A 72,089-nucleotide genomic window follows, 5' to 3' on the forward strand; every position below is an offset into this window, starting at 1 on the left:
AAGTAACTTGTTAAATATATACCAATTATACAATTATGCAAATTTAAATTTTATACACAAAAATATTACGACTGACCAAGAAAAATTATTTACACTTAACAATTTAACCACAACCACCATAAATAATGATTTATTGAAATTACCAATATGTAAAACTTCAAAATCAATTAATTCAATATTTTATCGCGGTGTAAAAATGTATAATGAAATGTATGAAACGATAAAAGATGTAAAAAATTACTCCTCTGTTAAACGAATTTTTAAAAAACAAGCTTTTGAAGACTTTTTCAAATAATGTTAAAGAGTGCTTAAATCTCAAACGATAATTTGTGTAATTAGCTCCAATCTAAAAATAATGCTTACTTTTTAATGTTGTTCCGTTATGTAACTACATTCTTTTTTTTTAACTTTACATTTAACTGTTAATTTTACGAGTTTTTTTTCCTCATTTGATAGTTATTTATCATATTTACTCAAAAAAGCGAGGGCTATAAGTCACATGCTGACTTGGCCCTCTTACTACAAAAATATGTAACAAATTTAAAATAAAATTATTTGATTTGATTTGAATGCCACCTTTGATGAGCTATAAATGCACTAATAAAGGTATCAAATTCCTTCCCCCTTTTGACTAGGTATGAAGATTGCCCCCCTTGGAAAACTTTCTGCGGGTGCCCCTGCGCTTAGAGGAACAAGAAGTGTTGCCTAGGCTTGACTGATAATCGCTATTAATAATGAAACAGTAAAACCATCTGTGGGGGATTTATTTAAAAATATTTTTTCTTCACGCAAAAAGTTTAAGAATCTACCAACTATTTTGCTATTATTTAATAAGTAATTAAATTAGTTACGTCAAGAATTCGACATTGACTAAATATCGAAATGTAATATTATTAGAAAATCGTTATATGCTCTATTTCGCCGAGCACTATTTTTATCTTTCGAAACGTACATAGAAAAATCAGGGGGAACCTGCGAAGGTATTCAAGCATATAGTTAGGCGATAACATAAATTGTTTCGGTCTTAGCTAACTTGTTTAAATATTCCCGGAAATTCGTCATAGCACTGCCAACTTCTATAACGCGCTTCCGAGATCGAGGTTGGCCGTGGTCCAAACATTAGGGCTTCTTCACTAAGCCTAGGTTAAAAACGTGTTCTAGTCAAAGTATTTAATCTTGTTTACAATTTTCTAGTCGGAGAATTAACAACACTATCACAATAATATTAAATTAAGTTTAATAAATTAATATTTTTTCTATTAAAAAAGTATAAATATTTAAAAACATAACATACCACAAAATTTTAAGTATGACTTTCTTTAAAAATTAAACTCTTAAAAGATTTTTTTAACGTTTCTACCGTTTGATGGCGCTCAAATATTTCCCGAAATAAATTTTACCCAGTATACCTTGCAATTTATGCTATCGCCTATTAGCAGTAAAGGAAGATACTATATTTCTCGCGTAAGAGATATATTATACACCTTTAATACATTTATCTTTTTGATAGCAGATGGCGCGTCCGTCGCTGCCTGTGCGCATGCCGCGTACTGTATCACTTCAGTACTACTTTCTTTTCGTTTTGGCCTTGCCTACGTTATTACAAGAGCCCGTGCCGACAAGGACAGGGAACTTTAATCGATTCGACGAATTGTTTCTTAGCTTCCGATTCACGATAGATGGCTCTCTAGTCGGGACTTAATAAAGGGTTTTCAAAATGTAAGGCTTAATCTTCTCAGTTAAACCAAACATCAAAATATATTAAATCCATTTAAATTATTCTTAAATTATCAGAATTATTCTTCTAAATAAATTTAAATTACACCCCAAATTTATTATAATGCAACAGTTTGCACCTTGATACGTTTTTTTTTGTGGGTCTTGACTGTTGAAAGTTGAAATCTTACAGTTAAATAGGCAACGGGGTCCAGAAACTAGAGAACCTTGTGACCGGAATTTTCGAACTAAAATATCAAATATGATTTGAAGAAATATCTCGTGCACGGGCCTTTATAATAACGTAGACAATGGTTTTGGTAATAGATGCGGTTTTATCATCTTCAGCCCATCGCACTTCGTTGGTTTCGTACTACTGAAGAGAAAAACAGTTAAAAACAATTATATTTAAAATTTAATTCCAATATAAAATATACCAGTTTAAAACTTGCGCATCACTACGATGAAGTACTTTAAGTCATGATCTGTAAAGAGAGTTTTGTTATTTATGAAATCAATAAATAAAACCAAAAGTATATAATACATATCTTAGAGATAAGTAATCATCTTCATGCGCTGTTTATCTTATTGGCTTAAAACAGGTACTATCGCAGGCGTACGCTGATTTTTCCATCAAAAATATTCGGGGTTAAACACGTTATACAATAAGTTTCTAAAACTATTTCTAAGGAAGTGTGATATTAACACAATTTTTCTTATTTGAAAACAATAAGAAAAAGAAAAGGAAGGGTAATACCTGTATTTACATTTTAAGCCGCGATGTGGTGTTAGTTTCACAGAAAAATTGCTTATTTTCCAAAGTGCTTTACTCCGCGAAGGTCATTGATGATAGATCCAAATGTCCCAGGTGTCAATATTTTCGTTGTTCAAATGTTGCCGGCATCCAAATATTCTATATTTGAGATAATATTCACCAAGGGTAACAAAATGAAATTAGATTCTAATAGCCGTTAATTTATCGCCAAGCCGTGGATGCGCACCCCCCAGAATAAACAAACCAAAGATTAGTTTCAGTATTGTTAATCGTAAACGAATCAACTACTACTCTAGATAGCCAACTCTACGCTGATAGTGTTACACGTTTTTGCATCGTGAAAAACCGTGATCATCAGTTCACGAATTCAATTTTTGGAACAATAACTTAATTGTCAAAACTCACTTTTTGAACAACCTAATGACTTCCAGAATGAAAATATTGGGTAGTTGTGAATTTTAGAACAACCCAAATACTGCCAAACTACCCACTAAAATAGGCTCTGGCTCAAACGTAACTATGCGTATTACTATGCATAGCTAAGTAAAACGTAAAGATTACACTGCCTAAGGATACCTGTGTATTCGCTAGCGAAACGGGTATAGGCGGCGCCACAGTCGCTACCCCTGCAGCTTGGTTTGTCTGCGTACTTTGTTGATCAAAACAAGCGGTTAATATGGCGGATTGTAGGCGCAGAGGTGGCATAAATTGCCTTTTTGTAGTAATACTGCCTTTAAAAATATTACAATTCCGAGTAAATGGTGAAAAAAGAACGTTGGAGTTATCGTTTCACAATTTTCCGAAATGCAAAAATCTTTTTAATGTGTGGTTAACTAATATAAAATCAGGGAAGATGCACAGATTTGTAGCGCCCATTTTAAAGATAAAGACTTTTTAGAAAGAAATGGTGATACACAAATTTTACTTGTTATTACTGATTTTAAAGTTAATATTATTAAATATTAATAACCATCATTTAGATGAAGAGAATTCAAGAGACGCATGAAATGCAGTGCCATTCCAAGCAATAATTTACCATGTAGACTTATTACAAATCCAATGTAACTAAATAAAAAGAGAGGACCCTACGTTTTGTGAATCGTTTTAAAGGTGATCTGTTTTATTATATACTGCAAAATAAGGAAATGCTAATGAATTAAATTAATTTTAGGTCAAGCCGTTCGATTGTCATTATCGCTGGAAAATATTACATTGAGGCCCACAAAATTATGCGTTAAAAGGGCATATTTTTCTATTGGACACCAATTTTCCTATCTTTGCCACCCTGATGGTTCGGTATGAGTTTTCGAGTTGATTAATAACATTTCGAGCTATTGCCGCAGATCCCAATATGATTAAAAATAATACTGTAAATTCCAATGGTTTTTATTTTTAATACTTATTTGCATATCTTAACATTTTATTCACTTCTATTGTAGTTTCTAATTAAGTGGTTTCTTCAATGAATTTAATTGCTTTTAACTTTGAATTAATTCTATAATACATTTGTTTTTGCCTTTTTAGTTAACATGGCTTTGAGTAGAAAATTCATAACATAAATAGTTCAGTTCATTTGTTATCTACAAATACTAATTGGCCAAAATTTAAAATAGGAACTAATTTAACATATTAAAAATATAACTTTCCTTGACTAGAAGTGTAAATTTAATTATAACTTTTCTTTAACTAAAATCTAAAATAAAAATTATATATTTGGACAACGTTTTTCTTCAAATATTGTCAGTCTCTCTTAATATCAATTAAAAATAGCCCTTGAGAGAATAGACAAAAAAAGAAAAGGCCTAGCTGAATTTTTCCATAGTAGCCTCTACAGTCGTTAGCCAGTAGATTCCTTCCTTTCCAACTTAGTTATTTTGTGCCACTGCCTCTTCAATTGATATTATTTTCGCTACAAATGGACTCTCCACAAATATTTTATCCCGACTAAAAGCTAGAAATAAATTTTTGAGACTAACTAAGTGACCAAATAAGAGTACATAAACCTTTTTGAGCCAGCCAAATTTAACCCTCACAACTCTAACCATTTTATTACCGTACAAAACCGAAGGCACAGTTAGTTCTTTTCCTTCATTTTACCCCACTTCTAAAGTCAGAAAGTTGGGATAGCTCTCAGTATCTTTATATATAAAATAGACCAGCAATTTACTGCATGTTCGCAAAAGCCTGAATTTCTAGAATAATAAGTAAAACAGGTTACATTAAAGAATTGGGTTTTAATAAAAAATATATTTACCCACTATTGCATGAACAATGGACACTTTCAATGCTGTGTTTTCCATCACCAACTTCAAATTTTAACTTTTGTTTTAAGCATCCGCACACCTTATTCTATGGATCAAGAGTAGATTACTCTCCAATATACTTAAAAATTTCAAGCATGGAGCGATTCACTAATATACCAAATAAAATTATTTAAAATACATTATACATTATACAAAATGCTGAAGCTACTAGTCTATGAAATTAGAACAATCTGGGCTTGTTCTAATGTGAAGATAATAATAAATTTCCTACATACCTTTAAAACTTACAAACTGATCCCGTGTATGAATTCTCCAAGGCCTACTCATAGTGTTATTAAACTCGAATATTTACGAATTCAATACCTATTGACAGTTCAAAATTAATAAATAAATGTCGTATATACACCTTTGTTAATACAAAACATTCGAACACGCTTTAAAAAACATGCTAAAATCGTTAGTAAAATGTTTTAATTGATGTTATAAAACGCGCATTTTCGCATAACGCCATTACCCGTATCACCCAAATATAGTTCTAGGCAGTGTGACTAGGTGGCGCAGCTGTAGTTTTCGGTGGCGAATAAGTTTATTGTAATAGAATCTCATTGTATGATGTATTTCAGTCAGCACTATTTTTTCTCGAAAATCAATGGGAGCCTGCGAAGACACTTGTTCCAAGAATATTTGCTTACGTCTCCCAATGTCCTCGATGTCTAAATTTCTGTCGTCCAAATGTCCTCGATGTCTAAATTTCCGACGTCCAAATGTCCTCGATGTTTAAATTTCCGTCGTATATATTTCTGTCGTCCAAATTTCCAGGGCCTGGTCGATTAGATTAGGTTAGGCTAGGATTATTATATTTATAATTTATCTCTATGTACTTTTCTCAATTTTGTAAAATTAAAAGTTTAAAACTTGTTAATAAATTCATATTTAAGGGTAGATTTTACGATATTGCTTCGATCGAATAAGATTCGGTTGAATGGTAATCGAGCCAGTGGTATTCAACCCCATTGTAGACAAGCTTTAAATACATTGGGGTTGTGAATTTGACTACAACAACGAAATACCATTTAAACTTTTACGAGTTTTCGTTCTGGTGGCAAATGAACAACAGAAGCATTGTGGCTACAAACCAGAGGTTCAATCGTTTACTTTATCTGGACAAAAAGTATTCACATTATCCTAAAATAGAGCGCCTCCAAACACAGTTATACTGCGAAGAGAAAAAAACAATTAACACCTAGTAGACTGTTTCAAGGAGCCCAGTCTATAATTTAAAATTCTGATAGGAAATATAGTATTTTTTTTTAATTATAGGATTATATAGGACTAAAATGTGTTTATTTAGAATAATCTAGGATTAAAATTTAAAAAATAGCCATAAAGCTTTTAGAGCATTGATAATTTATTTTGGTTGTTACGCGGGAATTTTTTAATTGGAAGTTTCATTTAAACCAAGGAATACCTCTGCGTGTGGTGCCATACCAGAGTATTTCTTGGTTTAAATGAAACTTCCAACTTTTAGAGCAATGTTTTAAAAGCTTTATCATGAAATTATCATTAACGACAAAAACGTTCCTAGGTGGCACTGCGGCGCTTTGCTTCCTACGTTAAATTAGAAAAGAGAGAGAATTTCGGTCGCGAATCAACCAGCTACTTAAAATAATATTTCTGAAACAAACTATCTAAAAATTAGAGGAATTTATAGGACATTTTATGGAAATATAGAAGATAGGATAGGCTAAAAAATATAGGATTTTATAAGAATTACGGCTAAAAGGGTAAAGCGTCGTTTAGTTATATAAATACTAAGTCTTTAAAGACTATGGTAATAAGACTACTACATACTTTAAAAGTATTTAACTGGTAGTTTACGTAACGAAAAATTTGTTTAATTTAAACCCAGCCCATGATTGGAATGTCAACCTTATTTGAGGTTGGTAAAGATATATAACTGTTAGTTTAGATAACTAAAAATGTTGCAAAGCCAATCGTAGGAATGTCAACCGTTACGAAAATTATGGATCAAAATTGATACAAAATTATATCTAATTACAATCCAAAATGTGTCATATTTTACTTAAATGCAATATATGAAATTCAACATAATGAATCTAATAAGTTTGATCCAATCCGAATCGGATTCAAACTGTAAACGTCAGTGATTCCACATGGATAAAAATTTTGGCATATGGTCATTTTCGTAAGGGTCAGAGGGGTAAATAAGTTTAGCGGTCGGCTGAGGTTACTAGGGTGTTATTTAGACCCACCCCGTCGTAGTTGCGTCAACATCCCTATATTAAATACAACGAAAGAGTGGCGAAAACTTTAGGAGAAAGAATTTTAATAATATAATTGAGCAACAATTCTTAACCTTTTTCATATAATATATATATATATATAGTTTTTGCAAAACAATAATATGGTAATAGGAGATATTAAATAAAAAATATTACAATTTGTTGTACACTAAAATGGTAGTTTTTATACACTTATCTATAACTTGAACCATTTTGCACACGCGGGACTGTTTGGTCATTTCATTTTGTGTATTTTTATTTATTCATTTATTTGTTTAGTTAGTTATACGTTTATTAATCAGTGACCATTTCTTGATCTCGAAAAACTGTCTAGGAATGGCAAGTTCGCATTTTGGGTTCAAAGAGGCCAAATGGATTTTCAAGGAGACAATTTCCAACATTTTATTTCCCCTTTTTTGGAATAACCGTTAAACAAATCTATAAGAAAAAAGCGAAACTCAAAAATGAAAAATAAAGATTGAAAACAAACCGCTCAAACGAAAATAAACAGAGCAAAACTACTTTGGAACTGTTCTTTTCTTTACTTTTCTTATAAACATTTCTTGGCGATAGGCCTAGTAAGTTTCACTACAATCGCTCTTCAATTAGAAACAGTCTCTATTCAATTCTACATACAGAAACGGCTGATAATTTATTTGAAACCGGCCCCGGTAATTGCGGAAAATCCAATTTCAAAAATGGCTAGCGTTGTTTATGGGATACAAATTGCGGTTTTCGGTGCCTGTTTCAAGCAGTCGTCTAATTATTTAATTAATCAAGTATGAAAATACGTTTCCGCATTGATAACGGCCTATTATATTAATCCGTTTTTCGACCGATTCGAATTTTCGATGCTTATTTGAATATTTATCCGCTGTTCTACAGTGATAAAAATATCTACGTACGCGTGTATAATGTAGAATATAATGATTATGTAGCTACCAGCGTAATGAGTTCATAGCAAGAACGTATTAAGGTTAGTAAGAACGTACGAGTCTATATTTTAGGCCGGACTAGTGTGATAAGCCTAAGCTTTCAAACAGAAACCCTCCTTTTTCCCAACTTCATAGCGCCACCTGATAACAATGTTTTCTTTTACCTTTTTAAAACACGCGTAAAGTTAGATAGTTTCAAATCATAATATATTCAGGCGTATGTTGTACCTACTTCTATAAACGGGTAGACTCGTACGTTCTCAGTTACCTAAATACGTTTTTGGTTTAAACAGTGAATAAAGATATTCCCTATCGTTGTCGAATGCGCGTTCTTTTCTTAAAATGGCCCCTTTCCTGTTCATCGCGAAAATAAAATACCATCGATAAGTCGCGTGAGATTGCAAAAATCGACAAGGGTTGGCCAGTTTTCCTGCTTGGAGAATATTTGTTTCTTAGGGCATATTACTAATAAGGTTAATATCACAGTAGGTGAGAATCAACTATATAGACTGTATAGGCCCATGAGCTAAACTAACATTTTAACTAAGGATACGCACCATGCATTTTCATTACCATTCCTGTCTGTCTGCTAGTACATAGTAACGGTTTCCAAATTCAATTGAAGCGAAGCGAGAGCTAACGAGCGAAGCTTCCATATCATGGACTGCAATGACTAAATGTATATCATAATCGTGCGTGTAGTAAAAGTAAACGAAATTTTGAATGTCACTAGATTTAACACGGTACGGTCTTAGCAGAGCCCAAATTTTAAACTGCCATCCGTGGTTTGAATTATATTCGAGGTTCAAGATTCTATCACCGAGTCTATGGGATTTTAAGATCGTAGAAAAATTTATTAGTAAGTCAATTAAATATACTTATATTTCGCGAGAGTTTATGGATTACCTTTTAAAATTATTCGCATCTCGTGAAAAATAACTTTCTTAAACGTTTTGAAGTTAACTGAGACCAACTGCCAACTGTTCGGGTTATTCAGGTAGTAATGTTCAGATATCTAAAGATAATCAGTTGGTCAGAATATTCTCAGATCCGGTTAGCTGAACGGTTACCTGGTGTTTAGTAGATATATAATCTGGCGCCAGCAAATCCAAATAAACTACCATTGAAATTTCGACAGGAAATGAATAGGCGATGTATAAAATCGACAACAGTGAGGTATTTAAAATCAGCTCTCTTTCTGACTGTCGGTTTGCAATGTATTCAGTTTAGTTTCGGGTTTAAAATACCAGCTGATCTGATAATTTCTGAGCGTAAATGCGGGTAATCTGATATCTGGTTTATAACAATTACCTTCACGTTTCAGATAACGCAACTAATTTAAATTAACTAAAAATGCCGTAATTTAAGTAAACCAACCTACCTCAGCCTAGCCTAACCTAGTTTAGCTTAAGCTAACGAAAATTAAGGTGCGCTAACTTAACAAGCCTACGTTTTCGTACAAAACGTACTTTAACCTAAACCAACTTAACCAAAACAGAGTAATCCTTGGTCTAGATAGTCTGTCAAATGAACCAAATTATTTATTTATCAACAGAACTGCGATACCATTGCACCGTTTAGCTAAAATTCGAATCAACGTTTTCTCAATTAAGTTTGCTCATGGGTCTATAGATTCTTACTGTTAAGGCTGGCTACTGAAATTAAATCAAGTTAATCTTGGCCATACATCCCCCTACTGGACAACTTCGAGCACCGAACCAATACCTAAACTATCCTTGCTGATACCACAATGGCATTATAAAACCGATATATTTCGACACTTTGTTCGAATTCTATCTTATCGGTACCGTATAGAAGATGCCTCCTATAATAAAAAGAGCGGCATTTTGAGACCGGCTAAAAACAAAACGACGTATCATCGGTATCGATAACCTACTTAGGCTACTGAGAACGTAAGAGTATACTTTAAACTCCTTTCTTACATTTCCCCAATTGTATCACGCCATCTATTATCGATCGTAACAACGTAATATTTGATCTTTTGACACGTTCTTTATAATTGTTCGCGAAACATTTCGATTTAAAAATTTTAATTTAGTTAGCGCAACTTTAAAGGGACACACTGGGAGTTTAAAAACTCGCCGTGAAAATTTACTAGTTCCTCCTCCTAGTGATAGTAGATCATATTCTAGGATTTTGTTTTACTATAATTAAGCCTAAATTTATAGATTTAATTAACTTAATTAATCATAGCTAAAATAGTTGGTAGATTCTAAATTATTTTGTCAAGAAAATGAAATTTAAAACAGATGTCTTTACGGTTATATTTAATTCCGACCTGGGTAAAAGGGGTGGTCTGGTACGTTCTCAGTAACCTAAATGGGTTCGTTTCGGTAAATATCCACGTACACGTTGTAAGAAAAACGTTCGCGTTTGTTTGTCTTCTCGTTGCAAACGTCTTAAAGAAAAGAAGGAATTTGACTTTTATAGATACTAGAAGAGAGATCTAGTACGGATTCCTACGTATCACAGTTTTCGTTCATTTTGGAAACGGTTAGTGTTTTTTTTTTCCTTTTTGTTCGTAGTTTATTTAAATACCGCTATTTCATTTTTTTCATATATATTGCGGTATTTTGCGCGCGTATTCAGAGTGATTAACGAGAAAAAGCTGATAAGTTAAGATTAGATAGAGGAAGAGTTTTTTTTTAAAGATTTTTAGTTATTGTTGAATACCAAAAATCTTCACAACTAGTTTTTTTTTATCAAACCATCAGCGAGAAATTAAATCAAAAGTGAAAATTGATCGGCTATTTGTATAGATAGATGTGGGGAATTTGATCGTATATGAATCCTTCGAAGAGATTATAGAATGAGAGAGATGCAGATTGAGAAACGGGATAATACTCCGCGGCGCTTTCAATTTCGTTATTGTATCTATCGTCTTGTCTCGAAACTTTGCTTCGTTTGTTTGTTTGCATTTTCCAACTGCATTATAGGCTTCGGACGCGTGGTACGAGTGACAGAAAGTAACTTCCCCCGGCCTGGTCCGGATGAATGTGTAAAAAAATGACCACCCTTCAGCGCGGGAGACAGAGAAAGATCTTAATACCGGATGACACGGTCCTTCAACATTGTTATCCCGACACAGATGACTAGAGCTTTCAATCAACGTCACTTTGACCGAGACACTACAGAGATGTTACCGCTGAGGTCACGGCGCAAGGTCGACAGCCTTTCTCGGGTAAAGGTCAATTGGCCCGCTGAAGAACGATGAGGTCGCGCTACAGGGCCGGTCACTTCTCTCGCGTAATGGTAACGGGCCCGTTAGAGTAGGGTCGACACCTTTATGGTCCGATTGAATAACGACTACGTCATTGCGCGGGGTTGACCACCTTCCTCGCGTAATTGTAAATGGGCCCGTTGAAGGACAATGAGGTCACGGCGCGGGATTGACACCTTTCTCGCGAAATGGTGACGGCCCCGTTTAAGGTCGACGATGATGGGTTGAGGTGACGGCGCGAGGTCCACCACCTCCCTCGGGTAAGGTAACAGATCCGATTGAATAACGATGAGGTCAGGACGCGGGGTCGATCACCTTTCTCGCGTAATGGTAAAGGGCCCGTGGAAAGGTCGCGTGGCCCGCCAATACATTGACGCTCTCGAGGATTTCATTTTTTTCGTCTCGTTATTGGCTACGCGGCGTGGTTGGGTAGAAGTACGAGGGAGGTCATATGGAGGCTCTCTTCTGCCTGGACTCGTCTCCGGAGAAGTAAGTGTTATCGGCCTGAATGGAATTGAAAAGGTCCTCCTTGGCCGGGTCCGAGTCGGCCAACACTTGCATGGGCAGAAGGTGCGACGACTTGCTGGGCGACCTCCTGAAGGAATAATTTCCGCGGTTGGGAGTCCGCCGATACGAGTAACAAGTGCACGAGCACACCGAGACGTTATCGTCCGTGTCGGAGGCGTCGCCCGGCATGTGGCCCGAGATGAGGCTCCCGTTGGAAGTTATGACGTCCCCCTCGAGGCGAACGGCCTCCTGGGCGGCGGACTGCGCCACCATCTCGTCGCGGCGTTCGTCCTCCGTGTTCATGGTCAAAAAGCGCAGCACCAAGAGGTTCATGGCCGCGGACACCACGGACAGGCCGAACAAGATGAAGACCAAACTAAAAGCGACGTATTCTGGTTTCTTCTGTAAGGCGCTCTCCTTCTGGAGGGCCACGTAGTCCCCGAACCCGATGGTCGTTAACGTGATGAAGCAGTAGTACAGGGCGTCGAAATAGTCCCACCTCTCGAAGGTGGAAAAGGCGGCCGCGCCCGTCGTCATCACGATCGTCGACAGGATCGACACCAGGCAGATCAAATTCGTCTCGGACACCTCCGTGTTCTTCATCTTGAAGCAGCGTTTGCAATGCTTCAGAAGAAACGCCACGAAAGTGTTCAGTCGCTCCCCGATGCTCTGAAACATCACCAGGCCCAAAGGTATCCCCGCCAGCGCGTAGAACATGCAAAACGTCTTGCCTCCCCACGTGGCGGGCGTCGAGTGACCGTAACCTAAAGACCACGACGGAGACCGGCAAACGGACAAAGAAAGAAAGCAAACAAGTACAAATTAGACATCACTTGTTCACTTGTTCGTGAAGAAAACGTAACCCAACTAACGATGAAGTAATCATTTTTGAACGTCAAGATGTCTACCGCGCACGCTCAAGGTCAGACTGTACTAGACCGTAGCTTCGAGAGTGCATTGAGTAGGCTCGAAGATTCATTGACCTTTGACCTTGAGGAACTTCTTTAGAGGAAAAAGACAGCTTGAGGGTACAGTTTGACCTTGAGCGTGCTCGGAATCCATTTCGGAGGCCATCTTTAATTTTACATGTTGAAAATGATTACACCACTGCAAGTATCTCAATTGACAGTTTTAGCAACCCTTGAATATTAACAAAGGCGTTTCTCATAGTTTTTTTCCAAATATCGCTTAGCCCGAAGTTAGTTGACTTAATTAATTGCAATAGTGGCGCCCCTCCCCACGAAGAAATTTTAGCTGCACTATATCGTAGGGGTCAATTGATTACTATGGTAACGCAGGTAGCAGGCTACGTAAAGCCGAAATTAGTATTAAAACAAAATTATGGCAGAAAATAGCTTCTTTGCTAATTTCAGTACAAAAACCATTTTTATTACAAAGAATGTACTTATTTCTACTTAGAGATAATCGTGGTCGAATTTTCAGTTGCAAATTTAGAAAGGCAAAATATTTATTACATTTGGAGAATTTCCGGGAATTTATAATTTGACCTGTTTACGGTTGAATTTCCAAATATACCCGCGCTCGTCATATAATTTTGCAAAATACCGTCTATTGCGTTATATTTCAAAGTGATAATTAATAATTTAACATAGATAAGATTTCAAAACAGTTTATTTTTAGTACTACAAGTGAGTCATACCTAAAATCCGTTTGGCGACTCCAGGGTAAGTATAGAACCGGTAATGCCGAGATTACCACGTGGACGTACATAAACGTGCGATTTGATGATTGTTTAGGAGCGTAATACTAAAAATACGCTATAATGAAGCTTTAAAACGATAATCTACATTAAATATTTATTGATCACTTTGAAATTTACGCAATGGACATTGCTAAAATGGATTAATATAACACTCGTAGGAACCTTCGGGTAGAGGTCGGGGATGGTTAACTTTTATTCAACAGGCCAAATTCGAAATTCAATCCGCCGATTTACCGGAAATTCGTGCTAGTATCTTTCCGCCTAATGTACTACATGTTTTGCCTTTCTTAACCTGCAACTGACAAGGAGACATCCCGAGGTGTTTTTCCCGTCTTTCTCGGGGGTTAAGTAGACCTTCATGGATCTTGAAAGCTCCTAAAGGGAAAAGTTTCAATGGTCATTCGTTTGGCCATGGCAACCAAAAATGTTTTTCGCTAGAATAAATGCATTCTAGATATTACAAAGTCTAAATATTATAGCCATAAAAAGGAGTCTACAAGACTACACGCAGTGTTTAAACCATAAATTCTGCTTTACCACAAAAATATTTCCGAGCCCATCCAATAAAGTTTTAGTAAGAGGATCGTCTGCCAGGAAAACCTGTGTTGATATTTTTTATGGGTTGCTAAAACTACGAAAAAACAACAAAGGCTCTTCAGAAACTCGCTTTCTTCTCTTTCTTCTATTTTTATTTTAGCCTATCCAGAACGTATTTAGGTTGGTGAGAACGTACGAGTCGACCCGTTTACAGAACCACGATCTGAAACAACAAAACCAACTAAGGGAAATTTGTTTTAAAGTATTTGTTCTTACCTACGTTAATTGATAAGAACTATTTTAATAAACGTGATTAATTAAATTAAACCCTTAAAATCGGCTGTTATTAAAGTTCCACGAACGAAATTAATGGTTAGATTTAACATCCCCGAAACTAACGTAATTTAAAAGATAAAGATGGAGCTGTAAAAGTGGGAAAAACAGAGTGAGTAAATCATGCTAGAGACTAGACTACATTCTCAGTACCCTAAATAGGTTCTTGACCTCGTATTTCAATGATGAAAGAAAACATTATTTTCTTATTTCAGTTCAATATTTTGAATTTAACAAACGACGAAATTATAAAAATATAATAATATTTGTTAAAATATTAATCTTAAATTACGTCACATATACTCAAACCTGGAGCCTTATTTATGATATTATAAACAATATTTTTATTAAATTTTTTTTTATTGTTTTACGTTTATAAATTTAATCATACTACTATAATTGATAAAAACAAATACTAAATTAGGTTCCCGTATAAAAGTATGATATTGTTAAATTTTAAAAAAGCTGCTACTTCATGACTTAGAAAAAAAACTTTATTTTATTCGGAGCTTTCGGACCGTGGTCCTTCTTCAGCGAGTGACTGTTACAGTCACTCGCTGAAGAAGGACCACGGTCCGAAAGCTCCGAATAAAATAAAGTTTTTTTTCTAAGTCATGAAGTAGCAGCTTTTTTAAAATTTAACAATTTAAAATAAACCATGGCTAAAAGATTTAATATTTAAAGTATGATATGTTACGCAGCGCGTTAAAGGAATTAGAAAACTTACACAACAATGTATTACGAAAATACAGCGCTACGATATCCCGATGACAAATGTTAATAACAATTTGAATTATTAAAAAAATTGAAAACAGGCCAGATAATTTCGTTGCTATTTATTTGAATTCAAATTATGTCACTGCCAGCTAGGAGCAACAAACACAGCACCCCACACAAGGAGAACGTAACCCGTCAAAAGTCGTGGATTTTCTTGTGTACAATTTTCATTGGTTAGACGCTTTAGCGCTTGCTGCCGTCGGAAGAGGAAAATTCGGAAATTGTCTTCCCCCTTTCCGTAAAACGTGCAGTGTAAAGGCTCGTCCAATGAAATTTGTACACATCACGCGTTAGCGTGCTGAAAGGCTAGCTGCGTTCTCCGTGGGTTTGCTGCTCCTAGATGCCAGCTAGGAGCAACAAACACAACCGATTTTCTCATAATTTTCATAAGGAAAACGCCCTCCGATTCTGAGCGCTATTTCGATAACTTCGGTTCATTTACTTCTGATATTGGAAATAAGAAAATCACGAATAATTTTAGTTCAATGTGGACAAACTTAATTGGCGTCGCTGAAGTCTATTTCCGGCGTTCAATGGCATTAAAAGCCGCTGGATTTCAATGTAACACAGTTACGAGTAACTTCCACTTGGGTCTTGGGGCGGTTTGATTACCAACGGAATGTAACTGTTCAGGCGTTCCGCGCTCATTAGTGCACAACGCTCCTAGCGGCAAAAACGTGAAACCCGCGAATCCAGCATTATACTCCCCTTAGCCGCAACACAATCTATCTGCAAGCGGCGCTTGACACGGGCTGTTTTCTCCTCCCTGAGATAAAACAAGTAACGCGAGACAGAAGTCTCTCTCTATTGATGTTTTCTATTTTGGCCAAGAGTACCAGTACGCGCGAGCTTTTTCTTTAAATAGGAAAGTGAAATGGCTCAAGTCTTTTTACCAGAAGTTTTTCATAGAAGTGAAGCTTCTTTATCAGCGACTCCAATTGCGAATTGTCGCTAAGCAGATGGGTTAATCCAATTACCCCCACCAAAACCTTAAAAAAAATAGGTAAATAGAGGATTTTTCAGGCTAGAAATAGGGTGAAATAGGAAAGAAAATTTGAAATGTAGGAACCAAATAGGGACCATTTATTTAAACTTTAATTTTTACGAACTGACTAAGTTTTAATTTGTAAAAATATTTTATCACAAAAATGACCTATCTTTACTCAAAATTATAGTATAATAAATATAAATAAATATTAATATAAATGTTCGGTAAAATTCATAAGTAAAGTTGAACTGTATAATTATTATACAGTTCAACTTTACGACAGGGAGGCGCATTATAAATTTTACCGAATATTTCAATTTAGCCGAGCTCGTGGCGCCACCTAATGTAGTAAATTATAGCTATAAACGTGAATCGATACAATTGTGGTTCAATATTATAAGCCGATGGTACTTTTTACCATATTTACAAGAAATAGGGTGATTTGGGAACAAATTCAGATTTTAAGGTGGTTTAGCAACCCCGAAAAAGTAGGGGCTTTTAGGTATTTTAGGGACCTGGTTTGAGCCCTGCCTGTGTAATATAAATAATTAAGATCGCTGATAATTAAAATTGTAAAATAAAATTTATAAATTGATAGTATATTTCTATCGACGAATCGGAAATTCGTACCGAATTGAAAAACGATTATGTGGACCTTAAAGCGTGGAATATCGGCATCAAATTTAAATATTACAATATTGTTTTCCACTCATTGCTCAAGAAAGTGTAAGCTATACCTTTACGATACTTCTCTGGTGTGATATATATTATTTACTTTTGGGTTTTACTTAAGATGCATTATTATTATATTTTCTATTGCTTTCCACCCATTTCTCAAAGCCAAGTGTAAGCGTTATGATTAGAATACTATTAATATAATATATAAAGATGAGTGTTTGTATATTTACGTTTGTCCGCTATAGGAATCTACAGTTTTCAATTTAAGTCGACTACCTTTGGTATACTATCTCATGGTACCCTGACTGTGGTTTTCGACGGTTACGATCGGAAAAACAACTTTAATTAATTGAAATAATTTAATAATTAGGTATATCCGCTATATACAAGATACTACACTTTGATTTTAGTCAAAAGACCGAGTTTCTTAATTCTTTAGGCATACACACGAAAAAAGTTTAAATTATTGCATTTGGTTTTTTAAAAGCCTTCTTCTATAGACACTAGATCATTAAATAAAAGACAAATTATTATGTAATCAAAGTATAATTGGTTAAAATAGTCATTAACCAGTTGGTTATATTGGGTACGGTCCTTTGCGTGGATACAGCTATGGCAGCGTTCTATTTCCGTTTGGAAAGTATCGTAGTTCCTTATTACATGCTAAATTGTATTTTAATGGGAAGACTACAGTGGCCATTGCCTACTTTCGCACTATTTCAAACTGAACTTTTTTAATTTTGTATATAACTTATAAAACTAATATTTAAGTGTAGAACAGCCTCTTGTTTAATCGTATATGTTTAATTTTTTAACATGGTTTAATAATCTAATTTAATAATAAAATTTTTCCAACGACGGATACTTCATGGTGCGTAAAATTTTTTAAATCCGTCGTTGGAAAAATTTTATATTAAATTAGCCTCTTGTTTAGTTATTAAAATAATTTTGACGAATTTAAATTTAAATGGAATTAAGTTATTACGTTTTAATTCGGACCCCCGGAGCTAAACAAGTTGGGCAAGCACCCAAACTACCCTTTAGTTAGGACCTTATATATCGTTTACTATTAATATTATAATTATCAAAATTATTTTAAGCACTAGAGGAAAGTTCAGCCTAATAAGAAAAATATAATTCAACTATGTAATTGTTAAAACAGAAACGTCCAGCTTGAACGAAAAATAAGCTTTTACTGTATTCTTCCCCCTTAATTATAAAAAAATCGAAATAATCAATTGATCATAAGAAGAGATATTAAACCTTATAATACAAATATTCTCATTTCCCCGGGAAATACCGGTAACCCCAGCTAGTTCTCCATAATAATTAATATATACATTCTTGATAACTCTAGTTAATATCGTAGTTTTGTCACAAGCGCTTTCTATTTGGTGCTTTTGTACAAGAAATGTTAAACTGGAATTTAAGTACATAAATAAATCCAAAATTTGTTTGAATTTTCATAAGAAGAGGTACTACACCTTATAATACAAATATTGACCTATCACACGAGCCCAAACCTTAATGTTCGCGTTTCCCGGCTGCTTGGTTTTGCGCTTGTTGCAGCCTACTTCCAGGGGCTAGTAGGCCACACTTTGAAGCTCTCTGGCGCTCTTTTCACTCACCGTAGGAAAATGGGAAATAAACAGGCATACTTCTCAACTCACCCCCTAAAAATCCTTAAAACGTTTGCATAACCATTTGAAACACCCTGTATAATTCTGATTTAAGTTAATTGGTGGAGGCAAGCGGGGATGGTAATTGTAGTTGCAATAACCCTTCCTGTCAAACGAAACGGTCCAATCGTAGATTGGTAATAGATCCGAAAATTTGTCGTCGTCATTGGAAACTCGAGTCTATAAAGAAGGGAGCTGTCGGGAAATGTGTAACAATGGCCGCAGGAAGACACCCCGCCAACTGATTTCATTAGTAATTGAGTGCCAATTTAGCGTCGCCTCGGAGCTGGCTCGAGTCCCCGGGGTTTGGCGAAGAGCCTAAAGGTTTAGATTAGGTCCAAAATAGACCAAATCGTCCCCTGACACTTTTATCTCGGGTAGAACGTCATCTAGTTCTCGTTCCAATTTCGATATTGTATTATCTGCGGATCAGCAGGCAGCTAAAAATGTTAAACGGTCTTCACCAGCGATGATCATTCTGCTCCTCAAGAATACGAAAGGAAGTTCAACTCTTCTCAAAAGCCACACTAAAAAAAAACCCACCAGCAACTAACGGATTTAGATCAACCTTTACATCGGGTGTTTTTTTGTAAATATAAATCAACCATTATATTACTTAATTTGGATGTTTTTATTCCATTGAATTTATTGATTTTTGAACTATTAATTACTTCTTTTCCGGTCTAATTAAAAATTAATATTTTGACTAAATATCAAGTTAGTCGATTTATTTAAATAGATTTCTATTTAATTTAATTTACTGATTATTGAACAAATAACGTTTTCGGTTTAATTAAGAATAATAATTTAATTTATAATAAAAATAAAATAAATCCATTTTCATTAAAAATAATATCAATCGATTTTTATTAAAAATAAAATCAATCGATTTTTATTAAAAATAAAATCAATCGATTTTTATTAAAAATAATATCAATCGATTTTTATTAAAAATAAAATCAATCGATTTTTATTAAAAATAAAATCAATCGATTTTTATTAAAAATAAAATCAATCAATTTTTATTAAAAATAAAAACCAATCGATTTTTATTAAAATAAAATAAACGATTTTTATTAAAATAAAATAAACGATTTTTATTAAAATAAAATAAACGATTTTTATTAAAATAAAATAAACGATTTTTATTAAAATAAAATAAACGATTTTTATTAAAATAAAATAAACGATTTTTATTAAAAATAAAATCAATCAATTTTTAATTAAAAAATCAATCGATTTTTAATAAAATAAAATCAATCAATTTTTAATTAAAAAAATCAATCGATTTTTAATAAAATAAAATCAATCGATTTTTAATATAAATAATTTTTTCGATTTATTCAATTTATTTTCTTTTGAACAATTTATGACTTTTTCTTGTATAATTAAAAATATTTGTAATAAAAATTAAATTAATCGATTTTTAATTTAAATACATTTAATTTATTGAACAATTAACGACTTTTGTCACCTAATTAATAATAATAATTTTAATAAAAATATCATAAATTGATGGTTTTTATTAAAGTTTTTTTTAAATTTTATTGAAGGCATTAATGTTTAAACAAATGATGACTACCAAAATAAAATAATTAACTCGTTATTCAATTTCGTTTACTTTTCATTAAATTTAATTACTATTTAATATTTTAGTCTACTCAGATTTGCATAGGTTTGAAATAGTTTTAGAAATTATGACTAAATTCGAGAAGATTTTTAGTTTCCAATCCACCTAACAAACAAACTCTATTCAGTCTTAGGGATGCACCGATATATCGACCTATTTTTCTAATATCGGTAACGGCCAATATCGGCTTAATTGAAGCTGATATTTGCCGATACAGGTATTAGAAAAATATTTTCAGGAAAATCTTTTAAAAATAAGAAAAATTCTCGATTAACTAACTAATGATATAATATTTTATTTGATTTGATTGGCCGCGCCACGTACGCCAGACTACAGAAGCTAGATCACACCTTTTTTAGACAGGGGTTACAAGAGTAAACAAATAAAAAACTAAGATATTCAATTTGTCATAGAAAATATGAATCAAGTAAAATGAAAAGAATCATATTCGGATATGCTCTTGCAAACTTTTTTAATGAAAATTTAGAATAAAATGGGATGACGGTGCACTGAACCGTCTTTTATAATGATTTTATCATAACAACTACTGTTATGATAGATAACTTTGTTAAGATCGGCCACGAATAGCCGATATATCGGCTGTACCCATATCGGTGCATCCCTTCTTCCGATGTGATTGAAACACAGCCACTCGAGACGGGGGACTATAAGTCACAAATTGACTTGGACCTTAATACCTCTATGTAAGTCAAAGATAGCTAACTTATAAACACACTTGAAATTAGAAAAGTTAAGTTAAAAGGAACCACCTATATGGACTGCATTGCAAAGGATGATAAAATTAGCGAATAAGTAGATTAGTCCACTATGAAAAGGGATAAAAAAAGCTAAACCCTAAACGCGTTTTGAAATTTTTAATGTTTAGGCTTAGTTTCTTTTTTCGGTGTTATAGTCGCGAGCCAGATTTCCCGCACGGTACTGACGAGTCCCAAATAGGACGAAACCGGTCTACCGTTGGAATTTCTGGCTATTTAATTTAATTTAATTTAGTTTTTCACTCGAAGATCTATTTGGTCCGAGTTTCGTGTCTTTTGGTTTGCTCGAAGACCTATCGGTACGAGCTATTAGTAAGTTTTTAAATTTCTTCAAATTGGTTTAGGGTTTAGCTTTTTTATCCCTTTTCATAGTGGACTAATCTACTTATTCGCTAATTTTAATCATCCTTTGAAATATGAAAACTTGATTTGAAACTTGATATACAATATGGGAAACTCCGTCCAAACTATGTAAAATCCCTGAGAGGGGTCGAGAAGGGGGTGACATTTTAGTACAACCAAAGTTACACCCAAAGCGGGTTTGGACATGGAAACCCTCCCCTTGTCTACGTCTCCGCCACGAAATCTTTCGAAAATGGTCGATGTGAACGACGCTGGATGGCGGGTAAATTTCTTCCGCTTCAGAGGTAGAATTTTTAACTTATTAAAATCAATTGTCTATACTATCTATTAACCATAAATGGTAAATAAAGTTGTTAGCTTTTATCTATAAAAATAGATTTTGGTTACTGTACCAAATGTCACACAATTTTAAAAACTTTCAAAATTAAAACTAACGCTTACTTTCTCAAAATAAGAATTAATTATTAAATTATAACCTAAATCAGTTATTGTAAACACTCGTTTCATCTGTACAGGTAATATTTTCCGAAATAGAAATCTAAACGTTTTTTTGTGGAAGCTTATCTAGATTATCCGCAATTATTAACACTTAATAGAAAGATAAGCGTAGGATTGTGCACACACTGTTCAGTGTTGGTAAAAAATGTCCCTGACGTTTCCAGGTTTTCCCTGAGCAATTGGCCAAATTTTCCCCGAGATTAAATTTGGCAAAATATTTAATGTTTGTTTTTAATAAATATTTCAAAAATTTATTTGCCTGATTTTTGGGAACCATATTCAAATTCCCTGACTTTTCCAGGTTGTCCAGGTCGTGTACGGACCCTGAAGTTCTCTCTGCTCGGTTTGTAGCGCGAGCTTAACCCGTCTATTGGCTGAATTTGAATTTGACTGACCAATAGTAAAAAAGAAACCCACAAAACTATTAAATTTCCGAATTATGGATTTAAATCATTTAATAATTCATTTTATAATTTTTTATTGCTGAATAAAGTATGAAACAGGTAATAGACGATTTTATTCAAATCTTTGATGACCCGATAACTGTCGCCAGTTCATTTTTTGTTTTGTCATATTCTGTTAACCAGGTAGTGTTCGTACGGGGTCAAAATAAAGTCGGGGTCGGGGTCGGGGTCGGGGTGGGTCTAACGACGCGAAAAACAAGTCGGGGTCGGGGTCGGGGATGAAAAATTATAAAAATACCCCAATTTTACGGGTTAAGATTAGATAGTGTATCTTGTGTAAGCCAGCCTTTGAGCCTAGGGACTATTAGTAATAGTCTTAGTCGATAGCTATGCCGCAAAATTTTCGTTTTCAAAATGAAAACATTTGAGAGAGTTGGTTGTTTTCGATCTATCGAAATCTGGCAGCCTTGCCTGCCTTCTGGCCTGTATCTCCATACCGAAAATGGCCGACGATTACGCCACCGAAAATATTTTACAAAACTGATCGGCGGCTTTTTTTACCGTTATTTTGAATTATCGACTAGGACTATAGAAAAAATAGATAAGATAGGTAGATTTTAAAATAGAGGTCTCTAGCTTAGGCATTGTAATTGTTTAAATAAGTTGTTTTATAAATTCACAAGTTATTTCCAAACGTTGTAACTCCACACTCCTTAGCTGAGACTGAGAGAGTCTGAAACAACGGCAATTATGAAACTAAAACTTAAAAAAGTGACTCAAGTCGGAGTCAAGCGTCAGGCGAGAGCTACGTCAGCGGCATCAGCCGAAGGTCATTCGGATAATTCTATTGTCGCCCACGAAAAAAAAGAGAGAAGGAACCTATCTATTTTATATTTTTAGGATTTTAGCGGGGTGCGTCGGCGCGAAAATTTCAAATTACACTACGAAAACATAACCCCGAAAAATGGAAAACCCCGACTTGATTTGCGACAGTCGGGGTCGGGGTCGGGGTCGGGGACAAAAGTCGGGGATCCCCGACTTTCGGGGTCGGGGTCGGGGTACCCGTACGAACACTATAACCAGGCATATTGTTTTTGGTTTAAATTCGACGCCATCTTGGAAAATGGCGGGTTCAGCTACATCCCTGAATTAACGCCAACCGTTTCATCGGATTTCATTGAAATTAGGTCAATTGTTTTAGGTTTAAATTCGACGCCATCTTGGAAAATGATCGGTACATTTATCGTAAATGTTCCGTAATGTTTTCTTCTGAGAATTGTTTTATTAACTAATTGAAAACGTATACAAAAATTATAAAATAGTTTTTTTTTCCGCGTTTACCTACTCGATCCACCCAATAGTGTGTACGGCAGATTCAACCTATAAACCCGAAAGTAACTTACGGCCAAAATTTAATAATATAAGCGAAGCACGCGCCTAAAATTTTTATTTTTTTCCAAACTAAACGAAAAGTGAGCCCCGGGTAGATGTATAAAAGCTACCTGAAGTTGAAAATAACTTTTACCGCGGCTCTCTGATAAAACGATTATCGAAGTACAGCGCGCAATAAAGGGTCTATCGGTATAACTTCTCTCCTTTTGGGAATCTTCTGGCTGGCAAATACGAAGGGTACACGCGCGTACCCGTCTCGTTCGACGTGTACTGGAGACGCAAATAGAGAGATACGCTAATATCGGCTCCTCCTTTTCCAAATCAGAGCGAAGAAAGAGAATATAATAATAATAATAGATAAATATATCTTCCCATTAAGAGTAATGGCGAAAGAGCGGGTGCAAATGGGCCATCGCGACTCAATCAGACAAAAAGCCCCAAAACAACACGTCCGTGGCCCCGTTGTACGGGACAAGATACGAGCCCAAAACCCTTTGAAAAAAAGCCCTTAATAGGTTGGGCGGTAACCCTTCGCTTAATACGGGTAAGAAGATTAAGAAAACCTACTAATGTTCCCTCATTGACGCAATTTTTCGGGAGGGGATAACACGCGCGAAAAAAGCTGTCACGTCGAAAAGCACGGAATCCGCCCACGATATTAATCATTTTTAGGAGCTGGGACACTGAGGGAGCGCTAGAGATTGCGCCTTGCCAGACACGTTTCTTATCAATTACTTTTCGCCTCACTTTCGAGGGAACAAAAACGCGTTGTTTAGGAACGACCTAAGTCAACCTCTAAAAGGAAGGGGATCACAAAACTACTAGGAATGGCCTCGATACTGTATTTATAAATTCTTAAAGGCCTAGGTTTGCTTCTGCCTGTCCCCCTTAAATTAACTTTCCTGAAAATCAAATATCCTGGTGGTAGGATAACCGCTGAACGTGTTGGTCCACCACCAGGGTATTTGTTTTCAGGCAAGTTATCTTAAAGGGGGACATGCAGAAGCAAACCTAGGCCTTTAAGAAGAATTACTGTTGAGTCAATTTTTAACGTTGCTCCCAATTCTCTTCATACTCTACTAATAATAATCAACTAAGCTAATATCCAAGGCACCACCATCGGCCTAGGTCAACTAGCGACTTGTAAAGATGTGATGGCAGGCCATTCAAGCCACCAGAGCCCTACACTCACTATTACCGTTAACCTCAGCAAATTTTTATGGAAAGGGGAAACTAGTATTGTAAATCGGAAAATTTACCGCTCGGAAAATGTATCGTATTTTTCCAAAAAAAAAATTCATTCCATGATTAGTCTAATATATTGTTTGCAAATTTAAATAAAGCGGCATTTTCGCCTCATTTTTTCGAATCTGAAAGTAAAACTTAACTAGTTTAAACTGATTAATAATGTAACACTATTAATGTTTTGTAGTATGTTTACTTATATTAGACATTTTATATCAATAAAAACTTAAAAAGCATTAAAAACCCTTAAAAAGTAATTGATGTTTCAATTTTTTATTTTTCAGATTTGCGGAAAATATTCCGGAAACTTTTCGGGAATTTTTTCCGGAAAATTAACAACACTAGGGGAAACCAAAGAGCTCAAAGGAAAACCCTTTAAACAGTTGGGGAGAGAACTTGGAAACTCAACGCGGAAGGAGTTCTTTCAAGTGTTCACCCAGTGCCACAAGCTGGGATTAAACCAGGCTCCTCTTGCCGCGAGGCAAGAGTGTTGATCATTTTTCCATCTCCCTCAAAAAAAATCCAATCAGCCCGGAATCACACTGATTCAATAAAAATAACGTCTTCCCACGCGTTTTTCTTTCCGCCTATCGCGGCAGGGGTAAATAACGCCATAAACCAAAAGATAAATATACTAACAAAACTACAATGGAGCTTCCATGACTGTTTAGAAAGAAGTAATTCCAGTTTGGGTACGCTTCTGAACATCAAATAACAGGGTTGGTACAAAATTTCCGGAATTTAATTCCCTGACATTACCAGGTTTTCCCTGACCATTTTGGTAGAATAATTGAATGGTTTGAGATAAAAATCTCGAATAATATTTTCTTTAAAAAATTTATTTGCCTGATTTTTTGGGGGACCATTTTCAAATTCCCTGACTTTTCCCTGACCTTTTCGAAACATTTTTAAAATTCCCTGACTTTTCCCTGACCTTTTCGAAACATTTTTAAAATTGCCTGACTTTTCCCTGACCTTATAGAAACATTTTTAAAATTGCCCGACTTTTCCCTGACCTTTTAGAAACATTTTTAAAATTGCCTGACTTTTCCCTGACCTTTTAGAAACATTTTTAAAATTCCCTGACTTTTCCCTGACCTTTTCGAAACATTTTTAAAATTGCCCGACTTTTCCCTGACCTTTTAGAAACATTTTTAAAATTGCCCGACTTTTCCCTGACCTTTTAGAAACATTTTTAAAATTGCCCGACTTTTCCCTGACCTTTTAGAAACATTTTTAAAATTGCCTGACTTTTCCCTGACCTTATAGAAACATTTTTAAAATTGCCCGACTTTTCCCTGACCTTTTAGAAACATTTTTAAAATTCCCTGACTTTTCCCTGACCTTTTCGAAACATTTTTAAAATTGCCCGACTTTTCCCTGACCTTTTCGAAACATTTTTAAAATTGCCCGACTTTTCCCTGACCTTTTAGAAACATTTTTAAAATTGCCCGACTTTTCCCTGACCTTTTAGAAACATTTTTAAAATTGCCTGACTTTTCCCTGACCTTATAGAAACATTTTTAAAATTGCCCGACTTTTCCCTGACCTTTTAGAAACATTTTTAAAATTGCCTGACTTTTCCTGACCTTTTCGAAACATTTTTAAAATTCCCTGACTTTTCCCTGACCTTTTCGAAACATTTTTAAAATAGCCTGACTTTTCCCTGACCTTTTAGAAACATTTTCAAATTCCCTGACTTTTCCCTGACCTTTTCGAAACATTTTTAAAATTGCCTGACTTTTCCCTGACCTTTTTGAAACATTTTCAAATTCCCTGACTTTTCCAGGTTTTCCAAGTAGTGTACGAACCCTGACTAATGGCGTGCCGAATTTGCACGCTATTATCTAAAATCATACGATGTCTGTCTAGGTTGGCACGCCACAGACCAAAGCTATGCCGATTAAATGATGCCGGATCGCGAAAAGGAAATTTCCCTGACAGGGAGTTAAAATTTCCCTTTTCAAACCAACATTTCACTGGTTTTTCCAAACACCCAAAAACAATCCGCAATCAGCTAGACGACTAATAATAATAATAATAATCAGCTAGGCTAATACCCTTGGCAACACCTTTGGCCCAAATCATCTATAGCGACGTTTAATGCTTTAAACAGGTGGCCGGGTTACAACGCGTAGGATGGTGGTGGCCAGCAATATTATCATATTTAGTAATCCTCGGGAAAACAGTACTCATGGTTTTTAAAAAGATTATTCCTAATAGCTAAGCTAATACCCAAGGAACCACACAGGCTTAAGTCAACTAGTGATTTTGTGAAGCCAATTACCGGTGGCCGGGTTCAATTGCGTAGGAGGGTTGCGAGGGGCAGGTCACTTCCTTGATTAACGACGCACCCCTCAAAAGATTAAATCCGATTTAATCGTGATTTTTTTTATTAAATTCATTTTAATCACGATTAAGTTGATTAAATCACGTTTAATCATGATTAGAATGTTTAAATCTGATTTAATCATGATTAAATGATTAAATCTGATTAAAATGATTAAATCTGATTAAAATGATTAAATCTGATTAAAATGATTAAATCTGATTAAAATGATTAAATCTGATTAAAATGATTAAATCTGATTTAATCATGATTAAAATGATTAAATCTGATTTAATCATGATTAAAATGATTAAATCTGTTTAAAATGATTAAATCCTGATTAAAAAATTATATCGTGATTAGTATGATTAAATCGTACTTTAGTTTTGATTTTAATGATAAATTATCTATTCGACCGATTATATTGATTAAATCGTGATTAAAATAATTAAATCTGATTAAAATGATTAAGTCTAATTAAAAAGATTAGATCATGATTAGAATGATTAAATTTCGTTTAAATGATTAAATCCTGATTAAAAAGATTAGATCATGATTAGAATGATTAAATCTCGTTTAAATCGTGATTAGATTTTCTAATCTTGATTAGATTTTTTAATCTTGATTACCCTGATTTAATCATTTTACTATGATTAAGACGCCCTCAAAATGGAAGTGACCTGCCCCTCGGAGGGTGGTGACAAGCCCTTCAAGCCACGCGAGCTTACTATTACCGTTAACCTCAACAAGCTCGATAATATATTAATTACAGTCAGGATTTAAATCAAATTGATTTAAATCAGACTTAAATTACGTAATATACTTCAATGTATTTATAAAAATGTACAAAAGTAGGTAGGAAAATGCAATTGAATTTTATTATTAATTAATAATTCAATTTAATAAAGATTAATTTAAAATATAATTAACGTTCGGTGAGTGAGTGTTTATGTCACAAAAGACCTACAAAAATCATGTTAAGATAACACAACTGACAACTGACAACTGACAACTGACTAGTGAGTGTAAAATGGAGTCGAACTTCAGGAGTAATCGTTTCCAAAACAGGCTTGATTTCACAGTCTGATCTTACAAAACAAAAGTCTTGTACAAATCAATAGAATATTTAAGATTTTCTATATTCTGTAAAGTGCTATATCAATATTTCAATTGAAAAAAAATAAACTTTTCTTTAGTTTTTAAGCTATAGGGAAATAACCCAAATTAAAAGGTATACCAAATATCAGTGACGTAGCCAGGATTTTGGTTACTGCGGGCACACCTTTTAAAACAATATAAAAAATAATAAATATATGTTAGTACAACCATACGTTTCGGGGGCACGTGCCCTCCATGCACTGTAAAATATTAGTATTAGTTCTATAGAAATTATACATAATATTCTAATTAACTCCGTAGAAATTTTGTAATATATGGTTATTACTTCTATAGAAATTATATAGAATATTTTTATTAATTATATTCCCATTATCTATAAATAGAAATTATATATAGAATATTTTGATAAATTCTATTAAAATTACACAAAATATTACGATTAGTTTTATAGACATTACACAGATTATTCTGAATAGTTCTACAGAAATCAAAGAGAATACTACGATTATTTGTATAAAAATTATAAATAATATTGCGATTAGTTCAGAGTAGTTCTTTGGGAATTATTCATATAGAGAATATTACGTTAGGGTTCTATGAAATTATATAGAACATTCAATATTCCGAAAAAGTTAAATTATATAGAATACTTCGAAAAAGTTATAAATTATAAATTATATAGAATACTCCGAAAAAGTTATAAATTATATAGAATACTCCGAAAAAGTTATAAATTATATAGAATACTCCGAAAAAGTTATAAATTATATAGAATAACTCCGAAAAGGTTATAAATTATAAAGAATACTCCGAAAAAGTTATAAATTTTAAATTATATAGAATACTCCGATAAAGTTATATATTATAAATTATATAGAATACTCCGAAAAAGTTATATATTATAAATTATATAGAATACTCCGAAAAAGTTATAAATTATATTCCACCAGGCTCTATGAAATTATTTAGAATATTCCGAAAGAGTTATAAATTATATTCCACCAGGCTCTATGAAATTATTTAGAATATTCCACCAGGTTGTATGAAATTATATAGAATATTCCACCAGGTTGTATGAAATTATATAGAATATTACACCAGGTTCTATGAAATTATATAGAATATTACACCAGGTTCTATGAAATTATATAGAATATTCTAGAGTAATTACATAGAATTTCGTTAAGTTTTATAGAAATTATGTACAATATTCCGTTAGGTTCTACAGAAATTATGTAGAATTTTCCGTTAGGTTCTACAGAAATTGTGTAGAATTTTCCGTTAGGTTCTACAGAAATTATATAGAATTTAGTTAAGTTTCATAGAAATAATATAGAATTTTCCGTTAGGTTCTACAGAAATTATATAGAATTTAGTTAAGTTTCATAGAAATAATATAGAATTTTCAGTTAGGTTTTACAGAAACTATGTAGAATATTTCGTTAGGTTCTACAGAAATTATATAGAATTTAGTTAAGTTTTATAGAAATTATATAGAATTCCCCGTTAGGTTCTACAGACATAATATATAATTTTCCGTTAGGTTCTACATAAATTATATATAAATTCCGATAACTTTTATAGAAATTATATAGAATTTTCCTTTAGGTTCTACAGATATTATATAGAATTTCGGAAGGAAATTTCAGTAAGTGTCGAGACTTAAAAGGGAGCAACGTTAAGTTTCTATTGTTTAAGGAAGCGAGTGGCGTTCATGAGCGGCAGCGTTCGGCTCCTGCGAGAAAGAAGAGAACCGCGAGGCGTGATAGGAGAGAGAGAACGTTTCCCGGACTAAATTTAGACATAGATCGATTCTGGCGGTGGGGGGATAAAGGCCGCGCTTGTAAACATCTCCGAAGAAAAAATCCACGCCAGGAAGAAAGATGAAGAAAGATTGCAGGAGCAATCCAACAATATTACTGCAGCTAACTTTATCCAATTTGCCTAAAAGTATGGGAATAGCCCTTCCATCTTAAATAAAGAAAATAATGTGAGAAATCAGAAGTAAATAATTTATTTGTACGGGAGAAGTATGGTATACTACATTAATAATTTCACTATATGTATGGGAATTGCCCAGCCGTGCTACCTTACACGATAAAGAATAGAAAAGTAAAAACCAGAAGTAAATAATCGAGTTCTTTGAAAGAAGTATGCAACATCCATAATTTGCCTTAAAGTACGGATATAGAAAATCCACACCATCTTAAATAAAAGGCAAGAGTGAAACCAGACGTAAATATGTTATACAGGCTTCGTACAAAATTTCCGGAATTAAATTCCCTGACATTTCCAGGTTTTCCCTGACCAAATTTCCAAATTTTCCCTGACCATTTTGTAAAATAAATGAATGTTTTGAGGTACAATCTTGAAAAATATTGTTTAAGTATTTTTAATAAATCTCTCAAAAATTTATTTGCCTGATTTTTTTTGGGTTATTTTAAAATTATCTTACTTTTTTGGATCATTTTAAAATTCCGTGCCTATTCACTGGCAATGGGTATAATTTTCAAATTCCCTAACTTTTCCGGGTTTTCCAGGTCGTGTACGAACCCTGTTATATATTAGAGATAGGTATTCAAGTCCCTATACCGTTAATTCACGTGAAGCTGGGCTATAATAAAATTAATAAAATGTAGAAAATAACATAATTTACACATGCGCTAAGAAACACTTAATTCCTCTGGTGAATCTATTACGCTCTCGTAGAGTTGACAAAATGTGCACTGCAGCTCCTGATTCCCGGAGGAAAAACCACGCCCCTACGCCTTTCCTCGTGTAATCTTTATTCCCTTCGACCGGTGTGCTGGCAGGCTCTTGCGACTATAGCTGTGCCTTCATATTATCCGTGAGCCCGGATACAATTTCTTGGTACAAATTTATCGAAATCTCGTGGGCGCTGTCTTTTCTTATCATCTAGCTGATTTTGGAAAATTCTTCCCATTTCCCTTTATTCACCGTAGAAGCTTTTTCTAGTGGATACTCATTTACGGGTAAAATATTCGCGTAATAAATTGATTTTCTCGCTGCCAGTATAAAATAAAAATCCCTTGTATAAATATAATACCATACGTAACATAATAACACGAAGTATGACACGTCATATTGTTTTCGCAGGATTCTTACAAAATTTACGGAATTAAATCCCTGACATTTCAAGGTTTTTCCTGACCAAATTACCAAATTTTCCCAGACCATTTTTGGAGAATAAATGAATGGTTTGAGGTAAAATCTTGAAAAATATTGATTATGTATTTTTATTATTATTATGTAATTTATTTGCCTGATTTTTTTGGGGTAATTTTAAAATCCCCTTACTTTTTTAGACCATTTTGAAATTCCTGTTTCGAGACTGAGAGCCTCGCCCACCTCCGACTTGTACTTGCAACCGAACTGAGTGCTTGGCTGTTGCCTTGGGCAAATTTAAACACTAGGGGGTTCATTGCTTAACTAAACATTGATTGTGCATACACCCTGAATATCAGTTCCATGTTAATTTTTGCTAATCGATATACCTATGGTTATAATGCTGCGTATGGTAATATACACGTGTGTGTGTGGGTGTGTGTGCATGTTTCTCTGTTTTGTAGACAAAACATTTGTCCCCAATTAGTGAAGGAAAGGCTAGAGCCATAATTATCACCCATTTCGTTTTGGGAGGTCGCATTGTCGGGCTAATCAATAATAAACAACATAATCATACAAGTTGTCGAGGGGCGGGGGCGACGGGTCACGACAAACAAGAAGAACACGCGTTACTCTAAGCACCTTCCCCCCTTAAACCAAAGGGTTATCAGGAAACTTTCTGGAACGTATTAAGGTTACAGAGAACTACGAACAAGTACTGCCTCGAGCGTCGTAACTGAAAATCGCAATTCAAACTTTTTTTTTAAAACACGATTTGTTAATTAACACTTTTTTAATCAAATTTTAAAACTACTTTAAACTAGAATTATTGAAACAATCTTTAAAAAGGATTTTAAACTGTTTAAAACTGAATAAAAATGTTTCGAATAAACCAAAATGTTTTTTTAAACATGATTTAAACTGGGACCTATTTTTAAAATAATTTTCTTGGCGTTATAACCGAGAATAGAAGATTACTATTTTACTATTTGTGATAAAATAAAACTTAAAATTGTAAAATTTACTTCCAAATTAAAGTTTGAACGAAATAAATCAAGAGTCTACCTTTTCCGTAACTAATAATACATATTTTCTCGGATGATAAAAGAAAACGTAATTTTAGATGACGCTATACAATTGGGAAAATGTAATCAGATCTAGCTAGCGAACCTGGAGGCTAGAATTCGTACGTGCTCAATATCCTTATTACTTTCTTGAAAGAATAAATATCGTGGCCCTATTGATTTCTTCATTTCGCGGAGCCTTCTGACCTTCATTGTTACACAGAGGCCGAGATAAAAGCACCGAGGAGCGTCTTATAAGTCTCATTTCATACGGTGCATCGGTATTACCAAAAGTAAATGGTATTTTTCTTATCGTAAGTATGACATTTGGGTAATTTGATTTATTACATTCTTTCTTCGCGACGTCTGACCACTAGGAAAAACGTTTTCTACAAATACGTACGTTTGTGGATTTGGTAATCCTCTATTACTCTAACCTCTAAGATAGTTCGTAAAAATTCATGAACACAAGCTACAGTGGTCATGTTTATTGTTCCTTAGTGTGCTCCAGCTGATTTTGTAATGCCTTAAGGTTTTCAAATAACCTGTAATTGTATTTTATTATAAATATTTCTATATAAAATGGCACGAAATTTCTCGTTTTCTTTGCAATTTCAATTTATAAAAGTCTATAGAATAGCAGCATTGTGACGTCACAAGAGTTCACCGGTGCGTTTTTCTATAGGTCGAAAAAATAGCCCAAATTGCGGGCCATGGTTACAGCTACAGAGTGCTGGTGTTCTTTATAAATTAAGGATATTTTTCTATAGCATCCCGATTACATTTCTATAGAATTTCTATAGAAAATTTTGTAAAAAATGCCTCGAGACTGGAAAGGTATGTTTCACTTTTATGGCTTGAATAAATACTTCCAAAATAGATGTATAATAAACGTCTGTTATTGGGCGTGCGTGGGAGATAGAGAAATTGGGAAAATGTATCAGACGTCGTCTGTTAGTCTTTCAAGCCACGAATCGAATCTAAAATCTAAACAGCCTTTAAATAGCGAGATTAAGGGCAACGAAGAACGTGTAGACGTAGCCCTATTACGCGCATACTAGACGTAGGCGTTCTTTCACAGATCTTAATCTCTTTAATGTAAACCTCCCTCCTACGAAATTAGAATTGAGACTTGCGCGAGGCAATACACGCTAAAACCTATTTCGGGTATTTTTTTTTAAGTTTGGCTCCACATAATAAACTCAGTTAATGTATTTGGAAAACCGAGTTTCCAGGTAGAAGTGACGTGATCCAGCAGCTCGAATGGAAACCAAACTTGCCCGAAAAAACCGCCCAGTATTTAAATTGCTATATTTAAAGGAAAAGTCCAGGTTTGGTAAAACTTGGGTCTATTTGAAAGATCATGTTTAAATAAACTCGAAAATATCAGTCGTAAAATGGTATCTTTTTTTAATGACGAGAAATTAATTTTTAAACGAGTGAAATTTACCGCCAAGTGATCTGCCATTTTTTGTTTCGGGGTGACGTTTTAGGACTTTAATCACGCGCTGTTCGCGCTATAACAGGCTTTAACAGCGCTCTGTTCCCCGCGTGCGGTCTGCGGAGGGAAGGCGAAAGAAAATGGCAGCTCGCTTGGCGGTAAATTTCGCTCGTTTAAAAATTAATTTATCGTCATTAAAAAAAGATACAATTTTGCGACTGATATTTTTTAGTATATTTAAACATGATCTTTCAAATAGACCCAAGTTTTACCCAACCTGGACTTTTCCTTTAAATTTCAAACTTTATTTAAATCATGATTTGAATCAAACGATTTAAAAAAGCATAATGAAGGAATAAAAACCTGCCCGCCGTTTAAAATTAGCCAAAGGTTTCAATATTAAAATGGTTTTACCTAGAAATTAAAAATAATAAAAGATAATGAGCTAATATTAGCCTACAATATATTAAATACATGTAATATAATAGAAGCTCAAATTATGAACCAAAATATTTTTTATATCATTAAAATTACAATATTAAAAATAGTTACTATATTTCTTACCCGAAATTAAAATTATTATTATTAGCCTGGTTATTATAAACTTAATAATCTTTAAGTAGAAACCTGGTGGGATGCCGGAAATATAATTTTTGACATTGTTATCACGAAATTAAAAGGAATAAAGATTTTATTAGAAGGATTATTAAATATGGTAATCTAAACCAAGAATTTAATTTTAATTATTAGCGCAAATAATATTTATACTAAAGTACAATACTATATTATACGTTAGTGCATATTATTATGCTATTTTACTATGGTATACTATATTATACGTTAGTGCATATTATTATACTATTTTACTATGGTATACTATATTATACATTAGAAATAGATAACTAAATATTTTGTTCATAAAAATAAAATTAGATATTAATAAAATTATAAAAATTTATAAACTAAACCATGAATTAAATTAAATAAATTCCACAAGCAATTTCCAAGCAATTTACTTGTTAAAAAAGGCCAATTGCGCGAGAAAACCGGTCAACTGGCAACTCTGTTGGAAACCCCGCTTTCTGGCAACCCCTCTGGGAGAGAAGATTTCCCTCGACCTCCAGTTTCCCCCTCTCCTATTTCCGCCTCTCGCTTAGCTTAGCATCTATTCTAGGAATAGCCGAGGATCCACCCCCCGCCCTCCGATGACGTCATTGCCACCCTGGAGATGATGACGTGGGTCAGGCCGTCGACTTTGTCTAGCGGTCGTCACGAAAGAGGCGTACGGGAAAGCCGAACGCGTTTCCATGGCGACGCGCTCTAAATTTTTCTCAGCTTCGGCAAACTTATATTTGACCGGGAAAAGGGCCGTGGACGCCAGGCATTTCCCGTAATCGCGTAGACGTTCGGATTTCAAATAGGGCGACCCTTTCTCTTCCTGGTCAGAAAACGTGGCGCTCTTTAAATAAAAAAGGCCATTAGTAGACTATCCGACGTCATAAAGTTCGAGCGAGAAGGGTCGTCGAGATCAAAGGTCATCGCGTGCGAAGCGCTTACGGCCATTACGTTAATCCCTTCCAATAGGTCCCTTATTAATAGGTTCACTATTAGCGGGAGTTTATAATTGCTTTTGCGTAAGTGCGTCATTTTAAAAATAATTTTGTTTTAAACTCGATATAATAAATCCAAGATTTTAACATTTTACCCCGACGAATAGGTCAAATTAGTAATGGTAACTTAGGTAATTAAAGCGTAAGTTTATTGTTGAGGTTTGCCTAAGTGTGTCAATTCCCTATCAAGCGCATTTTAATATAAATATTGTGATAAAAAAACTCGATATAATAAATACAAGGTTTTAAACTTTTAACCCAATGAATAGGTCAAATTAGTAAGGGTAACTTTTAGGTAATAGTTCATTTTATAAAGTAACGCGGCCTTCTTGTTTTAATGTGGCTATTACGTCACGGTCTACGAGCATGCGCTATAATCGCCAGAGGATTATAGGTTTTTCTAGAGCTCTTGCAAATCGCTCTGCAAAGAATATACTAATAAAACTGTGTCTTGTGACGTAAGAGCAACATTTTAACAAGCTGGGCAAATGCGACCAATTCTATTCTGGAAACTAGGGCGTGAAACAGGTCAAATTCAAAAGCCGGTGTGGCCCTTTAATAACGTAATTTTATTATTGAGTTTTGTATAAGAGTGTCAATTCGCTATTGACAAGTATATTTTTAAAATAATATTTACCTTTTACAGTCCGATATAGTAAATCCTACATTATAACCTTTTTATGAGTAATATTTTCTACTGTTTTTTTTTGTCTTGAATATATCGAAAAGTAGAGTTAATGATTACGTTTCACGTAAGTGCGTAAGTTAACTCTTTCACAAAATTTTGAGATAAGAGCCCGATATAATAAATCCAAGATTTGAGCCTTTTTATAGTATTTATATTGATTTTTGACTTAAATATTTGGGAAAGTAGAGTTGATGGTTATGTTTCGCCTAAGTGTCATAGTTCTGTACCAAAACCTTTTAAGATAAATGTTTTTCTTAAAGAACTCGATATATTAAATCCGGGATTTTAACTTTTAATGATTTTAGACTTTAATATTTTAAAATCTTGCGATTACGTTTAACATGTCAGTTCACTTTATCATGAACGCTTTAAAGTAAATCCGATATTTTAAACTTTTTAAATAAGATTTTGTATTGATTTTGGACTGACATTATATAGATATATCGATAAAACCGATCTCATAAAGCTTTAGTCATGGACTGACCTATAATTACGTCTAAATTGACCACGCATTTCGGTGGTCTTCGGACTAAATCGTTAGGCCTAATATATGCTCTTTCCTTCACCTATTGCAATTACGTGGATCCCTCCAATTAACAATCACTTATCTTCGTTAACAGGAATATGAGGTATTTATGATGGGACACCAAATTTCTCGTTTCGGCCACCAGGTTTAACAAAAGCTCGAACTAATTGGCGCTACTTATGTTAAAAACAAGTCGTAATGCGTGATAGTACATGATTTTTCGATTAAGAATAAAATGACTTAAATAATTCGTGCAAAATATATTCACACTAATTATATATAACTTATATTTAACTATAGTATATATTACTTATATTTTAACTATAGTATCAGGAAACCATAGAGGTAAACACTTGGAATGTCTGAGGTGTCCCCATTTCTACGAGCTTCATCACGGCCGTAAAAATCTTCCTTAGACATTCCAAGTGTATACCTATAAAGTTTCCTGATAGTATATATTACTTATATATTTTAACTATAGTATATGTTACTTATATTTTAATTATAGTATATGTTACTTATATTTTAACTATAGTATATGTTACTTATATTTTAACTATAGTATATGTTACTTATATTTTAACTATAGTATGTTACTTATATTTTAACTATAGTATATGTTACTTATATTTTAACTATAGTATATATTACTTATAATTAACTAATGTATATATTACTTATATTTTAACTAAAGTAAATATTACTTATATTTTAACTATAGTATATATTACTCTGATATATTTTTACTTAGTATATATAACTCTAATATATTTTAACTATAGTATATATTACTCTGATATATTTTTACTATAGATTATATTAATATACTATATTTTTACTAAAGTGTACATTACTATACTATATTTTTACTAAAGTGTATATTACTATACTATATTTTTACTAAAGTGTATATTACTATACTATATTTTTACTAAAGTGTACATTACTATACGATATTTTTTACAAAAGTGTATATTACTATACTATATTTTTACTAAAGTGTATATTACTATGCTATATTTTTAATAAAGTGTATATTACTATACTATATTTTTACTATACTCTACTTATACGGTAGTCCACATTATTATACTATATTTTTACTATACTCTACTTATACGGTAGTCCACATTAGTATACTATATTTTTACTATACTCTACTTATACGGTAGTCCACATTAGTATACTATATTTTTACTATAGTTTATATTCCTATACTATATTTTTACTATAGTCTATAATATACTATACTAAATTTTTACTATAGTCTATAATATACTATACTCTATTTTTACTATAGTCTATAATATACTATACTAAATTTTTACTATAGTCTATAATATACTATACTCTATTTTTACTATAGTCTATAATATACTATACTAAATTTTTACTATAAATAATATTAATTAAAGATAATATTATATTTTAAATTAAAAATACTTGATTTATACTGCGCAGGGTTGCCACAAAAGTTTCAGATTCAAATTCCATGACTATTCCCCGTTTTCCCTGGCCATTTTAACAGCTTTTCCCTGACTTATTAAGGCCAAAATTTTTCTTTTATATTTTACTTTTATCAGAAGTTAATAAATTTAGATGAACTTATATTTCAGTAAAAAGGTTATTGCAATGTTGAAAAAAATAGCCAAACATTCAAGGAAATAAATGATAATCGTGGAATTTGTCATAGATCTAGAGTTAAATTACTTTCAAAAAGTGTCATGATAAAATTGAATTCCCTGACTTTTCCCTGAATTTTTACCAATTCTTAAAATTCCCTGACATTTCCCTGACTTTTTAGGCCCATTTTTAAATTGGTAACGCAGAGCGTTTAGCTAATAATGCAATTTGAAACAGAGTGAAATAAGAGTAAATACTCTCGTTAACAACATAAGTATGACATTGATTTTATTAACAACATAAATCAAATAATAGTCATAAGTATGACATTGATCGATATCGGTTAATATCAAGTCTGTAACAGCCAAAAAAATTATTACAGTATTATTGGAAAATGAACTCATCAGAAAATTGATTTTATCACCGAAGTTCTTGGGGAATATGAAAAGGTTCCAGAGTCATTTGAAAAATACTTCCGGATCCCACTAATAAAAATTTGGTTTTTTTTTCTAGTCCCATTACCAAAATTAATATTTCATTAAAAAGGGATAAAAGAGCCGAGATTTAAAACTATCCAGAATACCGTTATTTGCCATTCATTACCAGAATACCGTTATTTGTCATTATATCCAGAATACCGTTATTCGTCATTCATTACCAGAATACCGTTATTCGTCATTCATTACCAGAATACCGTTATTTGTCTTTCTAACCAGAATACCGTTATTTGTCATTCTAACCAGAATACCGTTATTTGTCATTCATTACCAGAATACCGTTATTTGTCATTCATTACCAGAATACCGTTATTTGCCATTCATTACCAGAATACCGTTATTTGTCATTCTAACCAGAATACCGTTATTTGTCATTCATTACCAGAATACCGTTATTTGTCATTCATTACCAGAATACCGTTATTTGCCATTCATTACCGGAATACCGTTATTTGCCATTCATTACCAGAATACCGTTATTTGCCATTCATTACCAGAATACCGTTATTTGTCATTCTAACCAGAATACCGTTATTTGTCATTCATTACCAGAATACCGTTATTTGCCATTCATTACCAGAATACCGTTATTTGCCATTCATTACCAGAATACCGTTATTTGTCATTCATTACCAGAATACCGTTATTTGCCATTCATTACCGGAATACCGTTATTTGCCATTCATTACCAGAATACCGTTATTTGCCATTCATTACCAGAATACCGTTATTTGTCATTCTAACCAGAGTACCGTTATTTGTCATTCTAACCAGAATACCGTTATTTGTCATTCATTACCAGAATACCGTTATTTTCCATTCATTACCAGAATACCGTTATTTGCCATTCATAACCAGAATACCGTTATTTGTCATTATATCCAGAATACCGTTATTCGTCATTCATTACCAGAATACCGTTATTTGTCATTATATCCAGAATACCGTTATTCGTCATTCATTACCAGAATACCGTTATTTGCCATTCATTACCAGAATACCGTTATTTGCCATTCATTACCAGAATACCGTTATTTGCCATTCATTACCAGAATACCGTTATTTGCCATTCATTACCAGAATACCGTTATCTGTCATTATATCCAGAATACCGTTATTCGTCATTCATTACCAGAATACCGTTATTCGTCATTCATTACCAGAATACCGTTATTTGTCTTTCTAACCAGAATACCGTTATTTGCCATTCATTACCAGAATACCGTTATTTGTCATTCTAACCAGAATACCGTTATTTGTCATTCATTACCAGAATACCGTTATTTGTCATTCATTACCAGAATACCGTTATTTGCCATTCATTACCGGAATACCGTTATTTGCCATTCATTACCAGAATACCGTTATTTGCCATTCATTACCAGAATACCGTTATTTGCCATTCATTACCAGAATACCGTTATTTGCCATTCATTACCAGAATACCGTTATCTGTCATTCTATCCAGAATACCGTTATTTGCCATTCATTACCAGAATACCGTTATTTGCCATTCATTACCAGAATACCGTTATTTGCCATTCATTACCAGAATACCGTTATTTGCCATTCATTACCAGAGTACCGTTATTTGCCATTCATTACCAGAATACCGTTATTTGCCATTCATTACCAGAGTACCGTTATTTGCCATTCATTACCAGAATACCGTTATTTGCCATTCATTACCAGAATACCGTTATTTGCCATTCATTACCAGAATACCGTTATTTGCCATTCATTACCAGAATACCGTTATTTGCCATTCATTACCAGAATACCGTTATTTGCCATTCATTACCAGAATACCGTTATTTGCCATTCATTACCAGAATACCGTTATTTGCCATTCATTACCAGAATACCGTTATTTGCCATTCATTACCAGAATACCGTTATTTGCCATTCATTACCAGAATACCGTTATTTGCCATTCATTACCAGAATACCGTTATTTGCCATTCATTACCAGAGTACCGTTATTTGCCATTCATTACCAGAATACCGTTATTTGACATTCATTACCAGAATACCGTTATTTGCCATTCATTACCAGAATACCGTTATCTGTCATTCTATCCAGAATACCGTTATTTGCCATTCATTACCAGAATACCGTTATTTGCCATTCATTACCAGAATACCGTTATTTGTCATTCATTCCTAGAATACTGTAATTTTCCATTATTTAAAAAATGGTACGCATAATATTCCAAATAAAGTGATATTTTTGGAAACCAGTTTATCTATTTAAAAGTTATTTGGAATGGTAATCTGCAGCTGGCTATCTCGGGAAGATGCTGCAGACAGGCTAATTCCGCAGAGAAATAGCTTCGGAGAGTCAGCCACTCGGTGCTATTTAAAGAAAAGATTGCGCGCTCCTCTTCGCGAAAAAACATTTGGTCTTTCTCTGTGTGGCTGCGTTACGCAATATGTTGTGCGTGTCCCACACTCGCTTGCCAACCTCGTGGCAAAGGTTACTCGAGGTGGACCAAATAGCTTTCGCACGCTTTGTGTGCGGAGGAATAAAATAAATCTTCTAGAATTATGTTAATTCTTCGACGCGACTATCGCTACGAGTCAGTAGTCTGTATCGTATAGATCGATCTAATTTTAATGAAGGTCGTGACGGGATACGTTTAACAGTTGATACGTAAAAATACTACACTTTGAACTTAGATAAATGACGGAGAAGCTTAAAATTCCATTTCAAAAAATTATTCTTACTGAGTTATCTATTTTGGTGTTGTGAAACGATACTACACTTTTATCTTACTTGTTAGTGCAACGACGAAGAAGATAATTAGTTAATTTGAAAAATTTTATTTTACTTATTTACCTATTTTGTCGATGGGAAAAGATACTACACTTTTATCTTAGTGAAACGACGAAGAAGATAATTAGTTAATTTGAAAAATATTATTTTACTTATTTACCTATTTTGTCGATGGGAAAAGATACTACACTTTTATCTTAGTGAAACGACGAAGAAGATAATTAGTTAATTTGAAAAATATTATTTTACTTATTTGCCTATTTTGTCGATGGGAAAAGATACTACACTTTTATCTTAGTGAAACGACGAAGAAGATAATTAGTTAATTTGAAAAATATTATTTTACTTATTTACCTATTTTGTCGATGGGAAAAGATACTACACTTTTATCTTAGTGAAACGACGAAGAAGATAATTAGTTAATTTGAAAAATATTATTTTACTTATTTACCTATTTTGTCGATGGGAAAAGATACTACACTTTTATCTTAGTGAAACGACGAAGAAGATAAGTAGTTAATTTGAAAAATATTATTTTACTTATTTACCTATTTTGTCGATGGGAAAAGATACTACACTTTTATCTTAGTGAAACGACGAAGAAGATAATTAGTTAATTTGAAAAATATTATTTTACTTATTTACCTATTTTGTCGATGGGAAAAGATACTACACTTTTATCTTGGTCAACCGACGCATAAATGTATTTAAGTTTCTAAAAATAATTTTTCAGAGTTACACCAAACACTCTCTCTATATCGGTAGATGTATTGCTAGAATATGAAAAATTCTAGCGTTATGGCGTCAATATAAAATGCACAGACAGACAGAAACTATTTCGAGTCGACTACTCTCGTTCGCATGAACGGTCAACAAACAAATCTTTAATTTATATTTCCGCGCCTCCTTGGCCAGCAACCCTCCCAAAAGTCGTAAAACGCGATTCGTGGGAGGCACGCGGGTGACTTCTGCCCTAATGGCAAATAAATAGAGGGTAATATACCCCAAACGGAAAGCTCTCCTTTTCAAATAAATAGTCCAGCCAATTTGAATTCCGTTAAAAATAGGTAAAAATCGATATAAATATAGCTTTTACGCGTTCGCCTTAAAGGGGAACGGCCAAGCTTTTCCAAATATGGCCTTATTTCCCTATCAAAAGATTATCAAGACGTTCAATATACTAACACGTACCTTTTTTTGTCTTGAAAAAATAGTTTTTGGCCCAAAAAGTTCAAACGAAAAATAACGCCAGGTGTTTGGGTTTGAATTTTCGCCGCCATCTTAGGGGCTGCCACCAGCGCCCCTAACCCCGCCTGAAAGATTTGCGAACTATCCTAATTTTTAAAATCGCGCAATTTAGGCTTATTAGGTCTCTTATAACTGGAACGCGCCGCGCGTGCAAAACAAATTTTTCGCGTCTTAAATAAATAATAATTAATTAATTAATTATAATATGCAAAATTCTACCAGTTTGGTTAATACCAGTGTTAAAATATTCTACTCGTGTAGGAATACTTCCATAGGAAAATCTATTACGGGTCAATTTAAAACCAAAGGAAATATACCACTGGTTGGTAGTTTAGTGATTACTATAAAAAAAGAAGAGGAAATCTACCAGTGGTTGGGGAAAAACATAGGGAAAAAATTCCCTGGACTAGAACATTACCAGGGGAAAATATCCCGTGGGTTGGAATAAAACATGGGGAAATATACCGTGGGTTAGAATATAACCAGGGTAAAATATCCCGCGGGTTAGAATAATACATGGGGAAAACCTACCGCGGTTTTGAATATTACCAGGGGAAAATCTACCACGGTTTTCAAAATTACCAGTGGAAAATCTACTCCAGGTTAAAATAAGATCAGAGGAAAATTTACCGCGGGTTGGAGTAAAATAAAGTGAAAATTTACCGCTGGATGGAATAAAATAAAGGGAAAATCTACCGCGGCTTGGATTAAAATAAAGCAAAAATTTACCGCTGGATGGAATAAAATAAAGGGAAAATCTACCGCGGCTTGGATTAAAATAAAGCAAAAATTTACCGCTGGATGGAATAAAATAAAGAGAAAATCTACCGCGGCTTGGACTAAAATAAAGCAAAAATTTACCGCTGGATGGAATAAAATAAAGGGAAAATCTACCGCGGCTTGGATTAAAATAAAGCAAAAATTTACCGCTGGATGGAATAAAGTAAAGGGAAAATCTATCGCGGGTTGGAATAAAATAAAGCGAAAATTTATCACTGGATGGAATAAAAAAAGGGAAAATCTACCGCGGGTTGGAATAAAATAAAGGGAAAATCTACCGCGGCTTGGATTAAAATAAAGCAAAAATTTACCGCTGGATGGAATAAAATAAAGGGAAAATCTACCGCGGGTTGGAATAAAATAAAGCGAAAATTTATCACTGGATGGAATAAAAAAAGGGAAAATCTACCGCGGGTTGGAATAAAATAAAGGGAAAATCTATCACGGGTTGGATTAAAATAAAGCAAAAATTTACCGCTGGATGGAATAAAATAAAGGGAAAATCTATCGCGGGTTGGAATAAAATAAAGCGAAAATTTATCACTGGATGGAATAAAATGAAGGGAAAATTTACAGCGGGTTCGAATAAAATAAATGGAAAATCTACCGCGGGTTGAAATAAAATAAAGGAACAATTTACCGCTGGATGGAATAAAATAAAGGGAAAATCTATCGCGGGTTGGAATAAAAAAAGGGAAATTTACCACGGGTTTGAATAAAATAAAGGTAAAATTAATATTTAATAATTAATAATTAATATTTATTATTTAACAATTAATATTTAATCTTTAATATGTTATACAAATATTTATTAAATTATTAATTATTATTTTATATAATTCCATAAATTTGCCATAACTAACCACTGGCTTCAATTTTTATTAAAACAAAATAGGATTTTTGATAAAAGTGGTTACGCAGGCCTACTATGCGCCTGTATAAGTGCTCTACACGTCTAACAGCGGTGTTCAGGGAGAGGCCCACTACCAGGGAAAAGTATAATTCCGATAGTTCAGTTCTTTTCTCCCGCGTGTTAGTGAGAGCCATTTCTAGCATGACTACACATTTGTGGTAGTCTAATCCATTACGTTAATACGCGCTATTTACGTCGATGCCATAGTGAGTCGTAGGACTTGTGTTTAAGTGGCGTTAATCTTTTCGAGTATGACGTCAATTCCACATAAATAGTCGTAATTATTTCAACTATTTGTTACATAATATTCGATTTATAGTGAAAACTATTCGCCCGCGCAAAGATGTCACCACTACCGAATATTTACATAAAATCATAGCAACTAATAGCTCGGAATTGGCATACGTGGGCGGTCCAAATGTCTCTACCTTAGTTCCCAAATCAGGTATCTCCAAAAATTTAATTTGAGCAAAAAATCAAAAAAATAAATGGTAAAAATTTGATAACTTTGAATTTCTGCGGTGTGTATTTTCCATATTTTTTTGTATAAACGAGGGTTAAAATGCTTTATCGAAAAACGTCGAAATGGCAAATCAGCTTAAATCGAGTTACCTGGTTTTGGAAGAGGGAAGTGTTCAAGTACTTTGAGAGATGACTTTAGAGAGTGAGTGAGTGTGTGTGTCTGTGTAAAATACACCAATTAAAAACATTTCAATATCACTCACAGTCTTTCTCTCTCCATTTTCCACGTCGGCGTAGCATATGTTTTAAAATTAGGCTTAAAAATAGGAAGCGAAAATAGCGAGACCGACAGCAATTCAGGGAGGCAGACTGAGGGGGGGGGGGGGAGTTCGAAAAAGCTTTATTTTGACACAGCGTGCCAGGGCCTTACAGACGTTGTAGAGACTCGGAGGATGGATGGATAGAAAGATTATGGGCTGGTTTTCACTATGGCTAAAACGCAACGATGGCGGACATCGATGCCAAAAAAAATACTAGGCCTAACTGCTGTGTTTCAGTAGACTAAGGGCCTGTTGCAAAAGCCCTAGCCAAAGTGTTAGCCCATAGAATTTAACATGTGCGATTCTAGCAAAGCAGACTTTTGCAACGGGCCCTTAAAACGCCGAAACTGCGAGCTTGAAAGTAAAAAAAAATATTAAGCTTTAAGGCTAGTTTACACTAAATCAAAACCGTTGTGACAGATCGTTAATTTTTAAAATCATCGTTAGGCCTAATACGTTTTTTTTGCGTCGATGCCCGTCACGCTGCGTTTTTACCCTAGTGAAAAGTTGCCCTTAGGTCTATACGGAATAACGGAGATTTTAAAATTCGACGCTCACCCTAGTGAAAACCAAACTTTAAGCCTAACGTAGGTCGACTCTCTGACCATCTGCCCAAGTGAAAAAAAGCCTTTAGGCGTAATAGAAGATTTTTCGTCGAAGTTTGTGTCCTAGTGAAAAGCACGCTTTATATTCTGACAGGGACAAATGTGCCTATCGACGGAGCCAGCAGATTTATCTCGATGCAGCCGCGAGGTGTGAACGAAAAATAAGCGATCGGAAATAACTACCTGTTAAACTTTAGCGCCAATATTGATGAGAATGCGTGTGGAGAGAGGTAACGGGTGAGGCTGGGGTAAAGAGGGGAGGACGTTACGTGTCACGAGACGAGGCTTAGCGTCCTACGCGAGGGGAAAAGGGTTAAAAACCGGCCATTCAACTACTCTTTTGTTGGTTATTTGTAGGTGTCGAAAGAGAAGAAAAACGAGTCGTCGCGAAGAGCGATTTGGGAGAAGTAAAAGAGAGGAGGGTTGTACAAACCAATGGTGGTGAGTACAGTTGTGGCGAAATAGAAAGCTCCGGCGAATTTCCACTGGATGCCGGCCTTGTGCGGGATGTTTTTGATGACGACGGTCGACCAGATGAAATAGTCCTCGTCAGAGACGTTGTACTTCTTCTTGAGCATATTCTCGACGTAATTGAGAGCCGTCTTCTGTTTCTCTTCGTTTTCCGATTCCAGAGCGTCAAAGATGGCGGCCCCGACGAGCAAATACGTGAATGTACAAACGATCAGGGACAAGGTTCGAACGTTCTGTCTCTTCATGCCTCAGCCCGCGAGTCCGGAACGGCGGCGACACGACGGCTTCTTGACCACTTCTTCCGACGCTTCGTCGCATGGCCCGGAGACAACAACGACCCGTCAGACATCGCCTCCCGCCCCAGTCGAGACGGAGAGAGGCGTCGTCCTGCTCTTCGAACTCGCCCTAACTCGTCGAGGCGCGCCAATCAAGAACGCGCCGAGGCCCGCTCGCTCTACGACGAAATTAAACTACTCGCTCGAAACGACACGGTCTCGAATCGGCCCTAAAACCGAGACGAAGATTCCCCGTATATGGGACTTCGACTAGGTCTAAATGTTAAGCCTCGGTCTCCGACTGATTTGTACCGCGAGCTCTCCGGGAATGGATCATGATACGAAGAAGAGAGTTTCCCTTCCCCCTGGAGTAGCTCCGTTTTGGGGGAACGATCGACCCGAACGAGTATATAGTTTTCTCGAAAACGGGGCAACGGGGGAATACGAGGGATCAGTTTTAGAATAAATCGCTGCCACGAGCCGTATTTCCGTTTTTTTTCTCCACCGAGCAACGCGCGCTCTCCCGATCTCAGGCCCGGCGTAGCTGTACAACAGAACCCGGTCTTTTCTCCGCCGCTGACGCCGACGACATTAACGACCCCTCGCGACGAGAGCCAGAAACAGTTTCTCCTAGTTTCGCCGTTATTATCATTTTGCCCGGGAATCCAAGGGGCGCGCCAACGTAGAAGAACGGGGGCACCCGGCGGGGAACGGGCGAACTATTATCTTTCGTAACAAAAACCCGTCGGCGTCTCTCCCGAGATTCGCATTTCGGAGTTAATTCATCTTATCACTCCCAACGCCGTGAAGGAGAAACGCGGGCTCCTCATCTTCCTCCCATCTCGTAAAAGCGTAAATCCCAACAAACATTTATACGGAGCAAAAAAGGAACAAAATAGAATTTTAAACGTATCCGTCTCCTCATCTCGGCGAAAGTTTATTTATTTCGAACGACTTTTCATTAGAAACTTTAGATAGCTTTTTCCTTTTATTATTGGAGGCGATAAAAACTCATAAACAATCGAGGATAAACGTTGGAGGGCGCTTTTTTAGCGCCTCGACCAAAAGATGTTTGGAGAAAAGACAGACAATCTTTTGTTTATACGTTTAGTTTAAAAGAGTGGCGGCAGCAAGGGGCTGTCCCACACAAAAAAGGCGCCTCTGTTGAAAAATGAAGTATCAGGACGTCAATTTTGATAATCCATTAAAATATTTAGCTTTCCCTCTCTCGTTTAAAAGAACATTTTTAGTATAGGGCCGAATAAAAATCGAAAAAATAATTTAAAGCTGCTTTTCACTAGGGTATAAACGCTATGACGGTGGGCATCGACGCAAAAACATTAATTAGGCCTAGCGGAGATTTTTATCCCTACTGAAAACCAGCCATAACTTATGGCTGGTTTTCAGTAGGGATAAAAACGCCACGTCGGTGAGTGTAGACGCTAAAAATAGTATTGGGCCTATCGGAGTTTTTTTGCGTCGACGCGGTGAGCGTCGAAACGATAGATTCCCGTTAGGCCTAGCGCTATTTTTTGCGTCGACGGTATAACAGACGGGGCATTTTGTGGCTCTTTGTCCTAGTGAAAGCAATCTTTTCGCTAGGGTCAAAGCAGTACAACGCAGAGATCCTATATAGCTACGCTAACGGAGATATGCAACCCATATCGTTGCGCCATCTAGTGGAATGGAGTAAAACTAACCAGAACCACATGATAACTTTTGGGAAATAAATGTTTTTACTCCCTGCCACTGAGGCGCTGTCGTAGCTAAGGGAAAAAAGGGGAAGACACTGTACGCGATTTTACCATTGCTATAGCGTAGTGCTTCAAATCTCCCTTAGCGTATATAGGATCTCCAGTACAACGGCAAGCGCTGACGCAAAAAAAAAATTGCTTTAGGCCTACCGGAGATTTTAAAAGTTGACGCCTTCTGCCCCGACGTTCCTGACCATGTGAAATCTAGCTTTTAGGCCTAACTAGGATTTTTACCGTTGACACAATAACGCTCACCGTCGCGGCGGCTTTGAGTTAAGGTAAACCCAGCCTTTTAGGCCTAATACAATTTTTTGCATCGACGCTCTCACCATCGCGGGGGTTTTGCGCTAGTGAAAACCAGCCCTTAAGGATAAAAGAAGATTTCTAAAAGAGACTCTGATTGAAGTTGGTCGTCTCTCTTGGGGGGATGACTTCGCGCGAGAGGGTATCCTTGTTTTACTCGCAGCCCGGCAGGCGGAGCTCGGAAAGGCGACGGCCATTTTACCTCTTACTCCCAGCTGTTGCTCCGCGCTTTACCGAAATAGAAAGAGAGAGAAAGATCGACCGCGCGTCAGCCGGGGTACCTTCTACAATGTATCCCTCCGCCGGAAGCCGCTTCGACGTTTGAACTCCGGGGCTGCCTCCCTAATATTAATATCTCTCCCTCGCGCGCGCACTGCACTTAATGTTTGTTCCCCGTACTCCATCCGCAGAATGTCGCAACTTTCATATTTATTGGTTTTCGTAGAAATAGATTATACCAGGAGAGAAAATAAGAGCGATTTAATATTGGAACGGCTGAGCGAAGCGAGCGTGCTTCGATATCCTTTTTTGCGTGTTGGTTTGTTTGCTCGATAACAATTTGAGCTAGATTTATCAGAAAACGTTTAAATTTTCGCAATACATAATTTGATATAGTATCAACGGTAATTCTCAAACTTATTTACAAACAAAATTATAACATTTATGCACCCTAAGATATAAAGTTTTCTACAAAAAAAAGATGACTTAGTCTAAAATAAGTTTTAGTTTGAAGTATAACTATAAGTTTCTTTATCGTTTGGCTAAGATCAAAGTGTAGTATCTGTTCGTATCTTCATCTGTGAAACTAATATTTGTTTTTAACATTTAAACTATTTGTTTTAAAAATTAATTTTTTAAATATCTGGCTTTAGCGACTATACAAGTTTATTGAAATCAATTATTAAAAATAGAACCAAAATATTTAACCGACTCCGAGGTGATTTTCACATAAGTCTATAAAATCATTACTTAAGCATGACATGTGTGCAGTAATCTTTTACAATGCCTCGCTAGAAGTAGATGTCACTCTGTGAAAGTGTAATATTATCAATATAGTTTAACGATTACTTCTCGCGTAAGAGATATATTATATACTTCTGCTAAAGAGAAGAACGCGTGTCGATTTAGGTACGCGTCAAGATGATTAGAAGTGCCATAATTGTTGATTAGCACGAACAAGGTATCGGGCTTGTCGCGGTCGCTTAAATGAGAATGATCCATATGGCGTGGCTGACACGAAAGCTCTCTCGTTGGCACGCCATAACTGTGCGCCAACACGTTATTAGCTGACACGCGAACACCAAACCATTTTCGGTAATGAGACAAAATCCCCTAGCTGGACAAAATACCCTCAGACAAAATCCCCATAAAAAATCCCCTTGGACAAAATCCCGCCGCTGTCGGTTGGGTAAGGTTAGGTTAGGTTAGGTTAGCTTAGGTTGAGTTGGGTTTATTTGGGTGCGTTAGGTTAGGGTTGGTTAGGTTAGGTTAGGTAAGGTTAGGTTAGGTTAGGTCAGTTTTGAAATATCGCTTAATCGATAATTTTTATATCGTACTGAAAAATCGGTGCATTTTGTCCAAGAGCGGGGGGATTTTGTCCGGAGGGCTGGGGGATTTTGTCCGGTGGGATTCTGTTCCATAATCACCATTTTCCACCAGCGACTGTTTCGGGATTTTATAATCAAGTTTTTTAAAAGGAAATTAGTTATTTTAAAATAATTTGGTTTGTCGTCGATTTTCGCTTTTTGATATTTGATATTTTATTTTCGCCGTCTTTATCCCTCATTTCTGGGTTTTTCATCGCGATTTTTAGATGTTTAACCCTATTATTAAGATTATCATCGTTGATTTCTTGATTTCCATCCCTGTTTTACCTTTTTTTTTTATCTCTTGTTTCTGAATTTCTAAATAACAGACATATTTTTAAGACTAAATTTCTATATTTCTATATTTTTAACGACGGATTTATATACATGTACTTCTTAAGACTAAATTTCTATATTTTTAAACAACTGATTTATATATTCTTAAGCACAGCTTTCAATATATTTAAACCCTGATTTGATTTATTGACGATGTATTATTTATTTACCCTTAACATTAATTCGACGCATTAATTACACTCGTATACCCATTACGGCTAATAAAACAGTACGTCTTCCAAAGAAAAACTCGACGGAAAAGTGTTCAGAATGGAGGCGGCGTTCCCACGTTGGATAGCGATTGCTAAATTTTAAATCCTGATTTGTACATATTTGATTACTCGGATTTCTATATTTTTAAAATCTGATTTCTCGGATTTCTTTATTTTTAATATCTGGTTTCTCTGATTTCTAGATTTTTAATATCTGATGTATGTGATTTCTCTAATTTCTAGATTTTTAATATCTGATGTATGTGATTTCTCTAATTTCTAGATTTTTAATATCTGATGTATGTGATTTCTCTAATTTCTAGATTTTTAATATCTGATGTATGTGATTTCTCTAATTTCTAGATTTTTAATATCTGATGTATGTGATTTCTCTAATTTCTAGATTTTTAATATCTGATGTATGTGATTTCTCTAATTTCTAGATTTTTAATATCTGATGTATGTGATTTCTCTAATTTCTAGATTTTTAATATCTGATGTATGTGATTTCTCTAATTTCTATATTTTTAATATTTTATTTCTCTGATTTCTATATTTTTAATATCTGATGTATCTGATTTCTCTAATTTCTATATTTTTAATATTTTATTTCTCTGATTTCTATATCTTTAATCCCTGAACTATATATTTTTAATCTCTGATTTATTTATTTTAAATCCCTGGTTTATATATTTTTGAACCCTGATTAATATATTTTTAATCATTGATTTCTATATTTTTAATCCCTCATTTCTATATTTTAAGTTTATTATTTCTGTATTTTTAGTCTCTTATTTAAATATTTTTAATCCCTGATTTCTGTATTTTTAGTATCTGATGTATCTGATTTCTGTATTTTTAGTATCTGATGTATCTGATTTCTTTATTTTTAGTATCTGATGTATCTGATTTCTTTATTTTTAGTATCTGATTTCTCTAATTTCTATATTTATAATATCTGATTTCTCTAATTTCTATATTTTTAATATCTGATTTCTATAATTTCTATATTTTTAATATCTGATTTCTATAATTTCTAGATTTTTAATATCTGATTTCTATAATTTCTAGATTTTTAATATCTGATGTATCTGATTTCTATATTTTTAATATCTCATTTCTCTAATTTCTAGATTTTGAATATCTGGTTTCTCTGATTTCTAGATTTTGAATATCTGATGTATCTGATTTCTAGATTTTTAATTTATGATGTATCTGATTTCTATATTTTTAATTTCTGATGTATCTGATTTCTATATTTTTAATATCTGGTTTCTCTGATTTCTAGATTTTTAATATCTGATTTCTTTAATTTCCATATTTATAATATCTGATTTCTCTAATTTATATATTTATAATATCTGATTTCTTTAATTTCCATATTTGTAATATCTGATTTCTCTAATTTCTATATTTATAATATCTGATTTCTATAATTTCTAGATTTTTAATATCTGATGTATCTGATTTCTATATTTTTAATATCTGATTTCTCTAATTTCTAGATTTTGAATATCTGGTTTCTCTGATTTCTAGATTTTGAATATCTGATGTATCTGATTTCTATATTTTTAATTTATGATGTATCTGATTTCTATATTTTTAATTTCTGATGTATCTGATTTCTATATTTTTAATATCTGATTTCTTTAATTTCTATATTTATAATATCTGGTTTCTCTGATTTCTAGATTTTTAATATCTGATTTCTTTAATTTCCATATTTATAATATCTGATTTCTCTAATTTCTATATTTATAATATCTGATTTCTTTAATTTCTATATTTATAATATCTGATTTCTAAAATTTCTAGATTTATAATATCTGATTTCTTTAATTTCTATATTTATAATATCTGATTTCTATAATTTCTAGATTTTTAGTATCTGTAGTATCTGATTTCTTTATTTTTAGTATCTGATTTCTCTAATTTCTATATTTATAATATCTGATTTCTTTAATTTCCATATTTATAATATCTGATTTCTCTAATTTCTATATTTATAATATCTGATTTCTTTAATTTCTATATTTATAATATCTGATTTCTATAATTTCTAGATTTTTAATATCTGATGTATCTGATTTCTATATTTTTAATATCTGATTTCTCTAATTTCTAGATTTTTAATATCTGATGTATCTGATTTCTATATTTTTAATATCTGATTTCTCTAATTTCTAGATTTTGAATATCTGGTTTCTCTGATTTCTAGATTTTGAATATCTGATGTATCTGATTTCTATATTTTTAAATTATGATGTATCTGTTTTCTATATTTTTAATTTCCGATTTCATTAATTTCTATATTTTTAATATCTGGTTTCTCTGATTTCTAGATTTTTAATATCTGATTTCTTTAATTTCTATATTTTTAATATCTGATTTCTTTAATTTCTATATTTTTAATATCTGGTTTCTCTGATAACTAGATTTTTAATATCTGATTTCTTTAATTTCTATATTTATAATATCTGATTTCTATAATCTCTAGATTTTTAATATCTGATGTATCTGATTTCTATATTTTTAATATCTGATGTATCTGATTTCTATATTTTTAATATCTGATTTCTCTAATTTCTAGATTTTTAATATCTGATGTATCTGATTTCTATATTTTTCATATCTGATTTCTCTAATTTCTAGATTTTGAATACCTGGTTTCTCTGATTTCTAGATTTTTAATATCTGATGTATCTGATTTCTATATTTTTAATTTACGATGTATCTGATTTCTATATTTTTAATTTCTGATGTATCTGATTTCTATATTTTTAATATCTGATTTCTCTAATTTCTAGATTTATATTTTTGAACCCTGATTAATATATTTTTAATATCTGATTTCTCTAATTTCTAGATTTATATTTTTGAACCCTGATTAATATATTTTTAATCATTGATTTCTATATTTTTAATCCCTCATTTCTATATTTTAAGATTATTATTTCTGTATTTTTAGTCTCTTATTTAAATATTTTTAATCCCTGATTTCTGTATTTTTAGTATCTGATGTATCTGATTTCTGTATTTTTAGTATCTGATGTATCTGATTTCTTTATTTTTAGTATCTGATGTATCTGATTTCTTTATTTTTAGTATCTGATTTCTCTAATTTCTATATTTATAATATCTGATTTCTCTAATTTCTATATTTTTAATATCTGATTTCTATAATTTCTAGATTTTTAATATCTGATTTCTATAATTTCTAGATTTTTAATATCTGATGTATCTGATTTCTATATTTTTAATATCTGATTTCTCTAATTTCTAGATTTTGAATATCTGGTTTCTCTGATTTCTAGATTTTTAATATCTGATGTATCTGATTTCTATATTTTTAATTTATGATGTATCTGATTTATATATTTTTAATATCTGATTTCTCTAATTTCTAGATTTATATTTTTGAACCCTGATTAATATATTTTTAATCATTGATTTCTATATTTTTAATCCCTCATTTCTATATTTTAAGTTTGTTATTTCTGTATTTTTAGTCTCTTATTTAAATATTTTTAATCCCTGATTTCTGTATTTTTAGTATCTGATGTATCTGATTTCTCTATTTTTAGTATCTGATGTATCTGATTTCTTTATTTTTAGTATCTGATGTATCTGATTTCTTTATTTTTAGTATCTGATTTCTCTAATTTCTATATTTATAATATCTGATTTCTCTAATTTCTATATTTTTAATATCTGATTTCTATAATTTCTAGATTTTTAATATCTGATTTCTATAATTTCTAGATTTTTAATATCTGATGTATCTGATTTCTATATTTTTAATATCTGATTTCTCTAATTTCTAGATTTTGAATATCTGGTTTCTCTGATTTCTAGATTTTGAATATCTGATGTATCTGATTTCTATATTTTTAATTTATGATGTATCTGATTTCTATATTTTTAATTTCTGATGTATCTGATTTCTATATTTTTAATATCTGGTTTCTCTGATTTCTAGATTTTTAATATCTGATTTCTTTAATTTCCATATTTATAATATCTGATTTCTCTAATTTCTATATTTATAATATCTGATTTCTTTAATTTCCATATTTGTAATATCTGATTTCTCTAATTTCTATATTTATAATATCTGATTTCTATAATTTCTAGATTTTTAATATCTGATGTATCTGATTTCTATATTTTTAATATCTGATTTCTCTAATTTCTAGATTTTGAATATCTGGTTTCTCTGATTTCTAGATTTTGAATATCTGATGTATCTGATTTCTATATTTTTAATTTATGATGTATCTGATTTCTATATTTTTAATTTCTGATGTATCTGATTTCTATATTTTTAATATCTGATTTCTTTAATTTCTATATTTATAATATCTGGTTTCTCTGATTTCTAGATTTTTAATATCTGATTTCTTTAATTTCCATATTTATAATATCTGATTTCTCTAATTTCTATATTTATAATATCTGATTTCTTTAATTTCTATATTTATAATATCTGATTTCTAAAATTTCTAGATTTATAATATCTGATTTCTTTAATTTCTATATTTATAATATCTGATTTCTATAATTTCTAGATTTTTAGTATCTGTAGTATCTGATTTCTTTATTTTTAGTATCTGATTTCTCTAATTTCTATATTTATAATATCTGTTTTCTTTAATTTCCATATTTATAATATCTGATTTCTCTAATTTCTATATTTATAATATCTGATTTCTTTAATTTCTATATTTATAATATCTGATTTCTCTAATTTCTATATTTATAATATCTGATTTCTTTAATTTCCATATTTGTAATATCTGATTTCTCTAATTTCTATATTTATAATATCTGATTTCTATAATTTCTAGATTTTTAATATCTGATGTATCTGATTTCTATATTTTTAATATCTGATTTCTCTAATTTCTAGATTTTGAATATCTGGTTTCTCTGATTTCTAGATTTTGAATATCTGATGTATCTGATTTCTATATTTTTAATTTATGATGTATCTGATTTCTATATTTTTAATTTCTAATGTATCTGATTTCTATATTTTTAATATCTGATTTCTTTAATTTCTATATTTATAATATCTGGTTTCTCTGATTTCTAGATTTTTAATATCTGATTTCTTTAATTTCCATATTTATAATATCTGATTTCTCTAATTTCTATATTTATAATATCTGATTTCTTTAATTTCTATATTTATAATATCTGATTTCTAAAATTTCTAGATTTATAATATCTGATTTCTTTAATTTCTATATTTATAATATCTGATTTCTATAATTTCTAGATTTTTAGTATCTGTAGTATCTGATTTCTTTATTTTTAGTATCTGATTTCTCTAATTTCTATATTTATAATATCTGATTTCTTTAATATCTATATTTATAATATCTGATTTCTATAATTTCTAGATTTTTAATATCTGATGTATCTGATTTCTATATTTTTAATATCTGATTTCTCTAATTTCTAGATTTTTAATATCTGATGTATCTGATTTCTATATTTTTAATATCTGATTTCTCTAATTTCTAGATTTTGAATATCTGGTTTCTCTGATTTCTAGATTTTGAATATCTGATGTATCTGATTTCTATATTTTTAAATTATGATGTATCTGTTTTCTATATTTTTAATTTCCGATTTCATTAATTTCTATATTTTTAATATCTGGTTTCTCTGATTTCTAGATTTTTAATATCTGATTTCTTTAATTTCTATATTTTTAATATCTGATTTCTTTAATTTCTATATTTTTAATATCTGGTTTCTCTGATAACTAGATTTTTAATATCTGATTTCTTTAATTTCTATATTTATAATATCTGATTTCTATAATCTCTAGATTTTTAATATCTGATGTATCTGATTTCTATATTTTTAATATCTGATTTCTCTAATTTCTTGATTTTTAATATCTGATGTATCTGATTTCTATATTTTTCATATCTGATTTCTCTAATTTCTAGATTTTGAATATCTGGTTTCTCTGATTTCTAGATTTTGAATATCTGATGTATCTGATTTCTATATTTTTAAATTATGATGTATCTGATTTCTATATTTTTAATTTCCGATTTCTTTAATTTCTATATTTTTAATATCTGGATTCTCTGATTTCTAGATTTTTAATATCTGATTTCTTTAATTTCTATATTTTTAATATCTGATTTCTTTAATTTATATATTTTTAATATCTGGTTTCTCTGATAACTAGATTTTTAATATCTGATTTCTTTAATTTCTATATTTTTAATATCTGGTTTTTCTGATTTCTAGATTTTTAGTATCTGATGTATCTGATTTCTATATTTTTAATATCTGATTTCTCTAATTTCTATATTTTTAATTCCTGAATTATATATTTTTAATCCCTGAGTTATTTATTTTAAATCCCTGATTTATATATTTTTGATCCCTGATTTATATATTTTTAATCCCTGATTTATATATTTTTAATCCCTGATTTATATATTTTTAATCCCTGATTTAAATATTTTTAATCCCTGATTTATATATTTTAAATTTCTGATTTCTGTATTCTCTTATTTCAATTTTTTAATCGCTGATTAGTATATTTTTAATATCTGATTTCGATATTTTTTATCGCGGATTTTTATATTTGTTATATCGAATTTCTATATTTGTTATATCGAATTTTTTTATTTTAAGTCCTGATTTCGATATTTTTAATCCCTGGTTTTTATATTATTCTTAATCCCTGGTTTCTATATTATTTTTAATCCCTGGTTTTTGTATTATTTTTAATCCCTGGTTTCTATATTATTTTTAATCCCTGGTTTTTATATTATTTTTAATCCCTGATTTCTATATTATTTTTAATCCCTGGTTTCTATATTATTTTTAATCCCTGGAATCTTTATTATTTTTAATCCCTTGTTTCTATATTATTTCTAATCCGTGTTTCTATATTATTTTTAATCCCTGGTTTCTATATTATTTTTAATCCCTGATTTCTATATTATTTTTAATCCCTGATTTCTATATTATTTTAATCCCTGATTTCTATGATATTTTTAATCCCTGATTTCTATGATATTTTTAATATCTGATTTCTATGTTAATTATAATATCCGACTTCGATATTTTTAGTCACCGATTTCTGTTTAGTTTTCTATATTTTAACACTGTTTTCAATTTTTTATTCTTGTTTTAAAGATTTTAAACTTTTTGTTCGTTTTAAATTTTTATTTTTATTATTTTAAAACTATTTGTTAGATTTTCATTCGGAACTTAAAGATATATAGCACTAATTTTAGATTTTTTACATTGGATTATCCGTTTTTCACCCTTATTAAATATGTTTATTAAATTTATACATCGAATTTTGAGATTATCATTATAAATTATTTAAATATTTATTATGTTTCTTTTTTTTCAATGAAGAGTACGTTATTTTACTTATGACTCTTTATAAAAGATTCATTTTTGAGGAGGTTCTTCCACCATTTATTTTCCCAAAACTTTACTAACCGATAAAAATATCGCTATTAAATCAACAACTTAATGAAGTTTCCGTAACGTATAATTTCCATGTATTTAATAATTGTACGGGAAAATAGTCTCTAGGATTGAGAATAAAAAACAATTTAATTACTTTGTAAACTACTTTGAAAGTGGTAAATTACGGAGCAAGGGGAAAGTTAGAGCGTCAGAATGTTAAAATATCTCGGATAATTTCGGGAAATTGAATAATTTGGGGTAAGCGTGCTAACCGCTTTATGCCGGAGTAGCTCATCAACTTAAAGATGGCATTTTCGCGTAATAACCCTTTAAAATTCGGGAGCAACGCGCATTTTTAAGCGAGCGGCGTTAAGACGCCGTATGTATAATGTTACTGAGGTCAGTTCATCGCTGCGATGGGCACTTCCCTTCAAGATCCACTCAGCTCGGCGCTCCTCTCTTTTCGCGTCAAATTGAGAAACTGAAACGACACTCCTCTCTTTTCGCGTCAAATTGGGAAACTGAAACGGCGCTCCTCTCTTTTAAGTCAAATTGAGAAACTGAAACGGCGCTCCTCTCTTTTCGAGTCAAATTGAGAAACTGAAACAAAACACCTCTCTTTTCGAGTCAAATTGAGAAACTGAAACAACACTCCTCTCTTTTCGCGTCAAATTGGGAAACTGAAACGGCGCTCCTCTCTTTTAAGTCAAATTGAGAAACTGAAACGGCGCTCCTCTCTTTTCCAGTCAATTTGAGAAACTGAAACGGCGCTCCTCTCTTTTCGAGTCAAATTGAGAAACTGAAACGGTGCTCCTCTCTTTTCGAGTCAAATTGAGAAACTGAAACAACACTCCTCTCTTTTCGAGTCAAATTGAGAAACTGAAACAACACTCCTCTCTTTTCGCGTCAAATTGGGAAACTGAAACGGCGCTCCTCTCTTTTAAGTCAAATTGAGAAACTGAAACGGCGCTCCTCTCTTTTCCAGTCATTTTGAGAAACTGAAACGGCGCTCCTCTCTTTTCGAGTCAAATTGAGAAACTGAAACGGTGCTCCTCTCTTTTCGAGTCAAATTGAGAAACTGAAACAACACTCCTCTCTTTTCGCGTCAAATTGGGAAACTGAAACGGCGCTCCTCTCTTTTAAGTCAAATTGAGAAACTGAAACGGCGCTCCTCTCTTTTCCAGTCAATTTGAGAAACTGAAACGGCGCTCCTCTCTTTTCGAGTCAAATTGAGAAGCTGAAACGGTGCTCCTCTCTTTTCGAGTCAAATTGAGAAACTGAAACAACACTCCTCTCTTTTCGAGTCAAATTGAGAAACTGAAACAACACTCCTCTCTTTTCGCGTCAAATTGGGAAACTGAAACGGCGCTCCTCTCTTTTACGTCAAATTGAGAAACTGAAACGGCGCTCCTCTCTTTTCCAGTCAATTTGAGAAACTGAAACGGCGCTCCTCTCTTTTCGAGTCAAATTGAGAAACTGAAACGGTGCTCCTCTCTTTTCGAGTCAAATTGAGAAACTGAAACAACACTCCTCTCTTTTCGAGTCAAATTGAGAAACTGAAACAACACTCCTCTCTTTTCGCGTCAAATTGGGAAACTGAAACGGCGCTCCTCTCTTTTAAGTCAAATTGAGAAACTGAAACGGCGCTCCTCTCTTTTCCAGTCATTTTGAGAAACTGAAACGGCGCTCCTCTCTTTTCGAGTCAAATTGAGAAACTGAAACGGTGCTCCTCTCTTTTCGAGTCAAATTGAGAAACTGAAACAACACTCCTCTCTTTTCGAGTCAAATTGAGAAACTGAAACAACACTCCTCTCTTTTCGCGTCAAATTGGGAAACCGAAACGGCGCTCCTCTCTTTTAAGTCAAATTCAGAAACTGAAACGGCGCTCCTCTCTTTTCCAGTAAATTTGAGAAACTGAAACGGCGCTCCTCTCTTTTCGAGTCAAACTGAGAAACTGAAACAATACTTCTCTCTTTTCGAGTCAAATTGAGAAACTGAAACAACACTCCTCTCTTTTCGCGTCAAATTGGGAAACTGAAACGGCGCTCCTCTCTTTTAAGTCAAATTGAGAAACTGAAACGGCGCTCCTCTCTTTTCCAGTCAATTTGAGAAACTGAAACGGTGCTCCTCTCTTTTCGAGTCAAATTGAGAAACTGAAACAACACTACTCTCTTTTCGAGTCAAATTGAGAAACTGAAACAACACTCCTCTCTTTTCGCGTCAAATTGGGAAACTGAAACGGCGCTCCTCTCTTTTCGAGTCAAATTGAGAAACTGAAACGGTGCTCCTCTCTTTTCGAGTCAAATTGAGAAACTGAAACAACGCTCCTCTCTTTTCCAGTCCATTTGAGAAACTGATACGGCGCTCCTCTCTTTTCGAGTCAAATTGAGAAACTGAAACGGCGCTCCTCTCTTTTCGAGTCAAATTGAGAAACTGAAACGGTGCTCCTCTCTTTTCGAGTCAATTTGAGAAACTGAAACGGTGCTCCTCTCTTTTCGAGTCAAATTGAGAAACTGAAAAAACACTCCTCTCTTTTCGCGTCAAATTGGGAAACTGAAACGGCGCTCCTCTCTTTTAAGTCAAATTGAGAAACTGAAACGGCGCTCCACTCTTTTCCAGTCAATTTGAGAAACTGAAACGGCGCTCCTCACTTTTCCAGTCAATTTGAGAAACTGAAACGGCGTTCCTCTCTTTTCGAGTCAAATTCAGAAACTGAAACGGCGCTCCTCTCTTTTCCAGTCAATTTGAGAAACTGAAACGGCGCTCCTCTCTTTTCGAGTCAAATTGAGAAACTGAAACGGTGCTCCTCTCTTTTCGAGTCAAATTGAGAAACTGAAACGGCGCTCCTCTCTTTTCGAGTCAAATTGAGAAACTGAAACGGTGCTCCTCTCTTTTCGAGTCAAATTGAGAAACTGAAACGGCGCTCCTCACTTTTCCAGTCAATTTGAGAAACTGAAACGGCGTTCCTCTCTTTTCGAGTCAAATTGAGAAACTGAAACGGCGCTCCTCTCTTTTCCAGTCAATTTGAGAAACTGAATCGGCGCTCCTCTCTTTTCGAGTCAAATTAAGAAACTGAAACGGTGCTCCTCTCTTTTCGAGTAAAATTGAGAAACTGAAACGGCGCTCCTCTCTTTTCGAGTCAAATTGAGAAACTGAAACGGCGCTCCTCTCTTTTCCAGTCCATTTGAGAAACTTAAACGGCGCTCCTCTCTTTTCTAGTCAAATTGAGAAACTGAAACGGCGCTCCTCTCTTTTCGAGTCAAATTGAGAAACTGAAACGGTGCTAAACTCTTTTCGAGTCAATTTGAGAAACTGAAACGGCGCTCCTCTCTTTTCGAGTCAAATTGAGAAACTGAAACAACACTCCTCTCTTTTCGCGTCAAATTGGGAAACTGAAACGGCGCTCCTCTCTTTTAAGTCAAATTGAGAAACTGAAACGGCGCTCCTCTCTTTTCCAGTCAATTTGAGAAACTGAAACCACGCTCCTCTCTTTTCGAGTCAAATTGAGAAACTGAAACGGTGCTCCTCTCTTTTCGAGTCAAATTGAGAAACTGAAACGGCGCTCCTCTCTTTTCGAGTCAAATTGAGAAACTGAAACGGTGCTCCACTCTTTTCGAGTCAAATTGAGAAACTGAAACGGCGCTCCTCTCTTTTCCAGTCAATTTGAGAAATTGAAACGGCGCTCCTCTCTTTTCGAGTCAAATTGAGAAACTGAAACGGCGCTCCTCTCTTTTCGAGTCAAATTGAGAAACTGAAACGGTGTTCCTCTCTTTTCGAGTCAAATTGAGAAACTGAAACGGCGCTCCTCTCTTTTCCAGTCAATTTGAGAAACTGAAACGGCGCTCCTCTCTTTTCGAGTCAAATTGAGAAACTGAAACGGTGCTCCTCTCTTTTCGAGTCAAATTGAGAAACTGAAACGGTGTTCCTCTCTTTTCGAGTCAAATTGAGAAACTGAAACGGCGCTCCTCTCTTTTCCAGTCAATTTGAGAAACTGAAACGGCGCTCCTCTCTTTTCGAGTCAAATTGAGAAACTGAAACGGTGCTCCTCTCTTTTCGAGTCAAATTGAGAAACTGAAACGGCGCTACTCTCTTTTCGAGTCAAATTGAGAAACTGAAACGGCGCTCCTCTCTTTTCCAGTCAATTTGAGAAACTGAAACGGCGCTCCTCTCTTTTCGAGTCAAATTGAGAAACTGAAACGGCGCTCCTCTCTTTTCGAGTCAAATTGAGAAACTGAAACAACACTCCTCTCTTTTCGAGTCAAGTTGGGAAACTGAAACAACACTCCTCTCTTTTCGCGTCAAATTGAGAAACTGAAACGGCGCTCCTCTCTTTTCCAGTCAATTTGAGAAACTGAAACGGCGCTCCTCTCTTTTTTAGTAAATTTGAGAAACTGAAACGGCGCTCCTCTCTTTTCGAGTCAATTTGAGAAACTGAAACGGCGCTCCTCTCTTTTCGAGTCAAATTGAGAAACTAAAACGGTGCTCCTCTCTTTTCGAGTCAAATTGAGAAACTGAAACGGTGCTCCTCTCTTTTCGAGTCAAATTGAGAAACTGAAAAGGCGCTCCTCTCTTTTCGAGTCAAATTGAGAAACTAAAACGGTGCTCCTCTCTTTTCGAGTCAAATTAAGAAACTGAAACGGTGCTCCTCTCTTTTCGAGTCAAATTGAGAAACTGAAAAGGCGCTCCTCTCTTTTCGAGTCAAATTGAGAAACTGAAACGGCGCTCCTCTCTTGTCCAGTCAATTTGAGAAACTGAAACGGCGCTCCTCTCTTTTCGAGTCAAATTGAGAAACTGAAACGGCGCTCCTCTCTTTTCGAGTCAAATTGAGAAACTGAAACGGTGCTCCTCTCTTTTCGAGTCAAATTGAGAAACTGAAACAACACTCCTCTCTTTTCGAGTCAAATTGGGAAACTGAAACAACACTCCTCTCTTTCGCGTCAAATTGAGACACTGAAACGGCGCTCCTCTCTTTTCCAGTCAATTTGAGAAACTGAAACGGCGCTCCTCTCTTTTCGAGTCAAATTGAGAAACTGAAACGGTGCTCCTCTCTTTTCGAGTCAAATTGAGAAACTGAAACGGCGCTCCTCTCTTTTCGAGTCAAATTGAGAAACTGAAACGGTGCTCCTCTCTTTTCGAGTCAAATTGAGAAACTGAAACGGCGCTCCTCTCTTTTCCAGTCAATTTGAGAAACTGAAACGGCGCTCCTCTCTTTTCCAGTCAATTTGAGAAACTGAAACGGCGCTCCTCTCTTTTCGAGTCAAATTGAGAAACTGAATCGGTGCTCCTCTCTTTTCGAGTCAAATTGTGAAACTGAAACGGCGCTCCTCTCTTTTCGAGTCAAATTGAGAAACTGAAACGGCGCTCCTCTCTTTTCCAGTCAATTTGAGAAACTGAAACGGCGCTCCTCTCTTTTCGAGTCAAATTGAGAAACTGAAACGGTGCTCCTCTCTTTTCGAGTCAAATTGAGAAACTGAAACGGCGCTCCTCTCTTTTCGAGGCAAATTGAGAAACTGAAACGGCGCTCCTCTCTTTTCGAGGCAAATTGAGAAACTGAAACGGCGCTCCTCTCTTTTCCAGTCAATTTGAGAAACTGAAACGGCGCTCCTCTCTTTTCGAGTCAAATTGAGAAACTGAAACGGTGCTCCTCTCTTTTCGAGTCAAATTGAGAAACTGAAACGGCGCTCCTCTCTTTTCGAGTCAAATTGAGAAACTGAAACGGTGCTCCTCTCTTTTCGAGTCAAATTGAGAAACTGAAACGGCGCTCCTCTCTTTTCCAGTCAATTTGAGAAACTGAAACGGCGCTCCTCTCTTTTCGAGTCAAATTGAGAATCTGAAACGGTGCTCCTCTCTTTTCGAGTCAAATTGAGAAACTAAAACAACACTCCTCTCTTTTCGAGTCAAATTGGGAAACTGAAACAACACTCCTCTCTTTTCGCGTCAAATTGAGAAACTGAAACGGCGCTCCTCTCTTTTCTAGTCAAATTGAGAAACTGAAACGGCGCTCCTCTCTTTTCGAGTCAAATTGAGAAACTGAAACGGCGCTCCTTTCTTTTCCAGTCAATTTGAGAAACTGAAACGGCACTCCTCTCTTTTCGAGTCAAATTGAGAAACTGAAACGGTGCTCCACTCTTTTCGAGTCAAATTGAGAAACTGAAACGGCGCTCCTCTCTTTTCCAGTCAATTTGAGAAACTGAAACGGCGCTCCTCTCTTTTCGAGTCAAATTGAGAAACTGAAACGGTGCTCCTCTCTTTTCGAGTCAAATTGAGAAACTGAAACGGCGCTCCTCTCTTTTCGAGTCAAATTGAGAAACTGAAACGGTGCTCCTCTCTTTTCGAGTCAAATTGAGAAACTGAAACGGCGCTCCTCTCTTTTCGAGTCAATTTGAGAAACTGAAACGGCGCTCCTCTCTTTTCGAGTCAAATTGAGAAACTGAAACGGTGCTCCTCTCTTTTCGAGTCAAATTGAGAAACTAAAACAACACTCCTCTCTTTTCGAGTCAAATTGGGAAACTGAAACAACACTCCTCTCTTTTCGCGTCAAATTGAGAAACTGAAACGGCGCTCCTCTCTTTTCTAGTCAAATTGAGAAACTGAAACGGCGCTCCTCTCTTTTCGAGTCAAATTGAGAAACTGAAACGGCGCTCCTTTCTTTTCCAGTCAATTTGAGAAACTGAAACGGCGCTCCTCTCTTTTCGAGTCAAATTGAGAAACTGAAACGGTGCTCCACTCTTTTCGAGTCAAATTGAGAAACTGAAACGGCGCTCCTCTCTTTTCCAGTCAATTTGAGAAACTGAAACGGCGCTCCTCTCTTTTCGAGTCAAATTGAGAAACTGAAACGGCGCTCCTCTCTTTTCGAGTCAATTTGAGAAACTGAAACGGCGCTCCTCTCTTTTCGAGTCCAATTGAGAAACTGAAACAACACTCCTCTCTTTTCGCGTCAAATTGGGAAACTGAAACGGCGCTCCCCTCTTTTAAGTCAAATTGAGAAACTGAAACGGCGCTCCTCTCTTTTCCATCAATTTGAGAAACTGAAACGGTGCTCCTCTCTTTTCGAGTCAAATTGAGAAACTGAAACAACACTACTCTCTTTTCGAGTCAAATTGAGAAACTGAAACAACACTCCTCTCTTTTCGCGTCAAATTGGGAAACTGAAACGGCGCTCCTCTCTTTTCGAGTCAAATTGAGAAACTGAAACGGTGCTCCTCTCTTTTCGAGTCAAATTGAGAAACTGAAACAACGCTCCTCTCTTTTCGAGTCAAATTGAGAAACTGAAACGGCGCTCCTCTCTTTTCGAGTCAAATTGAGAAACTGAAACAACACTCCTCTCTTTTCGCGTCAAATTGGGAAACTGAAACGGCGCTCCTCTCTTTTCGAGTCAATTTGAGAAACTGAAACGGCGCTCCTCTCTTTTCGAGTCAAATTGAGAAACTGAAACGGTGCTCCTCTCTTTTCGAGTCAAATTGAGAAACTAAAACAACACTCCTCTCTTTTCGAGTCAAATTGGGAAACTGAAACAACACTCCTCTCTTTTCGCGTCAAATTGAGAAACTGAAACGGCGCTCCTCTCTTTTCTAGTCAAATTGAGAAACTGAAACGGCGCTCCTCTCTTTTCGAGTCAAATTGAGAAACTGAAACGGCGCTCCTTTCTTTTCCAGTCAATTTGAGAAACTGAAACGGCGCTCCTCTCTTTTCGAGTCAAATTGAGAAACTGAAACGGTGCTCCACTCTTTTCGAGTCAAATTGAGAAACTGAAACGGCGCTCCTCTCTTTTCCAGTCAATTTGAGAAACTGAAACGGCGCTCCTCTCTTTTCGAGTCAAATTGAGAAACTGAAACGGCGCTCCTCTCTTTTCGAGTCAATTTGAGAAACTGAAACGGCGCTCCTCTCTTTTCGAGTCCAATTGAGAAACTGAAACAACACTCCTCTCTTTTCGCGTCAAATTGGGAAACTGAAACGGCGCTCCCCTCTTTTAAGTCAAATTGAGAAACTGAAACGGCGCTCCTCTCTTTTCCATCAATTTGAGAAACTGAAACGGTGCTCCTCTCTTTTCGAGTCAAATTGAGAAACTGAAACAACACTACTCTCTTTTCGAGTCAAATTGAGAAACTGAAACAACACTCCTCTCTTTTCGCGTCAAATTGGGAAACTGAAACGGCGCTCCTCTCTTTTCGAGTCAAATTGAGAAACTGAAACGGTGCTCCTCTCTTTTCGAGTCAAATTGAGAAACTGAAACAACGCTCCTCTCTTTTCGAGTCAAATTGAGAAACTGAAACGGCGCTCCTCTCTTTTCGAGTCAAATTGAGAAACTGAAACAACACTCCTCTCTTTTCGCGTCAAATTGGGAAACTGAAACGGCGCTCCTCTCTTTTCGAGTCAAATTGAGAAACTGAAACGGCGCTCCTCTCTTTTCCAGTCCATTTGAGAAACTTAAACGGCGCTCCTCTCTTTTCTAGTCAAATTGAGAAACTGAAACGGCGCTCCTCTCTTTTCGAGTCAAATTGAGAAACTGAAACGGTGCTCAACTCTTTTCGAGTCAATTTGAGAAACTGAAACGGCGCTCCTCTCTTTTCGAGTCAAATTGAGAAACTGAAACAACACTCCTCTCTTTTCGCGTCAAATTAGGAAACTGAAACGGCGCTCCTCTCTTTTAAGTCAAATTGAGAAACTGAAACGGCGCTCCTCTCTTTTCCAGTCAATTTAAGAAACTGAAACCACGCTCCTCTCTTTTCGAGTCAAATTGAGAAACTGAAACGGTGCTCCTCTCTTTTCGAGTCAAATTGAGAAACTGAAACGGCGCTCCTCTCTTTTCGAGTCAAATTGAGAAACTGAAACGGTGCTCCACTCTTTTCGAGTCAAATTGAGAAACTGAAACGGCGCTCCTCTCTTTTCCAGTCAATTTGAGAAACTGAAACGGCGCTCCTCTCTTTTCGAGTCAAATTGAGAAACTGAAACGGCGCTCCTCTCTTTTCGAGTCAAATTGAGAAACTGAAACGGTGTTCCTCTCTTTTCGAGTCAAATTGAGAAACTGAAACGGCGCTCCTCTCTTTTCCAGTCAATTTGAGAAACTGAAACGGCGCTCCTCTCTTTTCGAGTCAAATTGAGAAACTGAAACGGTGCTCCTCTCTTTTCGAGTCATATTGAGAAACTGAAACGGTGTTCCTCTCTTTTCGAGTCAAATTGAGAAACTGAAACGGCGCTCCTCTCTTTTCCAGTCAATTTGAGAAACTGAAACGGCGCTCCTCTCTTTTCGAGTCAAATTGAGAAACTGAAACGGTGCTCCTCTCTTTTCGAGTCAAATTGAGAAACTGAAACGGCGCTACTCTCTTTTCGAGTCAAATTGAGAAACTGAAACGGCGCTCCTCTCTTTTCCAGTCAATTTGAGAAACTGAAACGGCGCTCCTCTCTTTTCGAGTCAAATTGAGAAACTGAAACGGCGCTCCTCTCTTTTCGAGTCAAATTGAGAAACTGAAACAACACTCCTCTCTTTTCGAGTCAAGTTGGGAAACTGAAACAACACTCCTCTCTTTTCGCGTCAAATTGAGAAACTGAAACGGCGCTCCTCTCTTTTCCAGTCAATTTGAGAAACTGAAACGGCGCTCCTCTCTTTTTTAGTCAATTTGAGAAACTGAAACGGCGCTCCTCTCTTTTCGAGTCAATTTGAGAAACTGAAACGGCGCTCCTCTCTTTTCGAGTCAAATTGAGAAACTAAAACGGTGCTCCTCTCTTTTCGAGTCAAATTGAGAAACTGAAACGGTGCTCCTCTCTTTTCGAGTCAAATTGAGAAACTGAAAAGGCGCTCCTCTCTTTTCGAGTCAAATTGAGAAACTGAAACGGCGCTCCTCTCTTGTCCAGTCAATTTGAGAAACTGAAACGGCGCTCCTCTCTTTTCGAGTCAAATTGAGAAACTGAAACGGCGCTCCTCTCTTTTCGAGTCAAATTGAGAAACTGAAACGGTGCTCCTCTCTTTTCGAGTCAAATTGAGAAACTGAAACAACACTCCTCTCTTTTCGAGTCAAATTGGGAAACTGAAACAACACTCCTCTCTTTCGCGTCAAATTGAGAAACTGAAACGGCGCTCCTCTCTTTTCCAGTCAATTTGAGAAACTGAAACGGCGCTCCTCTCTTTTCGAGTCAAATTGAGAAACTGAAACGGTGCTCCTCTCTTTTCGAGTCAAATTGAGAAACTGAAACGGCGCTCCTCTCTTTTCGAGTCAAATTGAGAAACTGAAACGGTGCTCCTCTCTTTTCGAGTCAAATTGAGAAACTGAAACGGCGCTCCTCTCTTTTCCAGTCAATTTGAGAAACTGAAACATCGCTCCTCTCTTTTCCAGTCAATTTGAGAAACTGAAACGGCGCTCCTCTCTTTTCGAGTCAAATTGAGAAACTGAATCGGTGCTCCTCTCTTTTCGAGTCAAATTGAGAAACTGAAACGGCGCTCCTCTCTTTTCGAGTCAAATTGAGAAACTGAAACGGCGCTCCTCTCTTTTCCAGTCAATTTGAGAAACTGAAACGGCGCTCCTCTCTTTTCGAGTCAAATTGAGAAACTGAAACGGTGCTCCTCTCTTTTCGAGTCAAATTGAGAAACTGAAACGGCGCTCCTCTCTTTTCGAGGCAAATTGAGAAACTGAAACGGCGCTCCTCTCTTTTCCAGTCAATTTGAGAAACTGAAACGGCGCTCCTCTCTTTTCGAGTCAAATTGAGAAACTGAAACGGTGCTCCTCTCTTTTCGAGTCAAATTGAGAAACTGAAACGGCGCTCCTCTCTTTTCGAGTCAAATTGAGAAACTGAAACGGTGCTCCTCTCTTTTCGAGTCAAATTGAGAAACTGAAACGGCGCTCCTCTCTTTTCCAGTCAATTTGAGAAACTGAAACGGCGCTCCTCTCTTTTCGAGCCAAATTGAGAAACTGAAACGGTGCTCCTCTCTTTTCGAGTCAAATTGAGAAACTAAAACAACACTCCTCTCTTTTCGAGTCAAATTGGGAAACTGAAACAACACTCCTCTCTTTTCGCGTCAAATTGAGAAACTGAAACGGCGCTCCTCTCTTTTCTAGTCAAATTGAGAAACTGAAACGGCGCTCCTCTCTTTTCGAGTCAAATTGAGAAACTGAAACGGCGCTCCTTTCTTTTCCAGTCAATTTGAGAAACTGAAACGGCGCTCCTCTCTTTTCGAGTCAAATTGAGAAACTGAAACGGTGCTCCACTCTTTTCGAGTCAAATTGAGAAACTGAAACGGCGCTCCTCTCTTTTCCAGTCAATTTGAGAAACTGAAACGGCGCTCCTCTCTTTTCGAGTCAAATTGAGAAACTGAAACGGCGCTCCTCTCTTTTCGAGTCAATTTGAGAAACTGAAACGGCGCTCCTCTCTTTTCGAGTCCAATTGAGAAACTGAAACAACACTCCTCTCTTTTCGCGTCAAATTGGGAAACTGAAACGGCGCTCCCCTCTTTTAAGTCAAATTGAGAAACTGAAACGGCGCTCCTCTCTTTTCCAGTCAATTTGAGAAACTGAAACGGTGCTCCTCTCTTTTCGAGTCAAATTGAGAAACTGAAACAACACTACTCTCTTTTCGAGTCAAATTGAGAAACTGAAACAACACTCCTCTCTTTTCGCGTCAAATTGGGAAACTGAAACGGCGCTCCTCTCTTTTCGAGTCAAATTGAGAAACTGAAACGGTGCTCCTCTCTTTTCGAGTCAAATTGAGAAACTGAAACGGCGCTCCTCTCTTTTCCAGTCCATTTGAGAAACTTAAACGGCGCTCCTCTCTTTTCTAGTCAAATTGAGAAACTGAAACGGCGCTCCTCTCTTTTCGAGTCAAATTGAGAAACTGAAACGGTGCTAAACTCTTTTCGAGTCAATTTGAGAAACTGAAACGGCGCTCCTCTCTTTTCGAGTCAAATTGAGAAACTGAAACAACACTCCTCTCTTTTCGCGTCAAATTGGGAAACTGAAACGGCGCTCCTCTCTTTTAAGTCAAATTGAGAAACTGAAACGGCGCTCCTCTCTTTTCCAGTCAATTTGAGAAACTGAAACCACGCTCCTCTCTTTTCGAGTCAAATTGAGAAACTGAAACGGTGCTCCTCTCTTTTCGAGTCAAATTGAGAAACTGAAACGGCGCTCCTCTCTTTTCGAGTCAAATTGAGAAACTGAAACGGTGCTCCACTCTTTTCGAGTCAAATTGAGAAACTGAAACGGCGCTCCTCTCTTTTCCAGTCAATTTGAGAAACTGAAACGGCGCTCCTCTCTTTTCGAGTCAAATTGAGAAACTGAAACGGCGCTCCTCTCTTTTCGAGTCAAATTGAGAAACTGAAACGGTGTTCCTCTCTTTTCGAGTCAAATTGAGAAACTGAAACGGCGCTCCTCTCTTTTCCAGTCAATTTGAGAAACTGAAACGGCGCTCCTCTCTTTTCGAGTCAAATTGAGAAACTGAAACGGTGCTCCTCTCTTTTCGAGTCAAATTGAGAAACTGAAACGGTGTTCCTCTCTTTTCGAGTCAAATTGAGAAACTGAAACGGCGCTCCTCTCTTTTCCAGTCAATTTGAGAAACTGAAACGGCGCTCCTCTCTTTTCGAGTCAAATTGAGAAACTGAAACGGTGCTCCTCTCTTTTCGAGTCAAATTGAGAAACTGAAACGGCGCTACTCTCTTTTCGAGTCAAATTGAGAAACTGAAACGGCGCTCCTCTCTTTTCCAGTCAATTTGAGAAACTGAAACGGCGCTCCTCTCTTTTCGAGTCAAATTGAGAAACTGAAACGGCGCTCCTCTCTTTTCGAGTCAAATTGAGAAACTGAAACAACACTCCTCTCTTTTCGAGTCAAGTTGGGAAACTGAAACAACACTCCTCTCTTTTCGCGTCAAATTGAGAAACTGAAACGGCGCTCCTCTCTTTTCCAGTCAATTTGAGAAACTGAAACGGCGCTCCTCTCTTTTTTAGTAAATTTGAGAAACTGAAACGGCGCTCCTCTCTTTTCGAGTCAATTTGAGAAACTGAAACGGCGCTCCTCTCTTTTCGAGTCAAATTGAGAAACTAAAACGGTGCTCCTCTCTTTTCGAGTCAAATTGAGAAACTGAAACGGTGCTCCTCTCTTTTCGAGTCAAATTGAGAAACTGAAAAGGCGCTCCTCTCTTTTCGAGTCAAATTGAGAAACTAAAACGGTGCTCCTCTCTTTTCGAGTCAAATTAAGAAACTGAAACGGTGCTCCTCTCTTTTCGAGTCAAATTGAGAAACTGAAAAGGCGCTCCTCTCTTTTCGAGTCAAATTGAGAAACTGAAACGGCGCTCCTCTCTTGTCCAGTCAATTTGAGAAACTGAAACGGCGCTCCTCTCTTTTCGAGTCAAATTGAGAAACTGAAACGGCGCTCCTCTCTTTTCGAGTCAAATTGAGAAACTGAAACGGTGCTCCTCTCTTTTCGAGTCAAATTGAGAAACTGAAACAACACTCCTCTCTTTTCGAGTCAAATTGGGAAACTGAAACAACACTCCTCTCTTTCGCGTCAAATTGAGACACTGAAACGGCGCTCCTCTCTTTTCCAGTCAATTTGAGAAACTGAAACGGCGCTCCTCTCTTTTCGAGTCAAATTGAGAAACTGAAACGGTGCTCCTCTCTTTTCGAGTCAAATTGAGAAACTGAAACGGCGCTCCTCTCTTTTCGAGTCAAATTGAGAAACTGAAACGGTGCTCCTCTCTTTTCGAGTCAAATTGAGAAACTGAAACGGCGCTCCTCTCTTTTCCAGTCAATTTGAGAAACTGAAACGGCGCTCCTCTCTTTTCCAGTCAATTTGAGAAACTGAAACGGCGCTCCTCTCTTT

At 34.8% G+C, this 72,089-nt stretch overlaps 1 protein-coding gene across 1 annotated transcript; it reads right to left on the reverse strand.

Moving 5' to 3' along the window:
* Window positions 1–10,729: 10,729 nt before the first annotated feature.
* Window positions 10,730–47,235, reverse strand: LOC149940592 (two pore potassium channel protein sup-9-like). The gene is made up of 2 exons (XM_090177385.1): window positions 46,325–47,235; window positions 10,730–12,505 (listed from the first exon to the last, which is right to left on the reverse strand). The coding sequence occupies exons 1-2, from the start codon at window positions 46,605–46,607 to the stop codon at window positions 11,682–11,684; spliced, it is 1,107 nt and encodes a 368-aa protein (XP_090033511.1). The 5' UTR covers window positions 46,608–47,235; the 3' UTR covers window positions 10,730–11,681.
* Window positions 47,236–72,089: the final 24,854 nt, after the last annotated feature.

The sequence above is a fragment of the Leiobunum rupestre genome, chromosome 6 (genome assembly GCF_980474605.1).
Source record: "Leiobunum rupestre chromosome 6, qqLeiRupe1.1.hap1, whole genome shotgun sequence".
Classification (NCBI taxonomy): Eukaryota; Metazoa; Arthropoda; class Arachnida; order Opiliones; family Sclerosomatidae; genus Leiobunum; species Leiobunum rupestre.

Coding starts and splice junctions, on each gene's coding strand:
- LOC149940592 (XM_090177385.1), bottom strand. CDS start 46,607: ATGAAGAGACAGAACGTTCGAACCTTGTCCCTGATCGTTTGTACATTC. Junction 12,506..46,324: donor AACTGTACTCACCACCATTG/GTTTGTACAACC, acceptor CGTGGTCTTTAG/GTTACGGTCACTCGACGCCC.